The 71,351-nt window shown below is 40.2% G+C and overlaps 3 protein-coding genes and 2 non-coding genes across 12 annotated transcripts; 3 read left to right on the top strand and 2 right to left on the bottom strand.

The window, feature by feature from the left end:
* Positions 1-12,811: 12,811 nt before the first annotated feature.
* Positions 12,812-12,884, bottom strand: TRNAC-GCA (transfer RNA cysteine (anticodon GCA)). The gene has a single exon. It is a non-coding gene; the product is annotated as a tRNA-Cys (tRNA).
* An 8,853-nt stretch (positions 12,885-21,737) lies between these two features.
* On the bottom strand, positions 21,738-29,277 carry PTTG1 (PTTG1 regulator of sister chromatid separation, securin). 6 transcript variants are annotated; one of them, XM_061151877.1, is made up of 6 exons: positions 29,179-29,277; positions 28,635-28,735; positions 27,507-27,691; positions 25,919-26,012; positions 22,615-22,773; positions 21,738-21,889 (listed from the first exon to the last, which is right to left on the bottom strand). In XM_061151877.1, the coding sequence occupies exons 2-6, from the start codon at positions 28,723-28,725 to the stop codon at positions 21,810-21,812; spliced, it is 609 nt and encodes a 202-aa protein (XP_061007860.1). In that variant the 5' UTR covers positions 28,726-28,735; positions 29,179-29,277; the 3' UTR covers positions 21,738-21,809. The 6 variants fall into 6 exon arrangements, with proteins under 6 accessions (XP_061007860.1, XP_061007866.1, XP_061007862.1 ...); XM_061151883.1 differs by having other exon boundaries at positions 27,507-27,688; positions 29,195-29,252; XM_061151879.1 differs by having other exon boundaries at positions 29,195-29,249.
* Positions 29,278-33,555: 4,278 nt separating this feature from the next.
* SLU7 (SLU7 homolog, splicing factor) lies at positions 33,556-48,849 on the top strand. 2 transcript variants are annotated; one of them, XM_061151875.1, is made up of 16 exons: positions 33,556-33,675; positions 35,369-35,552; positions 36,386-36,539; positions 36,865-36,945; positions 37,243-37,407; positions 39,205-39,273; positions 42,488-42,535; positions 42,725-42,856; positions 43,119-43,216; positions 43,377-43,444; positions 43,580-43,719; positions 44,461-44,622; positions 45,981-46,085; positions 46,222-46,293; positions 46,402-46,518; positions 47,227-48,849. In XM_061151875.1, the coding sequence occupies exons 2-16, from the start codon at positions 35,383-35,385 to the stop codon at positions 47,404-47,406; spliced, it is 1,761 nt and encodes a 586-aa protein (XP_061007858.1). In that variant the 5' UTR covers positions 33,556-33,675; positions 35,369-35,382; the 3' UTR covers positions 47,407-48,849. The 2 variants fall into 2 exon arrangements, with proteins under 2 accessions (XP_061007858.1, XP_061007859.1); XM_061151876.1 differs by lacking the exons at positions 45,981-46,085; positions 46,222-46,293; positions 46,402-46,518; positions 47,227-48,849 and adding an exon at positions 44,986-45,864.
* A 1,365-nt stretch (positions 48,850-50,214) lies between these two features.
* Positions 50,215-56,041, top strand: FAM200C (family with sequence similarity 200 member C). Of its 2 annotated transcripts, XM_061151870.1 has the most exons (3): positions 50,215-50,632; positions 51,471-51,548; positions 53,610-56,041. In XM_061151870.1, exon 3 carries the CDS (start codon positions 53,658-53,660, stop codon positions 55,440-55,442), a length of 1,785 nt encoding a protein of 594 aa, XP_061007853.1. In that variant the 5' UTR covers positions 50,215-50,632; positions 51,471-51,548; positions 53,610-53,657; the 3' UTR covers positions 55,443-56,041. The 2 variants fall into 2 exon arrangements, with proteins under 2 accessions (XP_061007853.1, XP_061007854.1); XM_061151871.1 differs by lacking the exons at positions 50,215-50,632; positions 51,471-51,548 and adding an exon at positions 51,564-52,362.
* Positions 56,042-56,123: 82 nt separating this feature from the next.
* On the top strand, positions 56,124-56,195 carry TRNAC-GCA (transfer RNA cysteine (anticodon GCA)). Its single transcript has one exon. It is a non-coding gene; the product is annotated as a tRNA-Cys (tRNA).
* The last annotated feature ends 15,156 nt before the right edge of the window (positions 56,196-71,351 follow it).

Genomic DNA, 71,351 nt, shown 5'->3' with positions numbered 1-71,351 from the left:
CTCGTGCCTGTTCTGTAGCTTTCCTGACATTTCTGTGAACCACCTGACATGCTTTCAATACATCCCCTTCCTGCTTAAGTCAGCTGAATTGGTTTCTGTTGTCTGCAAACTAAGAACTCCAACATATGCAGTCACTTTCCACAAGAATCCTAACTCATTCAAGGATCTCAGTCTTGCCCAAGTCTTAAGTGCATATTTCTGGTCTCTCGATGACCCCTCTTCTCCAGCCACTAATTAATACTGTCTACTGAGCCCAAATAGGGAGAGTCAGCCTCAGGTCAAGTCTGTGGGCAGAGAATTTCCTGCTGGACCTTATATTTTGGTATCCAAGTATATGTTGCAAGGGCTACACTTGGCCTAGGTCCCACTTTTGTGTGAACAGGAAAAGGTGTGGCCATCAACTGGGATGCCTTGTGCGGGGAAAAACCTGCACAGCCACACGCAAAGGCCCTGGTAGCTCAGCTCCTTCATGCCCCTGCTGGGCTGAGGCTCACTTTGCTGGACTGTGAGCGAGAGTATGCTAAACACACATTTGTAAATGGACAGGTTCTTCATGTGCTTTAGGTTCAGCAGGAAAGCCAACTTGGAAGGCACGGGCTTCATGGAAGCTTGCAAGCTAAATAAAGCATAGAATCAGTGGTTTGCCACCTGGACTCCACAGAAGGATTTCCAGGGGTGTCTTGAAACAGCCTCAAATTTTATACAAAATTAGTGGGGACCTATGTTCTTCTGGGCTTCCCCAGTAGCTCAGATGGTAAAGCGTCTGCCTGCAATGCAGGAGACCTGGGTTCGATCCCTGGATTGGGAAGATCCCCTGGAGAAGGAAATGGCAACCCACTCCAGTACTCTTGCCTGGAAAATCCCATGGATGGAGGAGACTGGTAGGCTTCAGTCCATGGGGTTGCAAAGAGTCGGACACGACTGAGCGACTTCACTTTCTTTTCTTTGTTTTTCTGGAGACAGAGTCTCTATAACTCTCATCAGTTTGTCAAAGGGCTCTGGACATCTACCCCACACATACACAAATAAGTTGTAACTTAAAAACCACTGGTATGATCTAACCTTTATTTTACAAATAAGGAAAGGAAGAAACAGACGTGTTCAGAAAGGTCAGAGAGCTCATTAGTCGTCAGGACAGAATGAAAATCCAGGTCCACAGCTCTAATAACAGAACTTCCTATGCTTCAGGGGGTTATCACATGATCATCCAAAAAAAATGTCATCAGAAGAATTCTACCTGGTCAGGAATGTCCCAGCAGTGGCAGCAAGATCTCAAAGACAGGTGTGCCCAGGACAAGTGATCCTGCTCTTTCAAATGTCAGGCTCTGCTGCCCCAGCCACCTTGCCCAGCCCCACAAGGGCGAGAACAGGCCTGCCGTGGTGACGGAGCAGGTCAGGGGCCTTCAAGGGGAACTCTGATCTTCTGCTATTCCCCACCTCACCGCGCCACACTCTCCTCGGTCCCACACGCACACATGCAGACACCTGCACCAAGGGGCCAGGCAGAGATGCAGGAAACCTGTGGGCTGGAAAGCCACAAGCTGCTCAGCTAAAGCTTTTGTTTAAAAAAAAATATTTTTTTCAAAAGTCCTAAAACCCACACAAATACACTTGGCCTTCATATTAGAACCAAGGCTATGTGTAAGTTAGACAGCCTTGTACATTCACATTCACCTTTCTCAGACTAGGCTTCCCCTTATTGGTAAACATTCATTTCATCAGTTTTAAGACACTGGGGACAGGGCCACCAAACAGTTTCCCCCAGTGGCTTACTTCCAAGTTTCACTTTAAATAAATAAATCTTAGGAATTACCATAATAAATAGGAATCACTGCTGAGAGATGGACCAGGCACTGGAGTAAGCACCTAACATTATAATTTAATCTTCACAATGTGGATAAATACTATCACTGTCCCTACTGTATAATTAGAGAAACGGGGGCTGAAGAGGGTGACTTGCTCAAAGTTACAAACATGCCCGAAGAACAGCAAGGACAATACTTACAGGGAGCACAGCCAGGATTTAAATCCAGGTATCTTGGACTCCAGGTTCTAAACACTCAGCTGTTCTGCTATGTTAGGTTAAACTACCCCAAGGTAGAGACAGTGCTGGTCAGAATTTCTGGGAATCCGTGGTTTTCAACAACCCCCTTCAAAGGTTCTAAGCACAAAATAAAAGGATACCCACCTTAAGTCCTAGATCTCCTTCGGATGAGAATCAGGGCTTCAGAGTCTTCGACTATTAGACCCAGAAGAACTTTAGAGAGCATCTCTTCTAAGCTCGTTTTACAGGTTAGGCCCGAGAGGCCCAGAGAGGGCAAGTGACAAGTTCAGGACACACAGCTAGTAAGTGGTCCCTTGACTCCAAGTTCAGGAAGCCATCTGCTATACCTGTCTCCAGAACGGGAAACTTTTTATCCACTGTTGTATGGTAGATGATTTTCAGGGCACACAGATAAAAGTTTAAATAATGTGGATTCTCTTACATAGTGAGAAAAATATTCCCTTTCACTTCTCTTTTAGCTCTCTGATTACTTTAAGGATAGTTTTGGTTTGGTATGGCAATGTCTTTAACACTTCTTAAGCTCCTTTTTTATAGAGACAATGAACCTTTGGTGGGAAACCAATATATAAATAACCAAGATATAAATAAGAATGTAGTAATTTGGCTTTATTTTGGGGGCGGGGGGTTTAAGCCAAACCCCACTTATCACTAGTTAAGCCAAGTGATATAAGCTTTACATGTATACATTTATTTAAGGTTTCTATTTAAATATATGTATTTAGGTTAAAGAAAAATCCACTAGAGAAAAATATTAAATGAATAGTTGAAAAGTGAAAGTGGCTCAGTCGTGTCCGGCTCTTTGCGACCCCACGGACTAGTCCGTGGAATTCCCCACACCAGAATACTGGAGTGCGTAGCCTTTCCCTTCTCCAGGGGATCTTCCCAACCCAGGGATCTAACCCAGGTCTCCCGCATTGCAGGTGGATTCTTTCCTAGCTGAGCCACCAGGGAAGCCCCAGGTCTCTACAGCTTGCCATAATACAAAGTAACCTAAAAAATAATTTCAATGAAAATAAAATAAACATGTAGCTTCATGATCACTTTTTAAGCAAAAGATTCAACAACAAAAGTAAAACATGACTCTAATCCTGGCAAGTTCATGTGACTAGAAATCCAGCACACCAACTTGGTGAGGTCAGCTCCGTGCTCCGCGACTTCCTCTCTTCACTCCCCACCCGGCCCGGACCGCTGAGGAGCCATCAGGGAGACAATCACGCCACCTCAGGAGGAGTGTGACGTGAGGCCCCTGCGACGGGAGAGGGGAGCGGCCCGAAGGTGCCGCGCGTGGACTGGGGAGCGGTTCGCAGCCGAGGAAGGGATACACCGCCCCCTGGTGGACAGTTTGGGGATTTCGCCCGGCACCTTCCGTTCTCTGGTCTGTGTCACCAGCAAGCCTTCTACTCGACTGATAGGAAGTAATACTTTGCTTTTGTATTAAGTGTAAACATATATGTAAACACAGATATGTGCTACTTTAGAATTTCACTTCAGGATAGTAAAATGGGTGCTACAGAATACTTTCTAAAGAAAGGGGCGTTTTGTGCCTGACAAGATTGAGAACCACCGTCTTGGAGCAGTGAGACCTGCTCCCTGCTTTCAGGGCTCCACTGGAGACCACTGCCCCTGCCTGACAAGACTCTCTCCGGTCTCCTTCTGTCCAGGTCTTGCCTCCCCTTCCAGCTCACAGCCACCTCACCCTCCTCTGCTATCAGCACACTTCCTCTGGATTTGAATCGCTCCACCACAGTGGACTTCACACACGTTACCTAACCAATCAGAGCCCAGGCTTACAGCTGTTAAGAATGAGTGCCCATACCTACCCCCGTGGCGGTGTTCTGAGAGTTCAGGAAGCGTTGCACGTGAAGCCCTTAACAGGGCCCGGAATAGAGTCCATGATCCGCAGTGTCAGGTGATGGTGGCGACACCCACAATCTCCTTTCCACCAACACCTTCCCTTCAGTTTTATTTAAAGGGAGTGAAAAGTGAAGGTTGCTCAGTCGTGTCCGACTCTTTGCGACCCCATGGTCTATAGAGTCCATGGAATCCTCCAGGCCAGAATACTGGAGTGGGTAGCCTTTCCCTTACTCCAGGGGATCTTCCCAAACCAGGAATCGAACACACGTCTCCTGCATTGCAGGCGGATTCTTTATCAGCTGAGCTACAAGGGAAGCCCAAGAATACTGGAGTGGGTAGCCTATCCCTTCTCCAGGGGATCTTCCCAACCCAGGAATCAAACCAGGGTATCCTGCATTGCAGGCGGATTCTTTACCAACTGAGCTATGAGGGAAGCCCCTTTATTTTAAGAGGTTTCAGTAAATCTGTATTGACTGATTAAAAAAAAAGAGTCGGGATTTTCAGACAAATTTTAGCACACTCACAAAGCTGTGAGTGTCCCGAAGACAAAAACTGGCAATTGCCAGCCATCTCAGCTAGAACATTTCCCAATTAGAGAAAGGAGCCAATGGATGAATAAGAAGGCAGAAGTTGCCCTCTACTGGCATAGTTACTTATCTCGGAAAGAAAGGCAGGTTCTGGAAATGGAAAGCAGAGAAGTGTAGCATAATTTTCAAGAAGGACAAATCCAAGTGTTAAATTAAGTTCTGGGGACAGCAATGCCTAGAAGATACAGCAGTAATTTATTGTCTCCTCAGTGGACTGTCCCAATGCCTTTATTATCTGACTTTATCCACAGGAAGTAGCTCGCTCAAGGTGATGTCACTAGTAAAGGGTAGAGCTGGAAATTGAACTCGCAGATGCCAACTACAAATCCAGAAATCTCTACCCTGCTGGGCAGCAAACCTCTAAAAGAGTAGGAGCTGTGACTTATGCCATTTTACATCCTGCCAGCACTTAGCAAAGAGTTAGGCACTCAGTCAGTTGTTACATGAAGCAATAATCAACATTTGTGAAATGATCACTCTGTACCCAAATGATCACTGTGCAAAGTGACTTTAATACATTATTTCACTTGCTCACAACACTTGCCTGAGGTGGCCTAGTTCATAGACATAGACTCTCTAAAGTCTCAGAGAGGTTGAGAAACCTGCCTAAGATCACAAAGCCTGGATTCCCACCTAAGCATACTAACTCCAGAGCCTGGCCTCTTATCTATTAGTTCTCAAACCGTTGGATCCCAAAATTCCTTTACAATCTTAAAAATTATTAAGGACCATAAAGAGCTTTTGTTTTGCTTATAAGGATTATATCTATCAGTATATACAGCATTACAACTCAAAATGGGAATTTGAAATATATACTAGTTTATTTAAATATTGTAATAACCCTTTTAATGTTAAAATATTTTTATGAAAAATATGTTCTCAACTGAAAAAATATTTAGTGAGACTGACACTGTTACACATTTTTGCAGATTTCTTTAATATCTGGTTTACAAGAAAACAGCTGGGTTTTCATATCTGCCACTGCAGTCAATCAGTTATGATGTCATACTTCTATAAAACTTCACTATATGCTTATGAAAAGGGCAAATAACATCTTAGTGTGATTACTGAAATGGTCTTAACCTCACACATCCCTAATACAGACCCAGACACCCTTGGAGAACCACTGCTTTGTGACCACCCATCTATAGGGTGAATGAGTCCCTTCTCCCAGAAATTCATTCCACCTGAAACATTCCTACTGACTTTTCAAACACCTTTTCTTTCTCTTTTTCCCTCCATTCTTGCTCTTCTGGCAACTGCATGTCTTCCACTAAGTCAGCGTTTTCTCCCACTGTGCTCTGGATGTAGCCTGTCAAGGCAATGATGAGCCTCAAGATGGAACCCTACAAGCAGTAAAGAGAGGCTCTGCCTTAATCCTAGATGCCTCTATCTGAAGACCAAGGAGCATCAATGATTAATTCCTGCTATTCCATTTTTAAGGAAAAGAACTTCTCAAAAACCCTCACTCAGTTTCATCTAGACTAAGAAGCCTAATATTAAGAAGTTATAATCATTTAGGTTTTATTAAATAGTCATCAACAGCAATATCCTAAAAGTCAGTCGCCTTTCACAGCTAGAGGGAATCATGGCCCCCTGCTTCCATCTCTCCCGAGCTTGCCCATGATCATCAGTTAAGAGGGGCCCTCTGTTCCACTGCTGCTTCCAGACCACACACCCTCCCTCTGCCCTGAAACCCCAGCTCACAATCTCTCATCATCAGAATATACCATCCATTGCTTGTTTTGTTGCAAATGCCTGGGTCAGTCCATTCCCTGCTTGAAGAATTTAACTACTAGCTCACTGCCATTCTCTCTAAAACCACTCCTTCATTCTGTTTATTCCTTCTAAGATCCTGCTCTCAAAATTCCCATAGTTCTCTTCCAATGAGCTTGGCTTCCACTACCTGACTACTGTGGTCATCTCCTGGATGATATCACTACCAACAACTTCCAACTGTCTATAATCTGATCCTCAGGCACCCCACTCTCCATCTTCCTGGCTCAGTGATACCCTGACCCCAACAATCCTTTAGTCCCCCAGGGACCAACATTTCAGATCCAAACTCATTTCCTCAAACTCACAGCTCTCAAGATTCTACATGATTTAGTCCCTGCCTACCTCTCTGGCACTGTCTCCCAGTCCTCTCCCTGTTATTCACAACCCACCAGCCCTTCTGACCTCTCTGCATTTTCTCAAACAAGTACATTCCCACCTCAGGGCCTTTGCATTTGCTCTCTCCTCTGCCTAGACAGTCCTACTAAAGGCAGATGTCCTCAGGACTCCTTCCTCACCTCTTTCAAATTTTTATTCATAAGTACCTTCTCAATGTGATCATCTATAATCTATTTAAAATTTCAACCCACCAACCCAAAGGACATACACTCTCTTCCCTACTTTACTTTTTCCATGCCACTTATCACTATAGCATATGGTATAACTTACTATTATTTTGCAGATAGTCTGTTTCCTCCAACTAGGATGAAGGTAGAGATTTGTATCCATTTTATTCAACTATATTCCTAGTACCTAGAATGGTGTCTGGCACCTAGCAAGCACTCAATAGATATTTTCTACATGAAAAAGGAAATTGGATTATGCAGATTTCAAACAATTTTTTAAAAAGTTATTAAGTCATTTTCTACATAAAATTTTAAACTGCAAAGCATCTACCAATTTTTCAAAATTTGTCAAGAATCTTTATTTGAAGTTTTAACAGGTTTAAAAGTGAAGTCTATCCATGGCTGATTCATATCAATGTATGACAAAACCCACTGAAATGTTGTGAAGTGATTGGCCTCCAACTAATAAAAAAAAAAAAAAAGATTAAAAAAAATAATAATAAAAAAAATTTAAAAAATAAATAAATAAAAACAAGCAAGTAAACAAAAAAAAAAAAAAGTGAAGTCTAAGTCATGTTTATGCCATTACCACTTAGCCTTGCCTCTTTAACAGAAACACACATCTGTTATGGGCTGAATTGGGCCTCTCCTCACCACACCCGAAATTCATATAGTGGATTCTTAACCCCAGTAGTTCAGAATGTGACTACATTTGGAGATGGGGCTTTTAAAGAGCTAATTAAATCAAAATGAGGTCCTTAGGGTAGACCCTAATCCAACATGACTGGTGTTTTTTAGGACACAGACAACACACAGCAGCCACTTGTCAGACTTCCTGCTGTAACTCAATCCCACAAACTGATTGTCTACCCCCAAAAGGGCTGTGGACTTGGAGACTGCAAAGATAAACCACGCCTCTGCAAGAAATCACTTGAGCTAGGGAGGAAGGGAAGATCTGCCATTTCCTTGTTCCCACTGCTTGAGCACATGGGGCTTAGGTCCCCAAAAGCCACTAAGCGCGGCATGTTCTAAAGTTTGTTCTGAGATTGCTGAGAGATGTCAGAACCAACCATCAACCACCAGGGAAGGAAAGCCTGGTAAAGTTAGCTTTTGGGTGCCTGCAGGGAAAACCCACGGCTTCCTTGGTGGCTCAGTGGTAAAGAATCCACCTGCCAATGTCGGAGACCTGGGTTTGATCCCTGGGCCAACAAGATTCCCTGGAGAATGAAATGGCAACTCACTCCAGTATTCTTACCTGGGAAATTCCATGGACAGAGGATCCTGGTGGGCTACAGTCCATTGGGTCGCAAGAGTTGGACACGACTGAGCAACAAGGGAAAACCCATGTCCATGGCGGGAGAGCATGGTTCCTCCCCTCCTGTAGCCAAGAGTAGCTCTAAACAAATCTCATATGAAGACTGGGGGACCTGCAAGAAGGAGAAAGAAGGACACCTGCAAGAAGGTGTCCCCCAGATGCACACCTGCTGAGCTGCAGAAATTATAGGCCCTCCTGGTGCCACCAATAGAGCTGAGCATGGTGAGGAGCATCCTGAGTGTCTGAGAACGTGGTGGGTGTCCTTTGTACTCTTCTCACTGCATCATGGGGACGGAGAGGGGATCGTTGGCCTGTGGGGACATGAACTCAAACAATGGTGCTGCTCCTGGCCCAGAGATGGCTCTCCTGCCAGAGTAGCCCAGGACTACAGAGTCTAAAGAGCCTCTGATGTGATGTGCCTGAAAGACCTTCACCCCATCCAAATCTCTGTGGCCCTCGAAGGCCCCCATGGTTATTATTGTGGACCCTGGTGGTTATTAATGGAAGAGCAGAGGCCATGGATGGCCCTGGGACCAAGCAAGATGAGTCCCATAAGGGAGAAGTGTGGGAAGAGGCATGGCTGCCATTCTCAGGCGTGCAGGGGTCCACAGCCATGGAGAAGCATGTGATCACACACACATACCCACACAGTGGTGGCCACCAGCACTGCACAGAATCAACAACCAGAGCAAAGCCAGGACACTCCCCAAAACCAACATGCAGTTGGTCACACAGGAGATTCTCTCTTCTTCCAGCTGCCCACCTCCCCCGCCCCCTAGCACAGGGCTGCAGAAGACCCATGTGGGGCTTGGCAGCTTCAGGGCAGGGGAGGAGGGTCAAGAGAAGAATGTGCAGTGTTGGTTCAGTCCCAGCTCTAGCTTGTGCTGGGCCACAGGGAGAAGGCTTGCGATGAGTTTGAGACTGGAGTTTTTAGACAAATAGGATTGAGCCTTCTATTCCAAGCTCCAAATTCATTTTAACCAAAAGTAACCAGAGAGCTATGGAATCTCTTGAAATTTTGTTAAGCATCACCTACCACCCACCCTAAAGGAAATCAACCCTGAATATTCACTGGAACAGTTGATGCTGAAGCTTCTACTTTAGCCACCAGATGTGAAGAGACGACTCATTGGAAGAGACCCTGATGCTGGGAAAGACTGCCAGCAGGAGGAGAAGGGGGTGACAGAGGATGAGATCTTTCAATGCCATCATCGACTCAATAGACATAAGCTTGAGCAAACTCCAGGAAATAGTGAAGGGCAGGGAAGCCTGGCACACTGTAGTCCATGGGGTCATAAAGAATCAAACACAACTGAGTGACTGAACAACATAAAGGCAAAGTCAACAAAACACCACTGGTAGTAATTACTGAAGAGGGAAAACTGGTTCACATTTCTACCCCGATGGCTGGGAACTTCTCAGAACACAAACAATCATCTACCAGGGCAGGGGGAGGAGAGGATGGAATGGGAGGTCAGCCCCCATATTTGTGCTCTGCCTACACCTCTCTGTGGAAGCCTTTGATGAGGGACGGCTCCTCAGCCCTGACTCTGCATGTTGTTAACATTGGACACAGTGCAGTCACCAGATCTCCCTGGACAGAGTCCCTCATTTCAGCAAATACTGGAACACCTACCACATTCCAGGCAAGACAGAAGACAGACCTCAGCCAGCTGCCGGGGTCACAGAAGAGACAGCCAGATACACCTTAGTCTGATAAGCACTAGAAGTTTAAGGGTCTGGGGCTAATTGAGCAAAATGAAAGGAACCTAACTCAATATTAGGGTATTAGAAAAAGCTTCTGGTAAGAGAAGTGTCTCTTTGGAGAGCTAAAGGATGGATGGGTGTGAGTTGAGTCAGTAGGAAGAGATTTCCAGGTGATTCATCACATCATCATGTCCCTGGGAGCCACCACATAACCTTGGGAGCCATGTAGAATTTATCCCAAGGGCAAATAGGCTTTATTAAAAAGTAAATGAAATGAGGACTGACTGCTTAATGGGCATGGGTTTCTTTTTTGGGGTGATGAAATTTTCTGAAATTAGGTAGTGGTCGTGGCTGCCTAGCAATGCAAATGTACTAAAAGTCACTGAATTGTACACATTAAATGGTTAAAATTTTTAAATGGTGAATTTGATGTATGTAATTTTACCTGGAAAAAAAAAGAAAAGATGATACCTGGAGGGAACTTTTGATTTCAACCAAGTAAGATGGAATGGAATAAGGACCAATTTACCCTCCTGCCGAAAACAACTAAAACCAAGACAAATCTAAGAAACATGGTTTACAGGAGAATAGACACTGGGCAAGAAAAGACAGCAATCCCTGAGGAACGGGAAACAAATAAAGTGAATTCTAGAACTGCCCCAGCATATTGCTTTGAGGGCTTCAAGGCCACAAAGTGGGGAAGAAAGAAGAGCTAAGCCAGCCCCCAGAGTTGAAGAAACAGAGCAGAAATTCAGGGAAGACCATGGCAGCCAGCGCACCAGAGAGGAAGAGAGAACCCTGAAAATCTGCAGGGGGTCTCCCTCCAGAGTTCACCACATGCATGCAAGAAACAGGATTAGAGGGAAGAATGCCAGAGCTCAGACAGAGCTGGGAATAGCATCTGTTCCCAACATCCAGGCTGTAAAACCTCATAATTTATGGAACAGTGAATAGACTACTAAGAGTCTTAACCACATTCCTCAAAAAATTAAAAATAGAACCACCATATGATTCAGCACTCCTAGTACACATCCAGAGAATATGAAAACAGGATTTTGAAGAGATGTCTGCTGCATGTTCATTGCAGTATCATTCACAGATACAAAAACAACCTAAGTGTCCATCAACAGATGAATGGATTAAAAAGGTGTTATATACATATATACAGACACAATGGAATATTATTCAGTGGTGAGAAAGAAGGATATCCTGTCATTTGCAACAACATGAATACACCTTGAGGACATTATGGTAAGTGAAATAAGCCAGAGAAAGACTAATACTATATGTATGGTGTCACTTATATGTGGATTTTAAAAAAGTCAAATTTATAGAAACAAGTAGAGTGAGATGTTGGTCAAAGGGTACAAACTTTGTTATAAGACAAATAAGTTCCTAGGATCTTATGTACAGCATGGTGTTATGGCTAAGAATAGTGTATTATATAACTGAAAGTTGCTAACAGATCTTTTTTTTTTTTTTCCCATTTTTATTAGTTGGAGGCTAATTACTTTATAATATTGTAGTTGTTTTTGCCATACATTGACATGAATCAGCCATGGATTTACATGTGTTCCTCATCTTGAACCCCCCTCCCACCTTCCTCCCCATCCCATCCCTCTGGGTCATCCCAGTGCACCAGCCCCGAGCACTTGTCTCATGCATCCAACCTGGACTGGCGATCTGTTTCACACTTGATAATATACATGTTTTGATGCTGTTCCCTCAGATCATCCCATCCTCGCCTTCTCCCATAGAGTCCAAAAGTCTGTTCTATACACCTGTGTCTCTTTTTCTGTCTTGCACATAGGGTTATCGTTACCATCTTTCTAAATTCCATATATATGCATTAGTATCCTGTATTGGTGTTTATCTTTCTGGCTTACTTCACTCTGTATAAGGGGCTCCAGTTTCATCCATCTCATTAGGACTGGTTCAAATGAATTCTTTTTAATGGCTGAGTAATATTCCATGGTGTATATGTACCACAGCTTCCTTATCCATTCATCTGCTGATGGGCATCTAGGTTGCTTCCATGTCCTGGCTATTATAAACAGTGCTGTGATGAACATTGGGGTGCATGTGTCTCTTTCAGATCTGGTTTCCTCAGTGTGTATGCCCAGGAGTGGGATTGCTGGGTCATATGGCAGTTCTATTTCCAGTTTTTTAAGGAATCTCCACACTGTTCTCCATAGTGGCTGTACTAGTTTGCATTCCCACCAACAGTGTAAGAGGGTTCCCTTTTCCCCACACCCTCTCCAGCATTTATTGCTTGTAGACTTTTGTATAGCAGCCACCCTGACTGGGGTGTAATGGTACCTCACTGAGGTTTTGATCTGCATTTCTCTGATAATGAGTGATATTGAGCATCATTTCATGTGTTTGTTAGCCACCTGTGTGTCTTCTTTGGAGAAATGTCTGGCTAACAGATCTTAAAATGTTCTCACCACAAAAAAGATAAACATGTGATGTGATGGAGGTATTAGCTAACACTACAGTGGTAATCATTTTGTAATATATGTATCTCAAATCAACACATTGTACACCTTACACAGTGCTTTATGTCAGTTATGTTTCAATAAAGCTGAAGGAAAAAACAGACTGGGGCCAGACAGATATGAGTGTGACTCTAGGCTCCAACAACCCATCACCTGTTTCACAAACTTTAGAAGCTTCATTTCCTCATTTGTAATACAAAGATTCATTTTATAGAGATACATGGGAAAACCATAAGATACATGGGAAAACCATAGTAAGAAAGTTGTACGTCAGTACTAAGGGGAAATTAACCCTAGTCCTGTCTGAGTGATTGAGTGAGTGAAGTAGCTCAGTCGTGTCCGACTCTGCAACCCCGTGGACTGTAGCCTACCAGGCTCCTCCATCCATGGGATTCTCCAGGCAAGAATACTGGAGTGGGTTGCCATTTCCTTCTCCAGGGGATCTTCCTGACCCAGGAATCGAACCCGGGTCTCCTGCATTGCAGGCAGACACTTTAACCGCTGAGCCACCAGGGAAGAACAGAGTCCTGTCTAAAACACCTTAAAAGCAAAATTCAAATGAATCAAACTGTTTCCAAGTATTAATAACTTATTTATATCCTAGAACAAAGTTTAAGAATGTTTCTAGAAATGTAAAAGTACTCCGTTAAAAAAGTAAAAGTCACATCTGATACCTAATTAAAAATTGTCAAAGCAGTAGGAAAACATGAACTGTAAAGAGGGGAAAAAACAAGCAAAAAAATCAATTGCAATCAACCCAGAGTTGACATAGATGTCAGAATGAGCAGACAAGAACATTAAAACAGAAATTATAACTGCATTCTGTATTTTTAAAACATTGATTAGAGACACAGAAGATATTTTAAAAAAAAAAAAACTAATCAAATCTCTAGAGGTGAAAACTACAGTGTCTGAAGTTAAATGATACCATAACATTTGCTGAGTGGAAAAACTTGTTCTGGGTGCCACCTGGAGAATGGTTTTAGGGAAAATAATATTAAAGTAGGAATAAGAAGCTGTTAGAACATCCCAGGTGAGAAAAGATGGTGGTCTGAATAGGAATGACAAGCACTGGAAGAAGCAGGCCTTTGTGAAACATTGAACAGAAGGAATTGGCAGGATGAGGTAGAGTGCACAGGTGTGTGAGGTAAGGAAGCTGAAGGTGACTATGTGAAATATAAGATGACGGGAAGTGAGCAGCTTCTCCACTTGAGGTGAGGTCAGGGAGCATCAGCTGTGCCTTACATGGAATCAGCAATGAGTAACGGAAATGCAATTCAAGAGGTATGAAAGTCACTCAGTTGTGTCTGACTGTTTGCAACGCCATGGACTATACAGTCCATGGAATTCTCCAGGCCAGGATACTGGAGTGGGTAGCCTTTCCCTTCTCCAGGGGATCTTCCCGACCCAGGGATCAAACCCAGGTTTCCTGCATTGCAGGCAGATTCTTTACCAGCTGAGCCACAGGGGAAGCCCTGAGGAGGTGTGCCTGCACACTTCAGTCGTGTCTGACTCCATGTGACACTGTGGACTTCAGTCTGCCAGGCTCCTCTGTCCATGGGATTCTCCAGGCAAGAATACTGGAGTTGGGTTGCCGTGCCCTCCGACAGAGGACCTTCCCAACCCAGGGATTGAACCGGCATCTCTTATGTCTCCTGCATTGGTAGGTGGGTTCTTTACCACGAGTGCCACCTGCGAAGCCCAACTCAGGAGGTATCTGCCACGAAACCAGGTGATGCCTCCTGCAGGGGCCACACCAGGAGCAGGAACGGTGAGCTCAAAAGCTGAAAGATAGGTACAGCTGGCTTCATGGGAGAGGGAGGACAGAAAAGGGGGACACTGGAAGGCCAGGTAGGGCCCAGATCAGGCAGAGCTTACAGGGCCAGGGAGACAAATTCAGATGTTACCTGAAGTAGGATGGGAATCTACTTAGATTACAATCTAAGCAGTGGACTGACAATTAGATTGGCCTTTTCAACTGTCACTCTGGTCGATGGTTTGAATGGACTGGAAGGGGCATGAGCAGAAGCAGAATGACCAGTTTGAGGACTTTGATCATCATGAGAGATAACAGCTTGCATTGGAAGGGTGGGAAAGAAGCGAGTAAACTAAAACTAGAAATGTATACTAGAAGCAGAACCATCATGTTTGGTTTGAGGTGAGTAAATGCCATTTATGGAAATAGAGAAGGCTAGCAAAGGGCAGATTTGGGAGAGGAGAACCCAGAGTTCTAATTTATATATATTAGATGAGATCTCAGGTAAGCAACTATAGACAGGGGTCTCAGAGTTCAGGGGAAAGAAGTAGGCTAGAGACACAAACACAGCACAGAGGTGGGATTCCAAACCGCAGCAGTAAATAAGATCACAAGGAGAAGGTTTGTAGAGTGAGAAAAGAGGCCAACACTGAGCCCTTACAATGTGACATTTAAGAAAGATATGGAGAAAAGGAAGGATTTTTTTAAAGGTGCAGTTGAGACTAAAGAATTTGCAAGAATTAAATAAATAAAACAAAATGCAGAGGAAGATGATAACTGAAGAGGGGAGGTGACCCAGAGCACATGTGGAGACACTGGCCTATGACAGCAGGAAGGACACCTCTTTGGCAAGATTCAGGTAGCTTATAGAATAAATGACTGTTGATGGGAGACTTCCTCTGCTGCAGGGAGGTACACTACCTGAGAGGCAGGGGTGCTGGGGAGAAAGGTAAAAGTTTAGAGAGTAGAGAAGGTATGAATAATCCACAGGACCTATATAGTACAGGGAACTCTATTCAATACACTGTAATAACCTGTATGGGAAAAGAATAGATAGATGTATAAATAAATCACTTTACTATATACCTGAAACTAACACAATATTGTAAACCAACTATACTCCAATATAAAATAAAAAATTTTTAAATAAAATTTTTTGCCACTTTAAAAAAAAAGAGAGGAGGTATGAAAACAGTTGACTCAAAGTAGGAGGATAAATATGAGTGTAAAACTTGTCAGGCCATGTTGCATGGTGTCAGCTCCCAAAGTTAGTTGATCCTGAATCCTTAGGGATGCTAACTGGCTACAGAAGATGATTTTCTCCAGGAATGCTCCTCAGTTTTCAAAGATACTAACATACCACAGTACTGCATCCAATCCCTAGCCTCTTTTGAGGTTGTCCCAGAATCAGCTGCCCAATCTCCAACTTAAGCCACAAACTGGGTGTTCAGACATCCTATAACCTTTGGAGCAGGTCAAGGCAAGGTTAAAACCTGACACTCCCAACTCCACGATGAGCTCAGTGGGTAATCAACAATAGGAAGGTAATCTCTCAAACCTCCAGGCCCTCACGGTTCCAGAAGGAAGGGCATTTTCTTTCTTTCAATGGTATAATTCTATTAATATACAAATTTTCATAAATTTAAGACTATACTAATCTCCCAAATGTGCACACACACACACACACACACACAGATAAGATAATCCTGGTAAGACATGAACACATAGCTTTACAGATATTTTCATACTTGCTCTGGAAGTAGGGAGAGCAATTTGGACTCTCTTGCAGATCATGATGATGATGAAGAAACAATCCTGAGGAGATGACAGTGGAAACAAGACTAAGGATTCAGGAGGAATCAAGGAGTTGGAACTGGAAGGATGACAAATGGTAGGAAGAAAGCACAAGAAAGAGTCAAAAATATAGAAGGAAACCCCTCATACAAGAGTCCTCAGGTGTTTTTACAAGGATGTTTGCTGTTGCATAGTTTATAATTAGAAAATATGATACAGTTATACAATGGAAAATATGTTCATTAAAAAGGATAAAGTAGATCTACATATGTAGACATGGAAAGACATACAATGTTCTTGGATTGGAAGAATCATTATTGTCAAAATGACAACAGTACTCAAGGCAATCTATGGATTCAATATAATCCCTATCAAATTACTATTGATGGTGTTTTTCACAAAACTAGAACAAAAAATCTTAGAATTTTTATGAAGACACAAAAGACTCTTAATAGCCAAGGAAACTTTTAGAAAGGAAAACAGAACTGGAAGAATCAGGCTCCCTGACTTCAGACTATACTACAAACAACAGTCATCAAAACAGTATGGTATCGGCACAAAAACAGCTATAGATCAGTGGAACAGGATAGAAAACCCAGAAATAAACCCACGCTCCTATGGTCACCTAGTCTATGACAAAGGAGGCAAGAGTATACAATGGAAAACAATCCTGGGAAAATTGGAAAACTACAAGTAGAAAAATGAAATTAAAATAGCCTTTAATACCATACACAATTACTCAAAATGGATTAAAGACCTAAATGTAAGACCAGATACTATAAAACTTTTAGAAAAAAAATATGCAGAATACTCCCTGACATAAATCACAGCAATATCTTTTTTGATCCATCTATTAGAGTAATGGAAATAAAAACAAAAATAAACAAATAGGATGTAATTAAGCTCAAAAGCTTTTGCAGAGCAAAGCAAACCATAAACAAAAAAAACCACCTACAGGATGGCAGAAAATACTTGCCAAAAAATGGACAAAGGATTAATCTCCAAAATTTACTAACAGCTCATGCAGCTCAACATAAAAAAAAAAAAATCCAATCAAAAACTGGGCAGAAGACCTAGATCTCAAAAAAAAAAAATACAAATGGACAAGAAGCACATGAAAAGATGCTCAACATCACTAATTATTAGAGAAATGCAAATCAAAACTACCATACCTCACCTCATGGTCAGTAAGGTCATGATCAAAAAGTCTACAAATAACAAATGCTGAAAAGCGTGTGGAGAAAAAGGAACCCTCCAACACCGTTAGTAGGAAAATAAATTGGTACAGCTACTATAGAGAACAGAACTAAAAATAGAGGTATCATATGACCCATCAATCCCATCTCTGGGCATATATCCAGAGGAAAAGCATGGTTCAGAAGGATTCATGCACCCCAATATTCACTGCAGCACTGTTTACAATAGGCAAGACACAGAAGCAACCTAAATGTCCCATCAACAAATGAATTGATAAAGAAGATGTGATACATACACACAATGGAATATTACTCAGCCATTAAAAAGAATGAAATAATGCCATTTGCAGTAGCAAGAATGGACTTAGAGATTATCATACTCAGTGAAGTATGTCAGAAAAAGAGAAATATCATATGATTTTACTTATACATGGAATCTAAAATATATATATATATATATATATATATGTATATATATATACACAAATAAACTTATTTATAAAACAGAAAGACTCACAGTCTTAGAGAACTTATGGTTACCAGAGGGGAAGGTGCAGAGAAGGAATAGATTGGGAGTTTAGGACATGTATACACTGATACATTTAAAACAGATAACAAGGACTTACTGTATAGTACAGGGAACTCTGCTCAATACTCTGTAATAACCTAAATGGGAAAAGAATTTGGAAAAGAATACATATATATGCACAACTGAATCACTTTGCTGTATACCTGAAACTAACAACATTGTTAATCATCTGTACACCAATATAAAATAAAAATGTTTTTAAATGTATAGTGCACCTTCGAAATAGTATACATGGTTTCTATGACAGCAAAAAAACTTTTAAGAACTCAAGATGGTATATACAAAAGAGCATTTCTCATTATGGGATCCCTGGAACACTGCAGAACTATTTCTACATTTCAAAGGGAAAACATTAGTGAAATTTATATTTGCAGATGTAAGAAAAAATTAAATGCATCAATAGTTCAGAAGGATGATACTCAAAGTGTATATTGATACAGAGGCAGCACAACTAACCACCCCATATATGCTCTTTTCAGTAAGTGGATTTTGCTACATATCTTGTCAAAATTTCAAATTTTCCTGTAATGATATTTTTTGGTTTTATATACAGTTGAGGTATATATATACAGTTTAAGATATATGTATATTCATTGCTGAAAATAGTTTGCCACGATTTTGCAGAAAAATACTATTAAATAAGTGATAAATGAAAAACAAAAGACAATCTTTCCATGGCACCCAACACCCCCATGCCAAACTCAAAACCCCTTGCACAGTTCAAATAGCCACATGGTCCCTGCTTCACTCTCCTTTGTTTGCAACCACACTGCTGCTCAAACCTAAAGCCGGAAAAAAACAAAGGCAATTTTCATTCAGCAAGCTGTGTTCACTTGCTTCCTGCCATTTGCAAAAGCTATTCCCTCTGCTCAGAACTCTCTTCCATTAAGCCTCCATCCACATGTACTTCCCCAGGAAGCCTTCCCTTGACTGGGCTGGGGAGTGTTCCCCAAGTCCTGGTCCTCCCCACCCCAGTGCATCTTCCTGTATCACAATGGCATTTGATACCTCTCTCCCCAAGGATGCCAGGCATCTGAGTGCAGGGGCAACATTGGTATTTAACCACGGCAGGCTTAGTTCCCAGCACATTGAGACTAAAGTGATAAATGATCAGATTACTGGAAAGAACAAAGTCAAATTAGGATTTCTATCATAGTACTAACCCTTTTGGGACTTGGTATAGGGACTAACCTTCCTATACAGGTTAGATCAGAATTAGTCTAATAGAGAATACTAATAATATATTTTTTAAAAATTCTAATTGCGTTCCTGTTGAAGGTTAATTGGAATTTGAAACCTGAAAAAATGCCAATGCAAAAATAAGTTAGGTGTGAACAAACCTTACATAAGTAAGATCATGCTTAAATGCAGTGTAGGGGAATGGTATGATTGAAAGAAATAAACTTTAATTCTACATTTAGGACAGATCATATTTCCAAACAAGCCTTCTCATAAGCTTTCTCTTAATGAAGCCAAACAATGTAAACTGCTACAAACAGCAATAATATCCACAAAGAGAGAATTATCTACGTTAAAGAAGCATCTGTTTAAAATTCTTAAAAGTCAACAAACATTAAGCACTTTGAGTTCTGATAAACAGTGAAGAGAAGATCATTTGTGCTCAGGTCTGACCAAGGACCTGGTAAAGAATTGACCAGTCACCTTGCTCCCAGATCTTTGTTTCCTCCACCACAACAAACCACTTTCCAAAGTTTCTAAATGTACTATAGGGTATGAAAGCCACTCAGATTAGGGTTAGCTTTTCAAACTGGCCTGATTATACCTAAGGATGTGAGGTCTAATCCTCTTAAAGTCAAGTGTCAAGTTGTCTTATTCTCTTTCAAAAATCTTTCTACTGATTTCAGAAATCCAGACTGATTCAGTAATGTTTAAAGGGTCAAAGTTTTGAAGTTAGGACCAGTGACTGTGTTTGTTCCTGTCATTTCATGCCTAGTATCTTGTAGATTCCTCTAATAATAATGGGAAAGGGTTCACATTCTAACTTGACTATAGATGCTACAGACATTTCAGGAGAAAGATTTCCTGTATAGGTTAGTATTAAGCAAGGATCAAATTCAATTGACTGCCTGGCTAGGCAAGTTAAGCGAGTTAAATAGGCTGGGTCACAGAAGAGACAGAATAAGAGGAATACTTCAATTCTCCCTTCAAGCCATCTCACATAGGGTCTAGAGGACAGAAAACCCACACTCCACCTAAAAGGCAGCCAGCACTCACTCTATCACCACTCGACCAAGTGCTGGAAACAAGGGCCTACTATTTAACAGGTCTGCCTTTCAAAGAGAATCTCTAAATCCAAATATATGTCCAAACTAATTTAAAATAGTGGCAACAATTTTCTAAAATCATCATCAGCCCTCTCTGCCCAATAAGAAAAAAAATCCAGAGGCAACCATTAGCACTGATATTTTGATTCCGGTATCAGTTACAGAATCAAAATACCAGTTCTATCATTTTCCAGCACTTCATACCTTCAGTACATGAAGCTTCTAAACTTCAATGTCCTCATCTGAAAAACAGGATCATGAACGTGAAACATAATGCTTATTAAAGACTTAAAAACAATTCCCAACACAGAGTTATCAACTAAATAGAGTTTCCTGTAGGTAAAGAGTGGATCTCACTACAAGTAAATTATCTGCTGTGGTCTTCAAAGAACCCAATTGAAGAGCTCAAGAAGGCAGAATTCTCAGGAGATTTAGAGCCTTTCAAATTTTGATCACTGAATACAGGGTATTGAAGTCATTAGAAACTAGATAGAAACAGCAATAAAGAATTCCTAGCAATAGACACTTAATGAGCTGGAAGTGGCTCTTCTAATTAAGAGGTCTAATAACTGTCACCAGTTAATGGCCACAAAAACGGAGTAAAGTATACATGGAGAGGTATATGTTTCAGGAAAAACAGTGGCAGCTTTTAAAGCAAGCTGTTAAATCAGAGGGTTTTAGGGTAAGTTTTTCAACTTAGACAAACTTCTCATCACATTATAGACTCTCATCTGTTAAACAGGTCTACTAGTTTTCACAGTTTTTATTACCAAAATACAAGTTGGTGTGCCCTACACCCAGGGGGGCCAAACAATACCAAAACGCTGGAGTATGGTACAGAGAAAGGTTCACTGAGGGCCACGCAAGGAGGTGGTTGGCTCATGCCTCAAAACCCCCAAACTCCCCAAAAGCCTGCAGCAAAGCCCTTTTCTAGGAAAGCTGAGGAAGGAGAATGGTTAATTGTTGTGAACTTCTTGTGTCAGATCCTTTGTTCTTGAAGTCAGGTCATGGTCAGGTAAATGTTACATTAAACAAAAGTTATTTCCTGTTCTGACAAGAAAGGACCAGGTCCCAAGTACAACTTTCACCCTCCGAGGTCTGGGTTCTGGCTGAGAGGAGGCAGAACTTAGTTTGTGGCTCCCTCAGGGCCAGGTCCCAAGACCCTGGTCATCTCTGAGGGAGCCAGGCACCCAGGACCCAGCTGGCCCTCACTCTCCTCAGGCCGCCCATATGGCAGGGATAGGTCCCGAAAATTGTGACCCAGACTGACGGCCGCTGCCATTCGGTCACAGAGACAGGGATAGGGGAGAGGTTCATCGCCTCCTCAAGGTCTGGGCCGGGCCAGTGGCCAGCCTTGGTGAGGGCTCTGGAGCCCTGCAGGACACAGACAACTCCTAGCCGGTTCCCTGGGCCCCTCAGCTCACTCACTGGGCTGAGGGCGGGTGAGCTGGAGGCCCCCAGAGAAAAGGCCAGGATCTTTCTCTTACCTCACTCTCCACCTGACAACCACCACTTCTGCCACTAACGGTCACTCACTGACAGCTGGTCGCTTGGGGGAAGGGCCCACCACAGCACATACCAATGGCTGAGCAGGACCACTAATAAGTCTCATGGTCACCACTGCCTGGACAGGGTGCAAAGTTATGGCAGCAGGCACCAACAGCAACAGCGGGCTAAGGGCCGTGCAGCCTGTAGCCTGCTACATTTTAAGCAAATTCTAAACAATACCAACCACAATATTAGGAAGAGTCTGTTAAACAAAGAATTGCTTTATTAATACAAACTATTAATACATACCCAAACTATAAAGTGTTAAGAAATTTAAATATCTAAGTCACAGCAAACAGGTGGCAATTCAACATCCAGAGTGGACAGAATGCTTGAGGGAGACTGCAACAGATCTAGAAAACAGGAATTTCTTATTCAGTATCTGCAAATCCACATGTCCATCAACACACACATTAGTTTCACTTTAATCATGAACTCGAACTCTTATTTTTCCCTTTGTCTCATGAATTACCCCTGCCCCACCTACATACATATACATACACTTTCTCACTTATTTCTTGGAATGTGGCTATGGTCCCAGAATTAACCTTCATTATGAAATAAATCATAGAAGTACCCCAAATTCTATCATTCTTAGAGACCCAAGTAACTGCCAACAATTATCACTAGTGTAATCTGGCAAATAATGTAAGTTATTCCATCAGATATAATAGAAAACATGCTGATAATGGCTTTTGACCACCAGTCTGAACCAAGACCTAAAACCTCCTGCTATTGTGTGGGTCTTATCCTACATGAGCTTTGGATTAACTTGGAACTCTCATTTCAAGCAAGTTTATTTTACATCAACTTTTAATATAAAAAGTTATACACTAAATTTCACCTTGTTTTGCTTGTATGTAAGACTGTCAAGATTCCAGAATGACTTAATTTTACTGGGCATTTGCAACTAAAAAACAGTACCAGTTGAAAATAGTTTTCACTATCCTGAAACCTTATCCCTTCAGTCTGAAGTATAGAAATTACTAGCCTTCTGCACAACCCTATCCTTACAGTAATGGAAGTGTTATGACACAGATTGTTTACAGCCCTTCTAGAAGGGCACTTGTTCACTTACTAGACTCCCACAGCGGAGGAGGCATCTTCAGAGGCGAAGGGGGGCCCACATGTAACAGCTGCTCAAGCTCCCTCTCCTCATCAAGGATCATGAGAGGCACTCCATTCAAGGGGAGGTGTGCGATCTGGTGCTCCTCAGGCAGGTCAAAACTCTCAAAATCTGCCACAGAAAGCACTTTGTCAGGGCAGCAGTTCTCAGGGTGGTGAGTGGCACCCTGCCAGTCTAAGACCCTTTCATGGGGCCCAGGAGCTCAAACTATTTTCATAATAATACTAATACCTTTTCCCACTGTGCTGACATCTGCAATGGTGGTCCAAAAGCAACAGAGGATAAAACTTCTGTGCCTTAGCACAAATCAAGGCAGTGGCAATAAATTATATTTAGTATATTTCTCACTACCCTTCACTGGTATTAAAAAAAATGCCTGTTTCACATATCACTTTACCATATGCAATAAAAAAGTATTAATTTTATGAGCTCTCAACCCTTGAAAACATGTCTTTTTAGCATTCTGTATAAGTTGTGAAGTATGACATTAAACAGTTCTATCATATACTGAAGTACCGTGGTGTTTTCCAACAAAAACGATATGTGCAATTGTTTGATTTGCAAGCTAAACCAGAGGTGTTACTTCTGGACACTATTTACTTTAAAGAACTAAAAGACAAACTTTGGTAACTTGGACTTGGATATGTGTTGCACATTTTCTCCAAGCAATGAAAGTCTACCAGTTCAAGAGAAGCAGTATTTGTTGCCAATGATAAAATCCACAGTTTCAAGGGGAAAAAAACCCTAAAATTTCAGAAAACCTATTTGCAATCATTAGCTTGACAGTTTCCTAGTACTGAAGACTTTTCTGATGAGGTCAGTGGTAAGCATTAATGAGTGTGCTCTTGACATGCATAAAGAAACATTTCAACTTGTGGATGACCTACATTTCCCAGCAAACCAGTATTTCTAAATGATCAATGGTGATAAATGCAGGATAAAAAGATACATTCAAAGTGCAAAACAGACCAATGGATTTAAGTGTCAGAATAATACAATGCTTACTGAAATGGTTTCAGATTCTACATTTCAACTATGCATACAGAAGCAGCCACAAGTTGAATGTTAGTGTAATAGCAAAGAAAACTATCTATACTTATCTGAAAAGACTTAAAATGTTTCTCTTTTCCTAACCATGGCTGCAAAAGGCCAGATTTTCTTCATATATGTCAACCGAAAACAGATTCAACAGACGGAATGCACAATCCCATGTGAATCTAGCTATTTTATGTTAAGCGAGATTAAGCAAATTTTCAAAAACATAAACCCATGCCACTCTTCTCACTAAATTTTGTTTTAAGTTATGTAATGTACATTAATGTAATGGGTTTATTGTATTTTAACAAATTAACACTTTTTAACTTCTCAATTTTAATTTAAAATATAGGATATATAAACAACACACAAAAGTTCTTTGGGGTCTTAACTACTTTAAGAGTGTAAAAGTCCTAAAACAAATTTAAGAAACAATATATGTGACTACTTAATTTAAACCACTGAATTGTAAAAAAAAAAAAAAAAAAAAAAAAACAGACAGACAAAAGACCCCAGAGGAAATAAGTCTGCAACACACAGGGCTAATTACCTTTATCCAGAGAGTTCTTTACACACACAGACACAGAGTGTAAGAAAGTCACAAAAATCAAGAGAAAACAAAGATACAAACAGAAAATTTAAAACTATAAATGACCAATAGTCAAATATGCTCAGGCACACTCACATATCACAATTTTAAACAAAAAAATACCAATTATCTTTCTGATAATTTTAAAATATTTGCAGTTAGAGAACAAAGGGAAAGCGGCCATCCTCATCCACTGAAGGGGGTTTCAATAACTTATGCTATTTTGGAAGGCAGTTTAGCAATATCTCTTTCCCCCCAACACAGCTATTGTACATAGTCCTCTTTCCTGGCCAATAAAGTGTGAAAGTGTTAGTCGCTCAGTCTTGTCCAACTCTTTGTAACCTCATGGACTGTGGCCTACCAGGTTCCTCCGTTCATGCGGGAATTCTTCAGGCAAGAATATTGGAGTGGGTTTCCATGCCTTTCTCCAGGGAATCTTCCTAACCCAGGGATTGAACCCAGGTTGCCCGCATTGCAGGCAGATTCTTTACCATTTGAGTTACCTGGGAAGCCCTCAATATGCATAAATCTACCTCATTTTCCTGAATGGTAATGATGAGATGCACCACATTTTATCAAAACTTAATCACACAGCTTTGAGACCCAATAATTCTTCTTGGCATTTACTCTCTAGGTATACTCACAAACTCTCAACAATAATTGCAGAATTGTTTTGTAATATATATAAAAGCCAGAAACAGCCCAGATGTATACTAGTGGAATAATTAAATGCTCTTTGGATCAAAAGGCAAAAAACCCAGCTCAGAAATCTCAAAGACCCCGTGTGATTTGACCAACCCCCTCACCAGTGTCCTCCCTCACCTGCTTTTCAGTTTTCCAGAACCTCTCCAGTCCTCTCCAGTTTCTGCCTCAACATCTTTTGTCTGTTACAGTGGGGGTGCCCAGCCCTACCCCTTCTCCACCCAACTATCTCCTTACATCCTTCAAGCCTCCACTGGATGTCACTTTCTGAGAAATACTTCCTGCTCCTCCAGGCTAGGTTTAGTTCCCACTAACAAGCCCTGTTTTTCTCCTTGGCTCACACTCAAAGTGAAAGGATTTGTTCAGTGTCTGACTTTCCCTCCAAATCTTGGGCTTCCTCAGGGTGAGGCCTGCCTTGTTAATCACTACATCCTAAGCCAATAGCGCCTGGCATACAGTCTACTCTCCTTAATGTGAGTACATTAAAGCTTGAAAAAAGCCGATTCTATAATAGAAAATATTTCAGATACATGTAGGAGGTTGAAGACATCAAAAAGCACATGTTCTCACTGGCTATGTGGATTTTTCAGGCTTGTTTTTTATTGTTCAACTTGACATCAAGTTCACTTTCTAAAAGTGGGCTTGCTTGGAAGGCTGTCTGCTAACACTGAACAAGTAATCCCCCCCAGGTGGTTTTAGCTTTTGAGGACAAGAATTATGTTCTCCCATCTTTGCTCTGATTCCTCTTCTGACTTAAGATGATGCCTTAAAAATAAATCCACAAGTTATTTGCCCAAAGCACCCCAGATTCAGACAGCCTTGTTATAGTTTTAGATCACATGTCATATTCAGAGCCATAACAAGTTACAGTTGAATTGGATACTAAGAAAAACTGAAAGCTAGAGCATTTGGACAATACCAAAAGATTACCTAATGGATCGAAGGGAAAGAATTTTTCAATTTCTGGATAGGTGTCATCTGAGGCAGGAACCGAACTTTTTGCCTTAACAGTCTTCTCAGTAATCTAAAAGAAACCCAAGAAAACATCCATTAGTAAGAGTGGAAGCCTTGTCAACTGATTAGTACAAAAGATTGGAGAGATTCTTCAAGACATGGGATTACTTCACATTTTAAATTTGTCTTCAATTTCTAAGAAACCATAATCCCTCATTCTCAAAATCACACAAAAATACAATTCAGCAATCAATTCTAGTATCATGGCTCAAAAGTTAAGGCTGAAATACAAGTATTATCACCTGTTAGCATAAATTATCAAAATGCAGAGCAGAGTCTGTTTTTAGTCGCTAAGTCATGTTCAACTCTTTTGCAATCCCATGGACTATGTAGCCCACTAAGTTTCTTTGTCCATTAAGATTTCCCATGCAAAAATACTGGAATGGGTTGCCATTTCCTTGTCCAAGGGATCTTCTCCACCCAGAGATGGAACCTGAGTCTCCTGCATTGCAGGCGGATTCTTTACTACTGAGTCACCAGGGAAGCCCCAGAGTAGAGTTAATTCAGAGCTAATTGACTCAATCGCCCAAACTAACCTAATAGAAAAGAAAAAGGGCATAAATCACCCAGAATAGATGCTACTCCTAGAAGCCATTTTCAGCTTTTGGAAATGTGATTTTCCATCTGTGTTACCTAAAGTATTGGGTTAATATTAAAAACCAATTTGTGTTCCTCAAATAAACACACTGAGTAAGAGACAGTCAAAGACAGTCAAGGACTTTAGAGGCCCACCGTGGATAATTCTCTAGTCTGGAACTGGTAGGCAGTCCGTGATGGTGGTGGGCCAAGATGGAAGCTTGTAGAGTCTTGATTTATTCTTACATAACATGTGCATGCCTAGAGGAAATTACTAGGACAAGGCTTCCCACATTTCAGTTGTCACGTTCTCATCATTTTTGCTATATCCTTGCAATACCTACACTTAGCATTTCTCTTACTCAACACAGTTTTTTTTTTAAAAAAGACACCTTTATCCTAAAACCACACGTAACAGTTTGACATCAAGTATACTAGTTTTTTTCCTAATACACACTCAAACAATTACTGAAATGCAGTGCTAATTCACATGCTAAAGTTATCTTTCACAGCCAAGTCCTCTCAGTCTGGGATGCACTGACCTACAGTTTGTAAACACATGTACAAAGGTCAACATGCTACCAAGTTATAACCTACAAAGCTAGTGCTTGCTCTGAAAGGAGGGAAAGAGGATGGCAGGACCTGAGCTGTTATATTAGCATCATGACCTCTTGCAAAGTACCCTCCCTCACACTACTCAGTAGTCTAAGACACTTGTTAAAGACAGGTGAGGCAAAAATGTTAACAGCTGCTCCTGTGATCTCAAGGTACAGAGGAAGTCCATAAAGACTATATGATGATTCTCTTCTGTTAATCTACTTTGCTAGTCTCTATTTCCTTCCATTCACAGAGGAGAAGGTCAGGTAAGATGCTAGTAATCATTTTAAGAGTCAAAGTGCTGAAGTCTTTAATTATAGCCAACACTTACCTTTTTGGTCGAGAAAGTTGTCTGTTTCTGTTTGAGCGGTCCATTCGTCTTAACTGATTTTTCTGTAGCTCTGTTGACAGTTCCCAAAGCCTTTCTGGCAGTTTTTGGTAAAGCTGGTGGAGCATCAAACATTTTGCCAACACGTGGTGTTGAAACCTGAGATCTCCCATCTAAAGCTTTGACTGCTAAAGAAAAAGTCATACTGTAAGATCATTCCAGCAGTAAACACCTGTGCAACTTGAAAGCTGACTGTGCCTATAAACTTGGCCTAATTCTCACAGCCAAACTTAACCCCCTTTTTTGACAGTGGCATGGTCCTATGCCTAACAGCATTTCAGTTCACTACCCTCTTAAATAATCTCTTTAAGATACTGAACATGAAGGCTTCTCTGGTTTCTCAGTAGTAAAGAATCTGCCTGCCAACGCAGGAAACAGGGGTTTGATCCCTGACCCAGAAACCCCGACATGCCACAAAGCAACTAAGTCCATTTGCCACAAATATTGAGCCTGTGCTCTGGAGCCACAACTATTGAGCCCATGTGTCTCAGCTGCTGAAGTCAGCATCCCCTAGAACCCATGCTCTGCAACAATGCAAGCTACTGCAATGTGAAGCCTGGGCATCACAAATAGAAAGTATCCCCCCACTCATCGCACCTAGAGAAAAGGCCAGGCAACAACAAAGACCCAGCACATCCAAAAATAAATAAATAATTAAAAAAAAAAAAAAAAAAAAAGATACTGAACATGAAGAGACCCATAAGTACTTGGCAGTAAGAGTATTGGGTAAACTCGACTCCAACTGGGCTTCCCAGGTGGCGCTGCTGGTAAAGAACCCGCCTGGTAATACAGGAGATTTAAGAGACTCCGGTTCAATCCCTGGGTCATAAAGATCCCCTGGAGAAGGGCATGGCGACCCACGCCAGTGTTCTTGCCTGGAGAATCCCATGGACAGAAGAGCCTGGCCGGCTACACAGTCCACAGGACCGCAAAAAGTCGGAGACGACAGAAGCGACTTAGCACGCACGACTCCAACTGCCCACAAAGTATATTTGGGCCTCCCCCAGCTCCAAGCCACACCCACCACTGATTCACAATACCTGTGTACCTGATAGCCGCCTGTATACTTACAAGGTACAGACCCCAGCTTCAGCCCTTCCTTAGGAGCCACATGGATGCCTGGTTCTCCATTTTCCTTATCAACATAGATCAGAGTAGCCATTCTGGATCAACTAGAGGTGTGAAACACTCATTAAACCTTGGGAGTTAGGAAGATGAAAGAAGCTAAAGTGTAGCACTGACCCAACTTTCTACCCTGGGGACGTCTACGCAAAAACAGGAGCTAAGCAAGGGTAGAAGCCGGATCTTGAGGCAACAAGCATTTAATCCAGTTCTTAAATCTTGACGCCTGGGTCAGGGGCCCTAAGTTCCTGAAAAGCTGGCGGTCTGGGACTGGCACAGGCCCTGGTACTCATTGGAACCAAACTGCCGTGGGTCGCGCACGTAGCTCAAGACCGTGGCTCCAGCCGGGTGAGAGCGCAAGTCCCAGCCCCCAAACCCCAGGCCCCGGCTCCGAGACACCCGGACCACGGTTCCCAGGCCCCAGAGCCCCCACACATAAAGCCTACTCCCGCTTCCTACGCCGCTGGACCGTGCCGGACCAACCACTCGGTACCTCTCGGTTCACCCACATTCGGAGTAACAGCCAAACTCTCGCAAGACACGGCTCCAGCGGTCGCGCCAGACTCCGCGTTTAAACCACAACTTACGTCCCTATTGGTTCATCCATCCAGGAGGCGGGACAGGGGCGGGGCGGAGGCTCCGGAAGAACCAATGGGAGGAACCTACGCTCCCTGGGCTCCGCCCTGAAAGCTTTTCCCAGCAAGTTCGTCGTTTGTTCCCCGGGAGGAAAAAAACTCAAACCCGCTCACAACTTGGTCGTGGATGTCTTTTAATGGTTGCTTTTTAATCTCCCCCCCCCCCACCCCCCAGCGAGATAGAGGAGAGTAAATACGGTCTTTAATTCCAAGAAAGTTATTATTAATGTTATAACAAGATACAGAGTTGGCTTTTGCAATTTTCTATTTTTTTTCCTGAGACACTTTGGTGTGTCCAAAGTCAAAGTGAAAGTCGTTCAGTCCTGTCCGACTCTTTGCGACCCCATGGACAATACAGTCCATGGAATTCTCCAGGCCAGGATAGCCTGTCCCTTCTCCAGGAGATATTCCCAAACCAGGGATCGAAACCAAGGTCTCCCTCAGTTTGAATTGATTCCTTTATCTTGTTTAATATATTTCCATTTACCATAGAAGGGCTTCCCTTGTGGCTCAGCTGGTAAAGAATCCGCCTGCAATGCAAGAGACCTGGGTTCGGTCTTCCCAGGGGGGTTGGGAAGATCCCCTGGAGGACGGAAAGGCTACCCACTCCAGTATCCTGGCCTGGAGAACCGGTATTAGATCTAGAGAATATTAGAAGAGCAAAATTGAAAATTACGAAGAAATGAAAGTACAGATAGATAAAATGGCAAGTTTGTGTCATTCTGTTGTGCTTGTAATTAAGAATGGAGTGATTCTGAAACTAATACAATATTTTAAGTCAATTAGACTTCAATTTTTTTTTAAGTGTACTGATTTTTTCATAATTGCAAGACTATCATCAGTATTTCAGGTTAGGATGCTGTCTCCATTATACAGATTCTGTTGTTCAGTTGCTCAGTCGTGTCTGACTCTGCAACCCTAGGAACAAAACAATATAATGAGTACACAATTCTGAACTTAAAATTCTATCAATTAATAAGGACTTTGTTTTTGGCTGCACTGCGCAGCATGCAGTATCTTAGTTCCCCAACCAGGGATGGAACCTGTGCCCTTTGCAGTGTAAGAGCAGAGTCTTATCCACTGGACTGCAAGACAAGTACCAATATACTTACTTTAAACCGTTAACATCTCAACAATATATTCATCAAAGCTGGTGGGAAAGGACAGAAAGGTAAACAAGAGGAAAAGAACAGAGGAATTATAAAGACATACAAAATGAATTCCGATTTCCAAGACATGTGGAGAAATTTTGCTTTAAAAAGTTGGTGAACTTTTCCTTTCTATGGTGAAGTGAAGTGAAAGTCTTTCAGTCCTGTCTGACTCTTTGCAACTCCATGAATAGTCCATGAAATTCTCCAGGCCAGAATACTGGAGTGGGTAGCCTTTCCCTTCTCCAGGGGATCTTCCCAACCCAGGGATTGAACCCAGGTGTCCCGCATTGCAGGTGGGCTCTTTACCAGCTGAGCCACAAGGGAAGCCCTTCTATGGTAAATGGAAATATATTAAACAAGATAAAGAAATCAATTCAAAAGACCAAGGATGATCTGTGCCATCCAAACTCTACTTCCAACAGGTCACCAGATACTTTTTAACTTAGCAGGTAAGTTGGGAGGGAGGAGTTAAGCCTACATTACTCTTTCACAGAAGCCTTAGCACTACCTGGCATAGATATGGTTCGAAATATATACCAGTTCATTGTCCCTTCTTCCCTGGCATCTCAGGGCCAAAACATTGAATGACTCATTCATTCAATAAATATTTATTAAATGTTAGTCACTGTGCTAGACATCAAGAAGAAAAGAGGGGAAGAAAGTGCATATGTTTTTTACTCTTTCCATATCCTCTGTCTTTTATCCCTAGTTTATTAGTTCAGTTCAGTCACTCAGTCGTGTCCGACCCTCTGCAACCCCATGGACTGCCAGGTTTCCCTGTCTATCTCCAACGCCCAGAGCTTGCTCAAACTCATGTCCATTGAGTCAGTGATGCCATCCAACCATCTCTGTCAAACACTTCTCCTGCCTTCAACCTTTCCCAGCATCAGGATCTTTTCCAGTGAGTCAGTTCTTTGAATCAGGTGGCCAAATACTGGAGCATCAGCTTCAGCATCAGTCTTTCCAATGAATCTTCAGGACTGATTTCCTTTAGGATGGACTGGTTTGATCTCCTTGCTGTCCAAGGGACTCTCAAGAGTCTTCTCCAACACCACCATTCAAAAGCATCAGTTCTTCAGCACTCAGCTTTGTTTATGGTCCAACTCTCACATCCATACATGACTACTGGAAAAACCATAGCTTTGACTAGACAGACATTTGTAACCCTCCCATTATTTCCTCCCTATATCTCCTTCTAAGTACCTCAGCTCTGAATTACATCATTAGCACACAGAAATATTCATATTGAAACCAAGTCTGCACAACACTGTCAAAAAAATTCAGTCAAGTAAATTTGAAGATCTAATTGGTTTTATTAAATGACTCAAGAATCAGACAGCCTCCCACCTAGCAATCAGAAGGGTGCCCCAAGGGGTTGTACAAACAGAAGTTTTTAGAAGAAAAAGGGTTGGGCATGGGAGCTATTAGTAAAATAAAAGAAAGGATTATTTATAGGCCAGAACCTCCTTGGAGGGGAGAAAAGAAGGAACAGGGAGGTTTTCACAGCTAATTGCCTCTTCTTCCACTGAGAGGCAGGGTGGGGGTGAGGAGATAATGGAAAGGGGCCATGTGCCAGATTACTTCTTCAGTACTGACCAGGAAATTCCCAACTGGTTGATTGGATTACATTTCTGGTGATTGTATTTTGAAGTTGTGATTAGGTTAGTTATTAAATATAAATTTTGTATCAAGGGCTTTAGCACAAGTGAAGCCATTTTGGGCCTGTGGCTTTTCTCTTTAACAGCACCTACAGCTTCCAAGTGAGAATTTTTTATCTCCTGAGGTTTTTGGATGCAAAGTTTCTATCTCCCTAGGTTAAGTCTCCCCTCCTACAACAGGAAGCACTGTTTCCCAAGGTAACTGTAAAATGCCACAACCAATTCTTCTGTTTTCTTACTAATGATGCCCCAAACTCACTTTGCTATGCCCTGGACTGTTACTGGAGATATCCAGTTGCTAAACCACTCTCACCTCACAACCGCACCAAGATCCTAATTGATCCCAGTTTATCAAACAGCCTGATCCCTGCTTCCTCAGACCCTCCTCAGAATACTCCAAGGGGGAATCTGAACCTTACAAAAAGTTCTTCCCTCTTGTCCAGCACATTCCATAATTCCACTGGGAGATGTGTTCCCTGACTTGTGCCTGGTAGTTTTAACTAAACGGACATTAACACTTTCAAACAAATTTCAGGAATTGTATTAAAGAGATAAAAATTAAGTGTGAGTGATTGATAGACTACTCACTTTCAGACTATTATCTGACAACTTCCATTCCTTCAACTTTTGCCCTGTAAAATCAAAATGAATATTTACATTCCTATGCTCTATGCACTAAAATTTCTTAATAAGAGTATGATGAGATTCTTTTAGAGGCAAGGATGTCATTTTGACATCTGAAAGGAGCTCATATTGTTTTGAAAAATAAAACGTTACCAGAACAGATAGGATTTAAAGGGGGGAGGGAGGAAACTGTACTCCAAAATTATTATTTTCCAGTATTTTATTTTATTTCCAGTATATTATTCTTCTTTAAAGGAAGGTTGAGCTATCTATGACATTGTTTTTCACAATGGAAATCGTTTTACAGTATTTTTTTCCTAATGGTAAAATACAGTCTCAACATCAGGGGTGAGGTGTCACAATGCTGAATTGCCCTATGTCTTCAAAGCACCTAGTACACCCTTCATAGCGGCTTTCCAGAACTGTAAATTACTTAAATAATTCAGTCTTTCTCACTCTATATGATGTAAATTCGAGGAGAGGAAGACAATTTTGTGCTTACCTTGTCCCTAGCGTGTTACACTACCTGGCTACTAATTAATACTGATTTTAACTGTTTTAACTTCACGCACCTCGTAGCGCTCTAGCGATGCTTACGCTATTGTCTGTTCTCCGTATGAAATTTGTTTTGTTTTATTTTACGTCGTAATACTCGTCGAGTCTAAGAGTTGAAAACTACGGAGCAGAAAAGCACCTCCTCATACCTAATCCATTCTACTGACCTACTGTAGAGCTAAAGGAACAGCTCGAGATCTCGCGAGACCAGTTTCGCTTGGGCCCCCCTGAGGCCCAAGTGCGCATGTGTGGGTCGCCCGGAAAGTGCTGCAGTGGCTGCCGGGAGAGGGAGGAAGTCAGGAAGTAAACATTGGCGATCGTCTTCATTCTTGTCGAACTGTACTAGGGTCAGCAGCGTTGGGACCGGGTAAGGAAATCTTGTGAGAACTTGGAACGAGGAGGAGAGTGAAGGTGGAGAACTCGGGGAAGAGGGCCAGAGGCTCCTAATTCTTAGGAATATCCTCACGGGATTGATGAACGCCAGGTTGAGAAGGGAACGGGGACCGAGAACCAAGGAAGCAGCTGTCCTAGGCCTCAGTAGTGGTATTTGTGCCCAGTCAGACCAGGACTGTGTCTTTAGTGGTTTTTAAAGTAAGAATTATAAGGTGCTATTGGAGCTGAACTGTGCTTGTAGTTCTTAAGCGCTTGAAATGTTGGCCAATCTGAATACATGTAAAATCCGTATCAGATTTTAAAGAATTGATTTATTTTTTCCTGTGTTGAAATGAAAATGTGTTGGTAATTAGGCAAAATATTGCAAAAAAAACTTAATTTTATCTGTTTCTTTTTGCTTTTTTAATATATTTGTGGAATATTTAAAATGACATATAGGGCTGGTGGTATATTTCTCTTGGACAGCGTTTCATTTGAGGGTTTTCAGCTTGGGTAGTGGGACATGATATGACCAAATCTGTGTTTGAAAAAAATAACACTACAGTGTGGAGAACTGATTGGCAGGAATCAGAAGAGACTAGTAGGGAAAAGTAATACACTCAGGTTATTGATAGAAGTAGATGAATTCGAGTGATATTCAGAAAGTGAAAATAACAGTACTTCGTGAGGAAATAGGTATGGGAATTAGCTGGAACACTTCTGAAAAGGAATGGATAGTGGTATCTTTCATCAAGAGAGGGAACAGTGGAAGAAGATTAGATTTCATAGAGAAGATTATGAATTTGAATTAAGACTACTTGAGTTCAGATTTCTTTGAGACATCTAAGTGGAGGTACTTTGAAGTTAGCAATTGGACTGTGTTTATCTGAAGCTCAGAAAAAAGATCTGAAGTAGAGAAATAAATTGGAGAGCCAGCAGTTGTATATCGTGGCTATTGAAACCTTGGAAATAGATGAACTTGTCTTCTGGTGGAGTTTAGAGTGATGAAGGAAGCCTAGAATTGAGCCTTGAGGAATCCAAAATTAAGTAACTGGGCAGAAGTGGAAGAACTTATGAAGGATACAGGAGGAGCAGTGATGGGGTACAAAAAAACCCAGGGGAATATGGTGTCATATCAGCCAAAGGATAAGAATATATCAAAAGAAAAGGGGGAGGAACAGAACTGAAAAATGTCCAGAGGACTTAGCACATTGCTAACTTAGAGGTATCTTTGGAGCGGGGAGGGGAATGATTGAGAAGGGCAGCAGATAATGTGGAAATAGAGATAATGAATATAGGTGATCTTAAAGCATCCGGTTTTTAAGAGGAACAGAGATAGGACCCTGTGTACTCATTAAGGATTAATGTGGTAGAAAAGTTTGAGACACATATGTAGAGAGGAAATCAGGAATATATACATGAAAGAATGAGTCTCATGAAATTTTAAATGTATGTGCATGTCTCTCCACTTAACCAATAGAGTTGAAAGCACAACTGCAACAGTATGTAAAGACTTTAGTGGAGTAGAAAGAGACCTTTCCCTTACAGATGCTATGAAAGAAAAAGAACATATTATACATTCTATATAACCCACAGTATGTGTTATTAGGGTGTACTTTTGATAGTTTCTCTGGTGAATTCAGGAAGGCCTAGTTTATTCTAATAGATATTTCTTCCTTTTCATGCAGGAGGCCAGATAACCATGTCAGCTGCAGCTGTGGATGCAGCTAATGCAGCCCCCTTATCGGGGTCCAAAGAAATGAGTTTGGAGGAACCAAAGAAGATGACTAGAGAGGACTGGAGAAAGAAGAAGGAGCTTGAAGAACAGCGAAAATTGGGTAATGCCCCTGCAGAAGTTGATGAAGAAGGAAAGTAAGTACTTAAATTTTTTTGCAAGATCTGTTCATTCAGAATTCAAATTCATGTCTACTTAGTTTACCTATTTCTCATCCTTTGCTTTGACCGGAAACCATCCTTACCATTTCCATCATTTATGTTTTCATTTATTGTATCAAACTCATATGTATAAAGTTTAATAAATAATAACAAAGGACTTGTAATGATAACTATAGTCCTTTTTAGTTCTTCCCACTCCCTGTCCTACTGTACACAAGTGACTACATCTGACGTTGAACAACACAGATTTGAACTCTGTTGGTCCACTTATACTCTTTTTTTTCTCAGTAAGTACATGCAGTGCCACACGATCTGCCACTGGTTGGATCTTCGGATTCCAAACCACAGATACAGAGGCCCAACTGTGCAACTTGAGCCTCCACAGGTTTTGGTATCTGAGACAGGTTCTGGAACCAGTCCCTCTCAGATACCAATCGAGGACTGAATTTGTCAATCTGTTTTGAGTTTTTCTGGTTGATACCTCCACATTTCTAAATAACATACCTATACTACTATTATTATAATCAACTCGATGTTATTAATTAATTTCTTGTTCTGATAAAAGATTAATCTCACTAACATATATCCCTATCTTCCTTCATCTCTCCTACATCTTTAGTTACATGACTATTTTTAGTTTCTCTGTTCGAAATTTTTTCACTCTAATATACTTTATTTTTAATTCTTTTTATTATAGTGATAACAAGTATATTTTGTCTCCCCCTCGCACTGCAATATCTCTGTCCTTACATTCTGTAAAGATACCCTTACAGTCTACAACTTTGTTTAAAAAATTTTTTTTATTACAGAGACATCAATCCTCATATTCCTCAGTATATTTCTTCAGTGCCGTGGTATATTGATCCATCAAAAAGGCCTACTTTAAAGCACCAGAGACCACAGCCAGAGAAACAAAAGCAGTACAGCTCATCAGGAGAATGGTACAAGAGGGGTGTAAAAGAGGTAGGTATGCAACCTGTATATATGTGTGTAGAAATGAAGATTTTTAAGAACTTAATATAAGAACCTCTAATGTAATACTATATAAAGTATAAACAGATTACATGACCTTTTATCTGGTATTAGAATTCACAATACCTACTACTTTAGTTTCTATATTTTATAAATTTGATATTGCTAAAGTCTTTAAGCTTTCTCATTTATAACTGGTTTTCCTCTTAACAAATAAGTCATTTCATTAGACAGTACAGTAATGAGAGCCAAAGTTATTCTTAACTTATTTAGATAAATAAAAATTTTCTTTGGTTTTCTTTATATCCGATTATAGAATTCCATAACTACTAAATACCGAAAAGGAGCGTGTGAAAACTGTGGAGCCATGACACACAAAAAGAAAGACTGTTTTGAGGTAAGCTCACCTTTGAGAATTTTGGAAACTGCTGTCAGAGAGTCTCTTTCTTTATTTGTGTCAGAGAACTTAATTCTGTTTTCTAAATTACCTATATTTAGGTACAAGTTAAATGAAAACATTAACTTGAATGAAATTAGTTCAGCACCGTCAAAATTTTTTGCAGGAGGACTAACTGATAATTGAATAAACCATAAAGTCCCATGGTATGTTCACACTGCTCTGTAAAGATTATATGAAATTTCCTCATGGCTTCAAATACTTAGGGGAAAAATTTAATCTTACTCTGTTTTCCAGAGACCTAGGCGAGTTGGAGCAAAATTTACCGGGACTAACATAGCTCCAGATGAACATGTCCAGCCTCAGCTGATGTTTGACTACGATGGGAAGAGGGATCGGTGGAATGGCTACAATCCAGAAGAACACATGAAAATTGTAGAAGAGTATGCCAAAGTTGACCTGGTGAGCACAGTTCACTGCTTCCCTGCTGTCCTTAAAGAATGTATATTTTGGTATATCTCTAACTTCGCAACTCTTTTTTGTCTTTATGCAGTATAAAAATGATCACATTTTTATGGTAGTAGTAGTAAGCCTAATTGAATAGTGAAATAAACAGTATACTAACCCTGTTTGGCAGCAGTTTCTTTTTACTTTATTTTCATATTGTCCGTTACTCCCTGATTTAGTTTGCAGGATATACTGGAAGCATGAGAATAGATTAGTGTTCAAAACTTTTGGCTTCCTGAGGTTATAAACTCTTGGCTCCCAGACGGTATCTTGCCTATGGACCTGTTTTATAGTTGTCTTACATACCATTTGAGGGTGGGGAAAGAAGAATAGGATAACTCCTTTCAGGAAACTGAATTTTATTTTAATTTAACCTCAGTTTTTTCTGTTATGATTTCACCTACTCACTCCCATTTTTTAAAAAACATAGTCACTGCTGTTTTTTGGTTTTATGTTCCTTTTTTTTTTTAAGTAGAGTTAACATTTAAGACCATGGAATTTCACAGTTTAATAAAATCTGAATTTTATCTTTTCTCAAACAATGAAATATGTGGTAAGAGTAATCCTGGGCCAGCCGAGAAGAGTCAGTCATCTAGAGTTAAGTGGCGCCTTGTCAGCAAGGCTTGCTGTCTGCAGTTTATCCCTGGTTCTATCTAGCTTAGTTTCTATTAATGCCTGACTCAAACAGGAGTTTGTAACTTCTGCTTAAATATGGCCAATTGGATCTGACTTATTTCCATTTGGGGGTTTTTTTATTTATTTATTTTTTATTAAATGAAAGATTCTTTAAATTCTACAGTGCTTTACAATTTTCAAAAGTTTCACACACACGATTTCATATAATCCCATAATAACCCCCCTTTTATTAATCTCCTACCTGCCTATTGCCCCTCCCCTTTTCTACCAATTGGTAGCCACTAGTTTGTTCTCTGTTATCTATGAATCTGTTTCTTTCTTGTTTTATTCAATAGTTTGTTGTATTTTTTAGATTCCACACAGTACTTTCTTTCTCTGACCAACTTCACTTAGTATAATGCCCTCCAAATCTATCCATGTTGCTGCAAATGACAAAATTTCATTCTTTTTTATAGCTAAGTAGTATTCCATTGTATACCACATCTTCTTTATTCATTCATCTGTTTTTTTAAGTTAATTTTTATTATAATATTGTTGCTTTACAATGTTGTATTAGTTTCTGCTATACAACAAAGTGAATCAGTTGCATATATATGTACATACATCCTTTTTTAGGCCACTACAGTGTTTAGTAGTTTGGGGCACTTTTTGTTTGTTTTTTGGCTGCCCTATGTAGCTTGTGGAATCTTAGTTCCCCAACCAGGGATCAAACCTGGGCCCTTGGCAGTGAAAGCACAGAGTCCTAACCATTTGACTGCAAGGAAATTCCCTATAACTTGTGTTCTTCAGGAGCCAGAGGTCTAGAGCTACAAGACAACCTTGTCCAGTGACCTTTTCTGAAAACAGTAAACTTATGCATTTAACTCATATAAAAATTAAATCTTCGTTTGATGGGACTTCCTGGTGGTCCATTGGCCAGAACTCCATACTCCCAGTGCCGGGGGCTGGGGTTCACTACCTGATAAGGGAACTAGATCCCACATGCTACAATTAAGGGTCTGCATGCCACAACTAAGACCCAATACAGCCAAATAAATAAATGAAAATAAATATATAAAAAAACTAAATGCTCATTTGAATATTGAAAGTAAATTTCAAATGTTTCTTTTTCCTTAGGCAAAACGAACGCTGAAAGCCCAAAAACTCCAAGAAGAATTAGCCTCAGGAAAATTAGTGGAACAGGCTGTAAGTAATAAAATGATCGTTAAAAAATTTCAAATTCTTAGTAAACAAAAAATAAAGATTGACACAAAAATTCATTTTATATCTCTCCAGTTAGAAGAAATTTGAGAGAGAAGAGAAGTGCTATCAAGGGGAAAGAGTAAAACTGACACATTAAAGGTTCAAGGGACTATAAATTGATGCAGTCATTTTGGAGAGAATATTGCCATAAAACATTTATATACCTTTTCTGGAATTAAATGAGTAGATCCATCCATCCTAAAAATGTTCTAGTATTCAGAAAAATCATTCTGCACAAAAATGTTCACTTCAACACTTTTTACAACAGTAAGAAATTGAAAATAGTTTAATAAGGAATTAGTGAAGTGAGCTATCCTTCCCCTGCATGAGAGAATGTTGCATAGCTCTTAAAATGGCTTTCATCAAAGCTTAGTAACAACACCGGATAACACATATTTTAATGACACATGTAAAATATCATATTACCTCACAGGGAACACTAGCTCTCATTTAATATAGAAATTAAAACACTAATTCTCATTTAGTATAGAATTAGTGAATCTTTCTTTTTATTTATTTTAGCATTTCCTACACTTTGAACATGTAAGGCAAAAAGAATTTTCAAACTAAAAAAAAAAAGGATGTATTGCTAACAGGGTTTTTCCTATTTTTTTTCCCCAGTCAGTCAATTTAATAGTTAAGTTATGCTTATTAGAGTTGTGAAAGTTTCTTTTTAACAAATTTATGGTGTAAGTAAAAAACATTTTCGAGTTATCAAGTTTAAATTTCTAAAAGGGACCCTTAATAAGTGAAGTCTCTCAGTTGTGTCCGACTCTTTGCAACCCCATGGACTGTAGTCTACGAGGCTCTTCCGTCCATGGCATTTTCCAGGCAAGAGTACTGGAGTGGGTTGCCATTTCTTTCTCCAGAAAGGGACCCTTAGCAAGTATAATTACAAAGCAAACAGAACTAGGTAAGTTAATTACCAAGTGAGCAGTTACAGAGGCAGGTTCAAAGCACAAGTTAACAGATTATGTTAAAATCCAGCTGTGCCCCTAGCTAGCAAGATGGTCCTGGAAAAATTAATTTGCTTCTCTGAGCCTCAGTTCATCATCTCTAAAGCAGAGATAACGACACCTACCCACCCCCTACCCCAACACACACACACACACACACACACACACATATACACACAGGAGGCTTAGCATACATATCACACAGTAAACACTTGGTAATTGGTAGCTAGTGTTGTGATTATTCATCATTACCAACTCTGGAAGAAAGAAGAAAAAGAAAATTTATTTTCCTAGTAAGCATACTTAAATGTTTGTAAGGGACTGTGAGTTTTGCCCATTTGGATGTGAAGATTAACTGCATACAGTAGGACTGTGTCTATTATAAAGATTTAGCAATATAAATATCCTTTGTTGAACTAGCAACTTGCAAGAACTCAAAAAAATTCTTAAAAAAAATTTCCAATTTTGAAAGTAACATACTCAGAAAAAACATATAGAAAATTATAAAGAAGAAAAATATTCCTTATGTTAACCATTTACATTTTAAAGTAGGCCTTTTAGTGTCCCAGTTCACTCCCTCACATATATCCATGTATGTGTATGATTATAAAACAACATGTTTTTTAAATGGATTCATCTTTACATTCTCGTTTATCATCTACTTTTTCAATTAAATAATATACAGTGCAATGAGGACTTGTTTTCTGTATCATTAAATGTAGACCTATAACATTTATTTTTATATAAATTCACATGGTTCAATAATCAAAATTAATTTAAGACAGATGTGCATTGAAAAGTCTCCCACTCCTGCCTCAGTCCATCCTATCTCTAAACCTCACCCCCCATAATCTTTTTTCTTTTTCTTACAGATCCTTTCAGAGTTTCTTGTGTAAATACAAACAAATACAATATATAATCTTATTCCAATCTTTCTCTTTTTTTTCCCCAAACAAAAAAGGTAGCAAAGTATGAAAAGTAAAAAGAAAAGTGAAAATGTTAGTCACTCAGTTGTGGCTGACTCTTTGTGACCCACTGGACTGAAACCCACCAGGCTCCTCTGTCCATGGAATTCTCCAAACAAGAATACTGGAGTGGGTAGCCATTCCCTTCTCCAGGAGATCTTCCTAACCCAGTTATGGAACCTGGGTCTCCTGCATTACAGGCAGATTCTTTACCATCTCACCTACTAGGGAACACAAAGTATACATATTTATTTTTCTGCACCTTGGACAAATCACTTTAATGGTTGTTCAGTTTATTGAGTGCAGTAATTTATATAACCATTCATCTCTTGTTGATTTATTTTTTTCCCAGTTATCTGTACAGTAGTACACAACATTAGCATCTTACATAACATATACATCTTTATATAATAGGCATACTAATTTCCTTACAATAAATTCCTAAAAGTGCAATTGTTGATGCACTGAATATGTATATATAAAATCTGATGACTTATCACTTAGCAAGCATTTTAAAAGGCTATACTAAAATTTTTGCTTCCACCAATATACTCTCTCTCTCTCTATATATATATATATATATATATTTTTATACATACATATTTCCACATCCCCCTACTGAGCTATAAGATACTCTTTTTAATTTGTGAAGCCTTTTAAAGGGACATAATGAAATACTGAGCACTTTGTTCCAGGCATTTTGTGGAGTTAGAGAATATCCTGACCAACTGCTAATTAAGAAAGGGTATCTTTGAGGCATGGAGTTCACACCCTCCTTAAATCACAGTATGTTGTCACCTGAGTAGATTTCTTCATTGCTGAAATTTTACAAAGGCTGTTTTGGCTCTAGAGATACTTATTACATGATCCTGGTAACTTTTCTTTTTGGCCTTAATAGAAAAACAGTGAAATTTAATGAAAATGTTATGTCTGAAGATAAACATGTATGAAATGAATATTTATTAGGTATATTGATCAACTTAGTCTTTCTATTACATTTTTGTGATTATAATCATCAAGATTATATCATCAGTGAAAATTTTGGATTTGTAGACAGTGATAAAATTATTCACAATGACATGCTTGTGTTTAAAACTTATGTGCTCACTGCAGGTGAGAAATATGAGAATTTGTTCAGTTAAATTTATTATTTTAACTATGTTTTTAAAAGTGTTAAATAATCATTTGATTCAGTATAATAAAATCACAAATTCATTTTCTTCTTTTGTGGCATAGAATTCTCCGAAACATCAGTGGGGAGAAGAGGAACCGAATTCTCAGACGGTAATACATACAGATCCTATCAGGGTATACATTAAGGTTTAAATTTCTGATGGCTAATGTTAGTAATAACTCATGATAATAATAGGCTCAAAGAACACAAGGAATAAGGGTTGGGTTAAAGGGAATATAAGAACTAGATACTGCTCTTTTTCTCTTAAAACATTTTCCCCTTCTCTCTTCCTCTTTCAGGAAAAAGATCATAACAGTGAAGATGAGGATGAAGATAAATATGCAGATGATATTGACATGCCTGGACAGAATTTTGACTCTAAGAGACGAATTACTGTCCGGAATCTCAGGATTCGAGAAGATATTGCAAAAGTAAGCCTTGCCAACTTAACATACATATTCAGAAAACATTTGTCTTCCCAACCTAAATTTTGTCTACTCACATGGTATCTGGATAATATATGGGTAATATACTCAGTCATTCCAAAGTATATCATTCTGGATTTCTTTCTCTTCAACTGTATCCCCAGACAAGCACACACATACACACACTTAATTGTCTCCTCCTACTAGTCTGCTAAAATCTTTGATGAAAGTAAACATTAACAGATCTTAAAACATTTTTTCTTTCTAGTATTTGCGGAATTTAGATCCAAATTCTGCTTACTATGATCCCAAAACTAGAGCGATGAGAGAGAATCCCTATGCGAATGCTGGAAAGAATCCAGATGAGTAAGTAACAAGTTGACTGTAAAGATTTCAGAGTAGGGAAGGAAGTTTTTATTAATAAAATTCAATCTGAATTAAAATGAGTATCATCTATGGTTGGGTCAGAAAAAAATTTCCTTTAATTAATCTCTGAAACAGTTTTTGTTTTGTTTTTTTTAAACAGAGTCAGCTACGCGGGGGATAACTTCGTTAGATACACAGGTGATACCATATCAATGGCCCAGACACAATGTAAGTGTTTCCTCTATGTCAAGGTATTTTATGTCGGCTCATAAGAAATTTGGGGGCATTTTTTTAAAGCTTGTTTTCAAGAAGCCTGAAAACAATGTAGCTGACAACTCATTACGATGGTTTTAATTACCCTAGTGTTTGCTTGGGAAGCCTATGACAAAGGGTCTGAAGTGCATCTACAAGCAGATCCTACAAAACTAGAGTTATTGTATAAGTCCTTCAAAGTCAAGAAAGAAGACTTCAAAGAACAGCAGAAAGAAAGCATCCTGGAAAAGGTAATTGTGACCAAACGATACACAGTCCATTTTAATCCATCGGGATGAGGTGCAGTTGGTATACAGTATCAGTATAACCGTATCAGTGAGCTTTTATAGCAAAACAAGCCACCTCAAAACCTAATAGTTTGAACAGATATTTCTCACCATTTTGTACTTCAGCTGGGTCTCCTGTTCTGAGCCTGCCTATCTGAAACCAGATGATCTAGAATGGCCTCCCTTTGGTTTCTAGCAGGTAGCAGGCCTCCTCTGTCCCATGGAAGCCTCACCTCTACCCCACGTGGGTTCTCGTCCTCTGATAGGCTAGCACAGCTTCTTTACATGACATTCTCAGGATACCAGAGATTAGCAACAAAGTGTGCCCTGGTGCCCAAGTGTTTTTCAGGTCTTTGCTTACATCATATTTGCCAATATTCCAGGGGCCAGAACAAACAGCATGGCCAGGCCCAGATCCAAGGGATAAAGAAGCAAAATCATGTGGCAAATGGGCATGCACACAGGATAAGGGGAATTTTATATGAGCATTTTGTAATTCACCACACTCAACAGATGAATAGCAATTGAGACATCTTTTATTTGCCTATGAAAGTTTGGTGGCTTTTTTTTTTTTCACTGTGTTTTATGTAACAAAGCCCGTGAAGATTAGTCCCCTAATCTTTGTGATTGGAAATAAACCCCTCAGTAAAGATTTGAATGCAAATCTTTGTAAAATATATTTAATAATGTTCAATGTTCTTTTAGTATGGTGGTCAAGAACACTTGGATGCTCCTCCAGCTGAATTGCTTTTAGCTCAGACTGAAGACTATGTGGAGTACTCAAGACATGGGACAGTCATCAAAGGACAGGAGCGGGCTGTCGCCTGCTCCAAGTATGAGGAAGATGTGAAGATCAACAATCATACAGTATGTGTTGAACTAGAATTATATTGTGTCCTTGTTAGCATTTTGCTCTGCATTATATTTTTCATTAGTAAATCATTGTTGTATTTTGGTTTTTTGTATTTTAACTTTGTTATTTTTAACAATTTTTAAAGGTTATATTCCATTTACAGTTTTTACAAGATATTGGCTCTGTTCCCTGCATTGTACAACGCATCCTTTAGCCTGTCTTACACCCAGTAGTTTGTACCTTACACTCTCCAATCCCTGTATCTCCTCTCCGCTCCTCCCCATTGTTAATCACTAGTTTGATCTGTGAGTCTGCTTCTTTTTTATTGTATCCACTAGTTTTATTTTTGTATTCACTAATTTGTTGTATTTGTTTAGATTCCACATGTAAGTGATATCATACAGTATTTGTCTTTGACTTACTTCGCTAAGCACAATGCCCTTTCAGTTCCATCCATGTTGCTACAAATGGTAAAATTTTATTCTTTTTTATGGCTGAGTAGTATTCCATTGTATACCACATCTTCTTTATCATTCATCTGTGTTTTAATTGATTTTTATTGTAATATTATTGCTTTATTCCATATATTTCCTATAAACAGGAATTCAGATACAAAGGCTTGATATAAGTTAAATATTTTGACAGAGACACTTCATAGATGACAAAGTATATGTCATATTGCATATTGTATCACATGATAAAGCTTATTTAATTTGCTGTACTTTAATAGTCCCCAGACTACACTTGTCTTTCTAAGTAAGAGTCAAAAACCTAGTTACCAAATAGGAACCAGGCCAGTAATCATGTATGAGTGAAATGAGCCAGGCAGATTTTACAAACTAGAGAACACGAGCCCTGTCTAAAAGGAGCATCCACTGGTCAGCAACAGGCAGTTACTGACAAGTGTGAATGTGCCTAGAATTTCCCAGTCCTTCTGAATTTTTCAAGAGAAGTCAAGTAGCCTAATTTTTTTAATTTTCAGGGGGAGAGTGAGAATAGAATCTAAGATTATTGTAACCACACACTCTCCCTGTTAGCTAACCCTGGAGTCCCCGTAATTTTCACTTTTTATCACCAGCATGTGAGACTAACCCAACAAGGACCTACTGTATAGCACAGGGGACTATACTCAATATTTTTTAATAATCTATGAGAGAAAAGAATCTGAAAGAGGAAAAATAAAATATATATATATATATGTTTATATTCTGTGCTCTACACCTGAAATTAACATGACATGGTAAATCACCTCTACTTCAGGTTTTTAAAATAATACGATTAATTAAAGATAGGATGTTTTTTACAAAGAAAAACAGTATATGAGAAACCTGTTTCAGGCTCCTTTTAAAATAAACTCTCTCTCTCTCTGCAGCATATCTGGGGATCTTACTGGAAAGAAGGCCGATGGGGATACAAATGCTGTCACTCTTTTTTCAAATATTCCTATTGTACTGGAGAAGCTGGGAAGGAGATTGCTGTACGTCATTGTCCTCTAGTTCGTAAAAAATAGCCAAAGCTCTTAGATCAAAAATCTGTATGAAACATATATTTTTATGTTTCAAATTTAACTTTTTCTTAGACACTCAAGTTAGATTACATATATTTTTCCACAGAATTCAGAGGAATGTATTATAAATGATGCAACTGGAGAAGAATCTGTGAAAAAACCTCAAACCCTCATGGAGGTATGTCCATGATCAGTTGTCCTGAGTTTTTAAGTCTTAAAGGGAAGACTTTAAAACTTGCACTAGAACTTTGATTTTGCACTAATAACACTATGTGTAAATCCTCAGATGCATCAGGAGAAACTAAAAGAGGAGAAAAAGAAGAAGAAGAAGAAGAAGAGGAAGCATCGAAAGAGCAGTTCAGAGAGTGATGAGGAGGAAAAGAAGCATGAGAAGTTGAAAAAGGTACTTTGTGAAGGCTAAATAAATAGTAAAAGTGACCACAGCCGTCTTTATTTGTAGGAATCTTAGAAAATTATCTTGTCTTATTCCCAAGCTCATTTTAAAAATGAGCAAACAAACCCCAAGACTGGGTGATTTGCTTGGGTCACATATCAGGTCTAGAATACAAATGGAGATTTGGTATGTCTCCTTATTGCCTGCCTTTTGAACTTTTGTTGAATATCACTAATGCACAGAAGAAAAATGGTTGGTATAGCTGTTATTTTAGAGTTATTGACATGTTCCCCAGAGAGAATTGCCTATTGACATGTTCCCCAGAGAGAATTGCCTATTGACATGTTCCCCAGAGAGAATTGCCATCTAGCTCTATAATTTTTAAGTTTCAGCAAGTTTTGGGAAAAGTCAGAATTGTATTCCCACCAAAAGCGTCAGTTGCTGGCTCTGTCAGTAAAATGAATCTCATTCAGTTTTTGTTGTTAAATAAAATTTCTTTAACATTGAAAATGTCATAGAATGTTTTGTGCTCTGTGAAAATTTTTGAGCCAAATAATGATTAGTTGTAGCTTGACAGCGATAGAGCTGACTCCCAAGCTGAGGCAATCTAGGTTTTTGATCTAACAGTTCATAGTCAGTGGGGTCTTTTGGTACTCTGCCACTTCTGAAGGGATCTGACTCAGAGCCATGGTACTCATATATTTCTTCTCACTATAGGCACTGAATGCCGAGGAGGCCCGTCTTCTTCACGTCAAAGAGATCATGCAGATCGATGAGAGGAAGCGACCTTACAACAGCATATATGAAACTCGGGAACCCACTGAAGAGGAAATGGAGGCCTACAGAATGAAACGTCAGAGGCCAGATGACCCCATGGCCTCCTTCCTCGGACAGTAGTAACTCGTCACTGACAGTGACCCAAGATAGACTCTGCTGATGCATTCTTTTAGATTCTTGCTGTTGATTATCAATGGAAAAACCCATATCTATTCTCGTTAAAGTCAGGAAGCAAGGAGACTGCCTAATAAAACATCCAGAAGTCTCATAGTAAATTTATTCCATTACACAGTGAAGAACAAAGAAGAAGAAATAAAGTGGTACATTAAGTGCAGATTAAGATTTTATTTCAGATTTTATATTAGTGATGTGGGAAAAGATCTTAGTTCTCCACCTATCATGAATATCTTCTCAACATTTATTTATTAAGTTTCAAACTTTATTTCCTCAATTTTTATGGCCCTTTATCTAGTGTTAGGACTCATTGTGAAGGCCAATTAGTTACTCTTTCTTGAAACAAGGGCTTCATTTTTTTTTTAATTAATAGTAACTATAACTGTAGTTATTTAATAATCATTTCTTTTTGCCTTCTCATATTTTTCTGATCTGAAACTGATAACCTATCTTGAGATTTGGATTAATGGAAGGAAATCTGTAGAATGTGTGAATAACTTTATCCCTGATGTCAAGTCTGTGCAGTAAAAATTCTGTTTCCCACTTGGTTATAAAATTTTGATTTTCAAAACATTTCCTTGTATCTTATACTCAGAACTAAATGTGTTAACCTTTGAATGGGGGAAAAAAGTTTTTCACCCTGAGTCAGTGTTGACTGATCAGTCCTAGGTCTTTTACCATTCTGGACAGGAGTATTCAGACACAGAAATCCTCTCCTTTGTCACAGAGGACATGGTTTGTGATACTAATTGCTATTTTAATTGTGATTGCCTTTATATAACAGTCATGAATATTAGATTTTTAAAAGATTGTAGAGTATCTCTTGTACTTAATCTTTATAGCCAGCAGGTGTCTCTTTTGTAAAATTTGCAAAAAGTGAAACCTGAAGTTGAAGGTTTCTTCAGAATATTACAAGCAGAGCCTGTAGGGCTATTAGTATCTGAAAATGACATGATTTTTAAGCTTCTTCTAATAACATTGGGAAGGTAACACTGACAAGAGTGGAATCGGTGAAAACAACCTGTTTAAAACCCCTGACACAAGTACATTGACTTTTAACAGTTCACTGGCTTTTCTGAATTACCAAATCCCACTTGAATATTGCATTAAGTTAACATCTCAGAAATACTGCTGATGGGAAAGTAACTGAATCAAACTGTCTAGTACTGTGGATATACATTGTATCTAAGTTCAGACCAGTATGAAATTAAAACAGTGATGCAAACAAATCTAATTCTTACCTACTTTAAGAATGTCAAAAATTTATGTTTTCATATTCCTACCTTAACATAGGCTGGTTCAATGTAAAATCTGATATTAGTGTCTCTACTTTGTATTTTATTTATCTTTTGTTGATAAAGACATATAATTAAAAATATTTAACTGTGAGTGGTTTGCAGCATTATTTCAAATATTTGGCAGAAAAGTAGTTTATAGGACTGGCAGGAAGACTGAGTTAGCTTCTGCACATTTGAGTTAGAAAATTTCAGGACACTTTAACTCAAAAAAATGTATCACCTAACATTTCTGGGCTTCTGTTTTCTCTTGTGAAACCTAATTTATGCTGATTTCAGGGAGAATTCTATAATATCTGAAATCATGTCTTATTTCTGTTTCATTTTGGATAAATGGTAACATCTAGAATATTACTCAAGATATGAGCTTTGATTTTATTATCTCAGTTATAGATGACTTGAGTGCTGGAACTATGTGCTATAGTTTGCACATGTTATCCCTCAGAAGACTTTCATGGGGTGAGTAATAGGATGATATCCGTATTTCACAATAAGCATAAGGACTCAATGAGTCCAGGTAGCTTGCTCAGGTCCTAACAGTAAAAGCTTGGGGTCAGGACGTAAACCAAAGTCTTTGACTCTAAAGCCTATTCCTTTCTCTAACATTTAAGGCCCAGATTTTGGACCAGGAATGCTGGTCTTTTGCAGTTTCTCATTGACAGAAACCGTAAGCAGGTTCTTGGTGTTTTTATCAGGTTCACCCTCAATACCTGAAAATGAGGTATCCGTCCCACATTTTTTGACACTTCTCCCTCCCCTAGGCTTGTGGGATGCTTCTCACAAGACTGACTACCAAAATGAATAAAATGTGATTTCATTAAAAACCCCTAAAATAGGAAAAAGGACTGTATTTAGGTTTGTTTCATTCAACATTTTCTAGTTTCTAGAGTTTTTCTCTAAAATCTGATATAGGTTTATTTCTCTAAACGTCTTGTTTAAAAGAATCTTAAAAGTCATTTCTCTAGGATGGATGATGAATCTTAGCAAATTCACCCACACGCTCTAATTAATGGGGAGATGGGGGCAAACAGCATGGGCAAGAGGACACAAGCCCATCCTCTCCCGTTTTTTCTTGACAGAATTTACAGCTTGTCTCATTTGCCTGGATGTTTAATTTGGAAGTAAAATGAACTTCCTTCTCTTCCTCATTGATTCCACAAGGAAAATGGTTAATTATTGGAGCTTCATAATCGCCAAGATCAAAGGCTGACAATATAAAATTTTATTTCTAGTGCTCTGAATGTTAAAAAGCAGAACTATGTGGGTTTACAGTGCCTTTCGTCCCTGAGACTCTACGATGCATCTTCTCTGCAGACACAACATGCAGAAAATTCCCAGCTCCACGTACACAACCTGAAAAGAGAACCAGCGCGCGTGCTCCTTCCTGGAGGCGGTGGGGGGCCCTAGCCGTTTGCCAGTGCGCCTGCGTGCGGGGATTCGCCTCGCCCTGTCTGCGGGCGGGAAGGCTCCAGGAGAACCCGGATGGAGCCCGGCGCGGCGGGAGCAGTGGACGCTGCGGGCGCAGCTATCACACCGCGCCCCGCAGGGTCCTGCCCCCGGGTCGCACCCGAGGAGCCGCCGCCTAGACTAGTTCCAGCGCCCGGAGGCTGAGCACCAGCCTGATCCAAGAGGGAAGTGGAACCCGAAACGGGCGCCTAAAAGAAGCCCGAGCATCCCTTGGGCCTGCGCCTGTGTCTCGGAGCCGTCGGCTGGAGACCGAGCAGTCTTCTTCCCGCGCCACCGGCGTCCTTAGCTCGCCCGCCCGGGCAGCCTCTTAAATGCTCTGTCCTTTATAATACACCAACAAGCCTTGCCAGTTACGAGCCCATGTCGTTTACATGCACGCTCATAATTAAACCTCCCAACCACCCTATAAGGTAGGTACTATTGTCATCCCCAGTTGAGGGATTGAAGCTTGGACAGGTCCCAGCCTCTAAGTGACAAAGCCAACATCCCAGGCGTTTGCCTCTGGAGCATTTGCTCGGCTATTGCTTTCCCATATCTTCTCTCCTGGCTTTTGCTTTTAATAACGTAAATATAGTGAATTTTCAACCCTCTGCCTCCCTGGATACCTGCACCTACCATGGACTGGCATAGGCAGAGGCCAGGTAGAAGTTTGATTGTGTTTGGTTTGGTATTTAAGGTTTACTGCTGCACTTTGATGTTGTCACTGCTGAAATAGATGTTTTAGCTTTCCCTGGGTGTTTCTGTTATATGAATGTTTACTTGTAACGGACTGATTTTTCTCTCAATTGTGATTCTGTTTCATATTTACCCTTCATAAACTTGCAAAACATTTTACTCTGTTGTATCTGTTCTTTCATTCTGCATCTTCAGATGGCTTTCAAAATTTCTCAAAAAAAATCTTTCTGAAAACTAATTATGTCTATCTTAGTAAGTAAGCCTTTTTGTTTATTTTACTGTTTATTATGGGAAATTTCCAGCATACATAGAGTGAGTACGGTGTAATGATGTGTGCCCATCACCCAGCCAACTCAAGACCAGTCCTATTCTATTTCTACCCCCATTGTGTGTGCGTGTGCTGAAGTACTGTATTTCAGAGAGCCCAGACATCATTCCACCAGTAAATAATTAAGTCTGTGTTTCAAATAATGAAGACTTTTAAAAAACACAACCATACCATTATCACACTGTTTCAGTTAATAATAATTCCTTAATAAGTTGATGCTTTTTTTTAATGTTTACATATTTTAGGGTATTGTGATTGCTAAATACCACAAAGGAACAAGTGAGAATTGTGAGATTCTATAACACAAGAAAGCCTCTTGGGCGGTAAGTTCATCTTTGAGGATCTTAAAACTTCTTGCTACCTATTCTCCCTTTTTGAGGGGGAGGGAGAAGAATTTTTCTAAAAATTCTCTTGTTCCAAACAGGTAAATCTTCAATCAAAATATATGTGAGTAGCATAGAATGGATAGGAATGTACTCTTAACTCATCCTATACTTTCTAGTTGGAAGTCATTAGAAGTAAACCTGAAGTAAAGAAAATCATTTGAAGTAAAGCTTTCTCCTTCGCTTTCTCTGTACCCCCAAAATATACATAACAGTATACAGAAAGATAAGCATTTTTCTATGTTCATCTCATAATGCTTTTATCAGCTAGGAGAGGTTCTAAACAGTCTGCCCATGGTCTCCTCACTTGACAAAGCTTAAGATCAACTCTAAATTGTCTTTACCGACTGGCAGACATCTTTGAATTTTCAACTGGTCGATAGCAACCATATGGCAAATCAACTTACTAGTTACATAGAAGTATGTTTTACAACTAGTTATTCTTGGCAGAGCCTCTAGCAAGCTAGGGCTTTAAGTAAATATTCTGGGCTTGCTTACTGTGATTTTTTTATGGCTAAAGTGGGTATTTGGATTTCAGTGTACCCCTGTTATATTATTTCAGCCACATTCTGTGGCACAGAACTTTGGGGATCATTTATATGGGAGATAGAATTGTTTTCTAAGGTATATTTGAGCCTACATGTGGATTATACCATTACTCATTGCTCAGGAGGGAGAAAGAGAAAAAAAAAAAAAGTATCTTTCTTTTTAGGTCCCTCAGCTTTCATAGGAAGTTGTCATCAACTCAGAAAAGGTAAATGGGTGTTAAAGCATTTAGTGTTTACTTAGCAACCTAGAATATCTATAAGGCTAGGAATTGGCCTGGGGATGTGTTCATTCCTCTAAATCTGTCTGTGTACTTGGATATGTATCAGAATCACCTGGACAACTTTATTTTAGATTCTTTTGTCCTACTTCTGGAGAATGATGATGTAGTAGTTCTGAGGTGGTGCAGGGACATGTTTTCTTTCAGAAGTGCTCCAAGTGATTGTGATAGGCAATCTCATTAAGAGATTCCTGTTCTGGGTACTATTCAGAAAAATTATCTAAAACACTTTATTTAGAGTGCATACTTGGGGCCCCTACTCCAGAGCTAGGGAATCAGAATATCTGAGTGTAGGGTCCGAGAATATGTATTTTAGAAAGAGACTTAGATGATTCCTCCATTTATTTACTAAACTAGAGAATGCCTGCCTTCCACATCCTTTCCTACTATAATTAAGGCTTTTCTTCTACATTTGATCTTAGCCAAAAGGCCGAGAAGCAATTAAGGCTTTTCTTCTATGAGAGAACTTTTTCTGAAATTTCAGTAACAAGAATAGTTGTGTTTCTCCTGAGCTTCTTGTTTTACTTTTTTTAATATGACAGTGTGAATCATGGACTGATGGTGCGTATCCTGCTTCTGTGTCAAAGGTGGCTTAGTCAGACCTGTTTGAAATTCTCTGCTTAGGTTGGAGTCAAATCCACTCAAGGATCAAAGAGTTTTATAGACTATATGATTTAAATCCTTATATATTAGAAAGAACTAGCCACCATGTCAAAATCTGCCCTTCTTAGAGTATTTAGTGAAGACTTCATTCTCCATTCACTAGTTCATAACTGGGGGGTGTGCATGCATCTCTGGCATAGGATGGAAGGAAGGGATGGCAGTGAGATGCCTTTTCTGGGGATACAAAATGTACCAGATTTGTTTGGAATATACATCACTGAAAACGAAGTAAGCCATAACTGCAGCTCACCAATAGAGAACTTACAGGGTATTCACAATTTGCATAAGCCCTAATCTCTCATATGTAACTTGCTGGCAAGGTGTTTGTTCCAGGGCTTTAGCTGTGAGTTTGCTCAATTTAAGTTGTCATATTGTCATGGCTTACTTTGAACTGACATGTTGCAGGACATTTCTTGACATGTACACAGATAACAGGATGGCATGAGAAGTGGCTTTGTTTTAATTCAGTTAGCCACTGGTTTTTAATGTCTGGGTTATATTTTACTTCCAAGCAAAAATCTTCAACATCTGTGGATACTACGTGAGAAGTTTGGGGTGCCATGTCGAAGAAACGCAAGTGGGACGATGACTATGTTCGTTACTGGTTCACCTGTATGACAGAGATTGATGGAACTCAGCGCCCACAGTGTGTGTTGTGTAACTCGGTGTTTTCAAATGCTGACCTCCGGCCATCAAAACTGTCTGACCATTTTAACAGGCAGCATGGTGGTATAGGTGGGCATGATCTCAATAGCCTGAAACACGTGCCAGCACCAGCTGATCAGAGTGAAACCCTGAAAACATTTGGGGTTGCATCTCAGGAAGATGCCTTACTACAGGCATCATATCAGTTTGCATATTTATGTGCCAAGGAGAAGAATCCTCATACAATAGCTGAAAAATTAGTGAAACCTTGTGCACTGGAAATAGCACAAATAGTTTTGGGACCAGATGCACAAAAGAAGCTTCAGCAGGTACCCTTATCAGATGATGCAATCCATTCTAGAATTGATGAAATGAGCCAGGATATCTTACAGCAAGTTCTAGAAGATATCAAAGCCAGTCCTCTTAAAGTGGGTATTCAGCTTGCAGAGACAACAGACATGGATGACTGCAGTCAGCTGATGGCATTTGTACGGTACATAAGAGAGAGAGAGATTGTAGAAGAATTCCTGTTCTGTGAACCACTGCAGTTAACAATGAAGGGAAAAGATGTGTTTAACCTGTTCAGAGACTTCTTTTTGAAACATAAGATAGCACTCGATGTATGCGGCTCTGTTTGTACTGACGGTGCCTCTTCTATGCTAGGAGAAAATTCAGAGTTTGTTTGCTGTGTGAAAAAAGAGGTACCTCATATCGTGATCACACATTGTTTGTTGAACCCTCATACACTTGTCACAAAGACATTGCCTACAAAACTGAGGGATGCTCTTTTTACTGTGGTGAGGGTAATAAATTTTATCAAAGGGCGAGCGCCAAATCATAGCCTGTTTCAGGCTTTTTTTGAAGAAATTGGAATAGAGTATAGTGTTCTCCTTTTCCATACTGAAATGAGGTGGCTTTCCCGAGGCCAAATACTTACTCATATTTTTGAAATGCATGAAGAAATAAATCAGTTTCTTCACCACCAAAGCAGCAATTTAGTTGATGGCTTTGAAAACAAAGAGTTTAAAGTTCACCTCGCATACCTTGCAGATTTATTCAAACACCTAAATGAACTTAGTGCATCTATGCAAAGGACTGGAATGAACACAGTATCAGCTAGAGAGAAGTTGTCTGCCTTTGTTAGGAAGTTTCCATTTTGGCTAAAGCGGATTGAGAAAAGAAATTTTACCAACTTTCCTTTTCTTGAAGAAATTGTTGTTTCCGATAATGAAGCTTTATGCATCGCAGCTGAAATAACACTGCACCTGCAACAGCTGAGCAGCTTCTTCCATGGCTATTTCTCTGTTGGAGATCTTGATGAGGCAAGTAAATGGATACTGGATCCATTTCTTTTTAACCTGGACTTTGTCGATGATGGTTATGTAGTGAAAAATGATCTTGCTGAATTACGAGCTAGTGGCCAAATCCTAATGGAATTTGAGACAATGAAGCTTGAGGATTTCTGGTGTGCTCAATTCACAGTGTTTCCCAGCCTGGCAAAGACAGCGCTAGAAATCCTTATACCATTTGCAACTACATACCTTTGTGAGTTGGCATTTTCATCACTTTTGCATTTTAAAACAAAGCCCAGAAGCTGCTTGAATATGAGTGATGATATCCGTGTGGCTATTTCCAAAAAAGTTCCTCGTTTCTCAGATATCATTGAACAAAAACTACAGCTGCAGCAGAAGTCACTGTAAAATGACAAACTTTTTGTGTATAATTTTTAGCATATTCTTAAGTCCATTGTAAAATTAAGCTATAATTCTCTTTCTTTTATATTTATGATATACCAAATCCTATGTTTTAAAAGTTTAGCATTTTTAACTTTTGATTTTCATGTGAGATGTGAAAATATGTTTTGAGAATAAGAGCACAAGCAGCAGAAAAGATTAAGTGCTATTAATACATAGGATTCTTCTAGGTATCTGTTTAGCCTTTTGATGTGATACATATAAAAAAGACACCCAAGCACTGGAATATCCAAGCTACCTGGTATAATAGGCTATGAATAGAGCCAAGAGAAAAAGAGAAGACGTCCCAGAACATACCATCTCACATTAAAAGTCACAGTCAAAGGATGAAAGGACATACTGAGTCCTCCCATGTCCTTGAGGGTTGTTTTAGGGAGGTAATGTTATCAGAAGAGGATTATGAAATATAATAGTGAAAGAAAGGATGATCCTAGTTAATATAAGATTTATTTTTAAATGTATTATTTGGAGTTAGTCTCAATGTCCATTCCTCTAGTTCTATGCTTTAAATTCCATGACACTAATAAACATCCTGATACTTGATAGTCACTCCTTGTCTTCTTTTAAGTTACATCTAGACTCCAAGTCATCAGCGCAGCTAAGGAGGAGATCCTAGAGCTCTGTTCTTCCCTGGTGGCTCAGTGGTTAAAGCGTCTGCCTGCAATGCGGGAGACCCAGGTTCGATCCCTGGGTCGGGAAGATCCCCTGGAGATCTTGGCTAACCCACTCCAGTATTCTTGCCTGGAGAATCCCATGGAGGGAGGAGCCTGGTAGGCTACAGTTCACGGGGTCACAAAGAGTCAGACACGACTGAGCTACTTCACTCACTCAGAGCTCTGTTCAAGAGATTCTAATTTAACTGGCCTGGGCCAAGGAGCTTCATTCTCAACCAGCTTTCCAGATGGTTCCAGTGGATTCTTTTCCCTCTCACCTCATCTTATTTTTCCTACACTTGGTTTTCCTTTGCCCCAGTTTCTTCACTTATTTTATACCTTATGCTGTGTGTATTTTTCTAAGATCAAAACTTTTGAATGGATCAAAATATAAATAATAGAGAAATTACCATGAAGTCACTGTAGTAATTCAGGGCCACCGAAAAAAAGGTCATGGGCCTCTAGGTTAATATACTTTTCCTGGATGATAATTTGGCTAGATTTATTTGTAAATGTGAAGAAACTAGGATTTTTATTTCAAAAATAAAAATCATAGAGTTTTATCCAAGTACTGTATGCTCAAGGCTGGAGAAGAATTGAGTCATATAATGAAAAGCCACAGTCCCCTTCCTACCCAGTTACCTTAACAATTGCTGTTTTAACAATTTATGGTCCCCCCAAAATATCTAAGTAATATGTTACACCAAATATACATATGCCAGTTTTGACTTATAAGAGTCAGAAGTTATATATTGACTCCTCTAGATAATATGTGAGGACTGAATTTATAAAGCATCCATCTCCTACTACTTCCAGTTTTTTGTCATGGCAGTATTAATTTTATTTCCTCTGTTGATTCTTCATAGCCATTTGATTGAGGATATTTTCCCTCTTGGAATTTCTCACATGTAAAGAATCAGGGGTGTCCACAAAGTTTTTAAGGTGGGTAATCATAGCATTTTTGAAAAAAAAATTTTTAATTTGAAGGGGAATGAAGTCTATCAAACTTAGATGGCACTTGAGTATGCAAATTGAAATTTATATTTCCTACACAAAACTAAACTTTATCACTATCCGCCAAAATGCTTTATCAATGAATATAAATACACCCCTTCTTGTCTATAAAAGTTTTAATTAGAAACTATAAGTCCTAATTTTTTCTAGTATAATCTAACATCAAGAGCAGTGGGAGAAATTTCCAAAGCTAATACAGGAAAAACTCTGGAAGAGTATATATGAAGTTTAATATGTATATATATCTAAAGATAGGAAGGAAGTAGGGATGGGAACAAAGGGATGAATGAAGCCTGGGACCTAACAATACAATAGCAAAATTAGGATGAAATGCCAAAAGCAAATGAGTTGTGATAGCCAGCCGTTAGTCCACTAAAATTTTTTCTTATACTAAATTCATTAATTTCTGCTCTGTAACAAAAATCCAAAGGACATTTTAAAGGCAATGGCTAACCAAGTTCTTCATTCTTTTTTAAATTCTAGAACAGTTCATTTTCCTCTGATCAAATGAAAGAGACTGCAGTGTCTGCTAAAATGAAAACTTGAATTTTTTTTTTAATTAAAAAAATCTACAGTGGTATATATATTGGCAGATTTAAGTCCTATATGTTGTTTCTTTTTCTTCCAAGGAAGAAATAATTTCTTTTCTTATATTTTCACAGTATGAAGTCATTGATAACTGCAAAAAGTCAAGACGTATAAAGTATAAAGACATAATTTTATGACCAGCAGATGTCACTCTTAGTGCATGATTGGTTAAAAGCAAACTCACTCTTATTACAATTTCCCCAAATATCTGATTTTCAACATCTTTAGAAAAGGGGTATGAGTCTGGAACTTCAGTTGTCAACTTCCCTGCCAGAGGGTGAAGCCAGCAGAGACAAAGCCAAGAAAAGGAGAGATTCCTTACGACATTGCTTCCACACCTAAATGCATTATACTTTTTTAACTTTTTAGTTCTATAAACGAATTCCCTTTTCTGCAGTTTCCTGTCACATGCAACCGAGAGACTTACTTCATATACTTGGTTTCCAGTCTTTTATGAATGGCTAACAGGAAAGTTTTGACTTCATTAATTTTACCATGAATTTTGGACAACTCTTACTTGTCCCCTATAAGATGAAACAATTGGACAAGTTTTCCCTAGGGAACCTTTTCATTTTTTTCTACAGAGGTCATATTTCATCTGCTTAAGTTTTGAATTTTGATGGTATGACATAGTAGACCCTTTCCTAGATATAAACAGAAAAATAGACTTTTTGTTGTTTTTTTTCTTTTTGGTAATGGCATCAGCTTGGTTTCTGGAGCAATCACAGTTCCTGTGTATCATTTCCTTCTACTAACAGAAGACGTAACCTAGAATTTTGGACACTTTCACCCTTTATCAGATTTACTTTTTTATTCTGATACTGATATTTATCCAAATACTCAAGAGACCTTTATCTCTAATGCTATATTATGAAAGGTCTCAAACATACCAAAAAGTTGGATGAGTAATACAGTGGGCACCCATATGGTTATTTTCTAGATTCAAAAACTTAACATTTTGCTATAGTTATCTGTTTATATAAATGTATAGGTGTCCCTGTATCCAACAGGGTCCAGTAAGAACAGAAACTGTACCAATTTTTAAATAATAAGTATCTACAATGAATAATCACTGACCTGCTACTAGAGAACCGGAAAGGCAACAGGGGATACTGAAGTGTCACAGAGATAATAAATGCACGAAACAGCTAGCATCAATAGGGCTAGATAAAAGGCTGACATTATTAACACAAGCTTGAATGAGGGGTCCCTTGGAAATGAGACTCGGGTGTCTGAGGAAGAGGCCCTGACTGGTATTAATGTCTTAGGAGCTCAAAAGTCTTGGGAATGGGTGCCAGCCTGCTGGTGCTGCTGTCTCTAAGCATGTATGATGAGGCTGGCTCCAGAAAACACTGAAAACCTAAACCAGCTGCTGCTTCTAAAGTAACTCTCACTGTCAGGGTGAAGAATCACTGCACAGATGATATTGTCAGCAGTAGGAAGCAAAAGAGGAAGGAGCAAATCCCTGGTCCTTCCTCTAGATTTCCACCATGTCTCTTGTTTACCCCTTATTTACAGGGCCTAACAGAAAGCTGGGTGATAAAGAAGTGTACTTTGTGAGGTCCCAGCCCCAGCATGACAAAGCAAATGACAGGAAGTAGAGAGGGTGGGTTTGAAGCCGAAAGACAATAGCTTAGTAACCAGCACAGCCCATCTTTTTGGCTGTTCATCCTTCTATCCATAATTGAATCTCTATACAAATAAACATAGCTTTGTGGCTCTTTTAATATGTAACTGTCCTCTGTACAAATAAAGATGCTTACCTTCTCCCCAGAATGAGGAAACAGAAGTCTTAACTCCTCACATTTAGTAACAGTGCCATTTATTCTGTTGCCTAAAAACTAGCCCCAACAACCAACTTTTTTGTGTGGGCTTGAGTGGGCATAAAAGAAGTCTCCAGGTATAAATCTTCTATCTCACTGTTATAATAAACACTAAAATAAATTGGGACAAACCACCCTAAAACTCTTCAGATACATGGTTACAAAACAACACCATCCATCAGGATGTGCCAAGCCTTGAAGAGACCAATTTCAGGCCCACTGGCATTAACCCTCACAGCACAAGCCAAATATGGTCAGTAGCAGTCTCAACGCCCAATTCAGTAGAAAGACTGTTAGGTCCCTTGATGAAAGCATTCCCCCCTTGGGAACCAAGACTTCCAAAATAGAGCCACAGTCGCAGTGATGGGAAGCAAAGATTCTGTGAATTATTAGGTGCCCACCCCGATTCCCAAACTAATGTATTGCGGCTTGGAGGATTAAAAAAAGTATATTCATTGGTGACCAATACAAAGCATAATTGCATCCTATAAGAACTTTAGTTTTTAGATTACTTTTTCCCAATTGCAAGTAACTGAGTATTAAGTAGGTCATTCTGTCATTTTAACAGACTAGGTGCTTCAGAGTGATCAAGTACATGATAAGACCAATAAATTCCATAGGTTGTCAATATGTTGCCACACTCTATCATGAATGTGTGTGTCCACTTCCAAATTCATATGGTGGAGTCATAACCCCAATGCATAATATTTGAAGATGTGGCCTTTGGGAGTTAAATTAGGTTTAGATGAAGTCATGAGGGTGGAAGCCTGGCCCAATGGGATTAATGCCTTTATGAAAGTCTCGCCCTGTATCTCTGGTGCACAAAGAAATCATGTGAGCACACGGAAAGGTGGCAGCCTCCTGCAAGCCAAGAAAGGAGGTCAGAATGAAACCTGTCTTGCCACACCTTGATCTCGGATTTGTCGGCCTCCATAACTGAGGAGTCTCTGTTGGTTAAGCCAGTCAGTCTATGGCATTTTCTTCTGGCAGCCCAAGCAGACTAACAGACCCTCCTTTGCTGCTGCTTGACAAGGTACAGTGTGGTGCAGGATACAAGGACACAATAAGGCTGGCAGAGGCACTGAAGACAAAGCCACATCCAGGTGGTGTGTCTATTTTCCAGTGAGACTAAGCAGCTGCCTCTTCCATGATAGAAGGGATCTAATGTAATAAATCTACCACCAGGTGCCCATGTCTGGGGCTAAGTATTGGTCTCTGCCGTTGGCAGCTCAGGCTCTCAGTGGGACAGCATTGGTGGAGGGAGGTGCATGTTGTTGAGCAGCCATTCTTGCTAATGTGGCCACTGCTGTATGTGGGCCCACAGGGCAATCATTAGGATGACCGGAGAAAGGCTGACTCATCACTGCAAAGTATATCATCTTGTCCTCTTGATTACTGAGAGCTTCCTCTTCATTAATGTAGGTTCACCAAGGCCAATAGGAAGTCCTCAAGCCAAAGGCAGATGTCACAGGAATAGGCCTGCCATAGATGAAAGTGAAAGAGGAGAGTGAAAAAGCTGGCTTAAAACTTGCCATTCAGAAAACTAAGATCATGGCATCTGGTCCCATCACTTCATAGCAAATAGATAGGGAAACAATGGAAACAGAGACTATTTTGGGGGGCTCCCAAATCACTGCACATGGTGACTGCAGCCATGAAATTAAAAGATACTTGCTCCTTGGAAGAAAAGCTATGACCAAACTAGATAGCATATTAAAAAGCAGAGACAAAAAAAAAAAAAAAGCAGAGACATTACCAACAAAGGTCCATCTAGTCAAAGCTATGGTTTTTTCAGTAGTCATGTATGGATGTGACAGTTGGACTACAAAGAAAGCTGAGCACCGAAGAATTGATGCTTTTGAACTGTGGTGTTGGAGAAGACTCTTGAGAGTCCCTTGGACTGCAAGAAGATCCAACCAGTCCATCCTAAAGGAAATCAACCCTGAATATTCATTGGAAGGACTGATGCTGAAGCTGAAACTCCAATACTTTGGCCACCTAATGTGAAGTACCGACTCACTGGAAAAGACCCTAATCCAACCTGGGCTGGCGATCTGTTTCACACTTGATAATATGCATGTTTCAATGCTATTCTCTCAGATCATCCCACCCTCGCCTTCTCCCACAGAGTCCAAAAGTCTGTTCTATACATCTGTGTCTCTTTTTCTGTCCTGCATATAGGGTTATCATTGCCAAATGAAAAAAAAAAAAAAAGACCCTAATCCTGGCAAGGATTGAAGGCGGGAGAAGAAGTGGACGACAGAGGATGAGATGGTTGGATGGCATCACTGACGTGATGGACATGAGTTTGAGTACACTCTGGGAGTTGGTGATGGACAGGGAAGCCTGGTGTGCTGCAGTCCATAGGGTCACAAAGAGCCGGACACGACTGAGCAACTGAACTGAACTGAGTATCCCTGCCTCTGTCAGTCACTGGCTGGGAACAGCTTGTGGGAAGTGTGAACCAGCCCAGGTGCGGTGGTGTGCATCAGAGGGCAGCAGCTAGGGCTTTGGTTAATCGTGTTCCCTGTAATTGTATGTCTTCAGAGTGCATTCTCATGTTTGCACAGTCCTTTGGTGAACATTCTTCCAGAGCACAATTACCTTCAACGCTGCCCACTGAGAGGTCCTTCCATATATCTCACCCCCAGACCCTCTTGTCACTTGTCTTCTTAAGTCTTTTCTTTCCAAGACCCTCACCAGCCATCATACCATGAGTGAGACTTCCCTGGTGGTCCAGTGGCTAAGACTGCACGCTTCCAATGCAGGGGTGAAAAAAAAGAAAGGAAGTGAAGTCGCTCAGTCAGGTCCAACTCTGCAATCCCATGGACTGTAGCCTGTGAGGCTCCTCTGTCCATGTGATTTTCCAGGCAAGAACACTGGAATGGGTTGCCATTTCCTTCTCCAGGGTATCTTCCTGACTCAGGGATTGAACCTAGGTCTCCCACATTGCAGACAGACTACTGTGAGCCACCAGGGAAGCCCTATGCAGGGGACCTGGGTTCAATTCCTGGTCAGGGAACTAGATTCCACATGCCAAAACTAAAGATCCTGTGTGCCACAGCTAAGACGTGGTGCAGCCAAATAAATAAATATTAAAAAAGAAAAAGAAAAGAGTAACTGACCTTGAATACTAGAGTTTAGATCCATACTTCTGGATCATGCTCAGTTTAGACAATCAAATGTACTGCTCAAAACTCTGCTCCCTGAGAAGATTCCCTTCAGTAGGATCTTTCACAGACATACCTGATTGGAATGGTAATGCTACAGAATTTTCTTCAGCAACCAGCTGATTCTAGCATATTGGGCAGAAAAAACTGTAAACCAGACCTAAATTACTTCCTCCTAGTCAGCTGGTCCTAAGGAATTCCCCATGTAGCCAGGAGTTACAGACTGAGAGGAAAGGAAGGCTTTCAGGAGGAGTAACTGTCACAGGAGCTGGGTTACCTCTTCAAGCAACTTGCTTATGCCTTCCCAACCTGCATGATCTCTAACCCTTTTCAGCTCAAGGGAGATGATTGCTGTGCCCACTGCAGTTTATGACTTGCTGGATCACACAGCACCCTATCCCATGGTCATGTGTTCACTTCTGACAGGGCCTAGTAGCAAACCAAGAGCTATTTCTCAAGAGGAGAATAGCAGTCATCAAAAGAGGGTGTGAAGAAAAGAGAAGGTGTGGACTTGCTCCAAAATCCTAAGGGTCTATGCTTCCATTCCCCTACGGGCATTTGCCAAAGAACCCACGCAGAATCCATATTTGCCACATGCACGTGTTGCTGGATCTGCTGTGTCTCAGGAGGCAGAGTAGCAAGCACTACAGCATGGGCTTGCTGCAGAACCTGTTGGCACTCTGGTCTTCACTGGCAGTGTTGCGGGTCAGAATGACACTTAAAGGTGCTGTATGGTGCCTCCAAAAACCAAAAAGGCCCATCAAACCTTGTGCCTCTGTTGTAGTGGCAGGAGAGGTACCTTGAAAGGACTGGTGCAATATAGACAGCAGCGATGTGTTACAGTCATCAGCTTGTTAAGAAACTCGATTTTAATTATTCCCATCGCCAAAAGGAAATGATAATTATGTGACAGGACAGAGGTGCTAACATCACTACAATGGCAATCATAATTTTTAAATGTATCAAATCAACATGTTGTACGCCTTAAACTTACAATTTTTTTTTTTAAGATTTTTTTAAATGTAGAACATTTTAAAAGTCTTTATTGAATTTGTTGGTATTGTTTCTGTTTTATGTTTTGGTTTTTTGGCCTCCTGGAGACACATTGGATCTTAGCTCCCCTACCAGGGATTGATTGCATTGGAAGGCAAAGTCTTAACCACTGGACTGCCAGGGGAGTCCCAATTTACAATGTTGTCAGAATATATTTCAACTAAAAAAGACAATTTTTTGCTTTTTGCTTATTTATTTATTTTATTTTTTTAAAGATAATTTTTTAAAAAAGGAATAGACTGTTGCAACATACTTCAGACCATTAGCACATTAGAAACTTCACCACAGTGTATGAGTCCCTGAATTTTTATGAGGTTTATCTCCCACTCTCTGACTCATATGCATTTTACTAAGGCATCTAAAGTAGTTTCTTCTGCATTCTTATCAGATCCTTCTGTCAGTCATCAGTGAGGGGGACAAATTTGATGATCTGTGAAATGGCAAGATCATCAAAATCTCTGCAGATTGGCTTATCGCAGTCGATGTAGCCCTAGGGCAGAACTGTGAAGGTGATCTCTTGGTTCTGCAAGGTGAAAACAACTTGCTTGTGGTATTCATTGAAATTGATTTCAGTTCAGTCACTCAGTTGTGTCCGACTCTTTGCGAGCCCATGAACTGAAGCGCTCCAGTCTTCCCTGTCCATCACCAACTCCCAGAGCTTGCTCAAACTCGTATCCATTGAGTCGGTGATGCCATCCAATCATCTCATCCTCTGTTGCCCTCTTCTGCTCCTGCCTTCAATCTTTTTCAGCATCAGGGGCTTTTCCAATGAGTCAGTTCTTTGCATTAGGTGACCAAAGTATTGGAGTTTCAGCATCAGCATCAGTCCTTCCAATGAATATTCAGGACTGATTTCCTTTAGGATGGACTGGTTGGATCTCCTTGCAGTCCGAGGGACTCTTAAGAGTCTTCTCCAACGCCACAGTTCAAAAGCATCGATTCTTCGGTGCTCAGCTTTCTTCACAGTCCAACTCTCACATCCATACATGACTATTGGAAAAACCATAGCTTTGACTAGATGGACATTTGTCGGCAAAGTAATGTCTCTGCTTTTCAATATGCTGTCTAGATTGGTCATAGCTTTTCTTCCAAGGAGCAAGTATCGTTTAATTTCGTGGCTGCAGTCACCATGTGCAGTGATTTTTGGAGCCCCCAAAAATAAAGTCTCTCACTGTTTCCATTGTTTCCCCATCTATTTGCTATAAAGTGATGGGGCCAGATGCCATGATCTTAGTTTTCTGAATGTTGAATTTAAGCCTACTTTTTCACTCTCCTCTTTCACTTTCATCAAGAGGCTCTTTAGTTCTTCTTCACTTTCTGCCATAAGGGTGGTATCATCTGCATATCTGAGGTTATTGATATTTCTCCTGGCAATCTTGATTCCAGCTTGTGCTTCATCCAGCCTGGCATTTTGCATGATGTACTCTGCATATAAGTTAAATAAGCAGGGTGACAATATACAGCCTTGACATACTCCTTTCCCAATTTGGGAGCAGTCTATTGCTCCATGTCTGGTTCTAACTGTTACTTCTTGACCTGCATACAGATTTCTCAGGAGGCAGGTAAGGTGGTCTGGTATTCCCATCTCTTTAAGAATTTTCCATAGTGTGTTGTGATCCACACAGTCAAAGGCTTTGACATAGTCAATAAAGCAGAAGTAGATGTTTTTTTTGGAACTCTCTTGCTTTTTTGATGATCCATCGGATGTTGGCAACTTCATCTCTGGTTCCTCTGCCTTTTCTAATTCCAGCTTGAACATCTGGAAGTTCACAGTTCACATACTGTTGAATCCTGGCTTGGAGAATTTTGAGTATTATTTTCCTAGTGTGTAAGATGAGTGCAATTGTGCAGTAGTTTGAGCATTCTTTGGCATTGCCTTTCTTTGGGATTGGAATGAAAACTGACCTTTTCCAGTCCTGTGGCCACTGCTGAGTTTTCCAAATTTACTGGCATATTGCGTGCAGCACTTTCACAACATTATTTTTTAGGATTTGACATAGCTCAACTGGAATTCCATCACCTCCACTAGCTTTCTTCATAGTGATGCTTCCTAAGGCCCACTTGACTTTGCATTCCAGAATGTCTGGGTCTAGGTTGGTGATCACACTATAGTGATTATATGGGTTGTGAAGATCTTTTTTGTATAGTTCTTCTATGTATTCTTGTCACCTCTTCTTAATAGCCCCTGCTTCTGTTAGGTCCATACCATTTCTGTCCTTTATTGTGCCACTCTTTGCATGAAATGTTCCCTTGGTACCTCTAATTTTCTTGAAGAGATCTCTAGTCTTTCCCATTCTATTGTTTTCCTCTATTTCTTTGCACTGATCACTGAGGAAGGCTTCCTTATCTCTCCTTGCTATTCTTTGGAACTCTGCAGTCACATGAGTATATCTGTCTTTTTCTCCTTTGCCTTTCACGTCTCTTCTTTTCTCAGCTATCTGTAAGTCCTCCTCAGACAACCATTTTGCCTTTTGCATTTCTTTTTCTTGGGGATCGTCTTGATCACTGCCTCCTGTACAATGTCACGAACCTCCATCCATATTCTTCAGGCACTCTATCAAATCTAATCCCTTGAATCTATTTGTCACTTCCACTGTATAATTGTAAGGGATTAGATTTGGGTCATACTTGAATGATCTAGTGGTTTTCCCTACTTTCTTCAGTTTAAGTCTGAATTTGGCCATAAGTAGTTCATGTTCTGAGCCACAGTCAGCTCCCAGTCTTGTTTTTGCTAACTGTATAGAGCTTCTCCATCTTTAGCTGCAAAGAATATAAGCAATCTGATTTCAGTGTTGACCATCTGGTGATGTCCATGTGTAGAGTCTTCTCTTGTGTTGTTGGAAGAGGGTGTTTGCTATGACCAGTGTGTTCTCCTGGCAAAACTCTGTTAGCCTTTGCCCTGCTTCATTTTGTACTCCACGGCCAAATTTGCCTGTTGCTCCAGGTATCTCTTGACTTCCTACTTTTGCATTCCACTCCCCTATATGAAAGGGACATCTTTTTGGGGTGTTAGTTCTAGAAGGTCCGTAGGTCTTCGTAGAACCATTCAACTTCAGCTTCTTCAGCATTGCTGGTCAGTGTATAGACTTGGATTACTGTGATATTGAATGGTTTGCCTTGGAGTGAACAGAGATCATTCTGTCGTTTTTGAGATTGCATCCAAGTACTGCATTTCAGTGGAGAAGGCAATGGCACCCCACTCTAGTACTCTTGCCTGGAAAATCCCGTGGACGGAGGAGCCTGGTAGGCTGCAGTCCATGGGGTCGCAAAGAGTCGGACACGACTGAGCGACTTCATTTTCACTTTTCACTTTCACGCATTGGAGAAGGAAATGGCAACCCACTCCAGTGTTCTCGCCTGGAGAATCCCAGGGACGGCGGAGCCTGATGGGCTGCCATCTATGGGGTCGCACAGAGTCGGACACGACTGAAGTGACTTAGCAGCAGCAACTGCATTTCGGACTCTTGTTGACTGTGAGGGCTACTCCATTTCTTCTTGCCCACAGTAGTAGATATAATGGTCATCTGAGTTAAGTTGATATAGAGGGGCAAAAGCATTTGCCAGATCACTACTGGTATATGCCAAGGGTTATGCTGATTCTCTTTGGTAGAGTTACACATCTGAAACAGTTGGTGCAATTAGAGTCATCATCTGTGCAGTTTACAGTAATCCACAGTCATTGTCCAGATCCGACAACCTTATGCACAGGAAAAGCAGCTGAATTTAAATGGGGGTGTGATACGTATTAAGCCTATGATGGTAACACTAATCCTCTGCACTTTCCTCCAGGAATGTGGTAACATTTTGGTTTACTAATCTGGTAGGAAGGGGGCTTCCCTGGTGGCTCAGATGGTAAAGAATCCACCTGCAATGCAGGAGACTCTTTTTTGATCCCTGGGTCAGGAAGATATATTGGAGAAGGGCATGGCAACCCACTCCAGTATTCTTGCCTGGAGAATCCCATGGACAGAGGAGCCTGGCAAGGCTACTGTCCATGGGGTGGCAAAGAGTAGGACACAACTGAGAGACTAAACACACACACCCTGATAGGGAAGGGACTTTCTAGGGACTTCTACTTGGCCCTTTTTACCATAATAGCCCTCACTCCATGGATCAGAGAGTGAATCTGGGGATTCTGCCAGAATTGAGTATATCTATTCCAATTACATATTCACGAACTAGAGATATAACCACTGGGTTCACAGACCTATTAGGCTCTCTGTAATTTTAGCTTGGGCCAATACTGCACTCATTCCTTGACCACCACCGGTTCTCACTGTAACTGGAGGACCATTGTAGTATTTTGGCCCCAGGAATTAGCCGTAATTCAGGGTGAGTGCCTATTATTTAATCCGTAAAAGACCTGAGGATTTCCTTTTTTCATAATCCTAAGTCACCTATTAAAGGCTACAGGTCTCTGAGGAAGTATTGAAGGAAGTCTCTAGTATATACTTGTGGCAATGTTGTGGAGTTCTTTTTTTTTTTTTTTTTTTAATTTTTTTTTGGCTGTGCTGGGTCTTCATTGCTGCATGGGTTTTTCTTTAGTTGCTGAGAGTGGGGGCTATTTTTTGCAGTGTGAGGGCTTCTTACTGAAGTGGCTTCTCATTGTGGAGCACAGGCTCTAGGGTGCACAAGGTTAAATAGCTGCAGCTTCCAGACTTAGTTGTTCTGCAGCATGGGGGAATCTTCCCAGATTACTGTTGAACCTGCATCTCCTGCATTGGCAGATTCTTTACCACTGAGCCACCAGGGAAGCCTTGTTGTGGAGTTCTTAAGGGAACTCAACATGTCCTTCAATCAAGGGGCTCTGGATCTGACAACTGACTTAGGTCTAGAAACTGGAGGAGAGATTCTGATTCTCTCTGTAGTGACTTCAATCAGATTTCTGGGCACCAGACCTCATGCTTTTCCTGTTATAAAGATCAAGCAGTACTTTAGTAGACTGTCTATCTATTCCATTCCTAGATGTGCCTTACCATTTAGCTGCTGTTTTAGTCAGGGCTCTCTAGAGAAACAGAATCAGTAGGATTGATTAATGATAGGAATTGTCTCACACAGTTATGAAGGTTGGTAAGTCCAAAGTCTACAGGGTGAGCCAGGAGACCATAGGACCAGGAGAGACAGTGCTGCAGTTCCAGTCCAAAGACAGCCATCTACAGAATGCTCTCTTGCTTGAGGGTAGTCTTTTTGTTCTATTCAGGTTTCCAGCTGGCTGGATGAGGTCCACCCACATTTTGGAGAGCAGTCTGCTTTACTGAAAGCCCACCTCATCCCAAATGTTCATCTCATCCAAAAACATCCTCACAGAAACACCCAGAATAATGTTGGACCAAATATCTGGGCACCTGCTGACCCAGCCAAGTCAACACATAAAATTAACCGCCACAGCTACTATCAACAATCCCTGTGGGTCAAAACATTCTGATTTCCATCTTGTCTCTGCTGTGCTTTAAGTGCATCCACCTTATCCCTCATGACTGAACACTGCCACGTGGCCCTCGCTACTCCAGGATCCTATCGACCCCACCAAAATCCGTGAACTCATCTCAGTGGCAGCACCTTCTACCATCCTACCAGCCCACAGAGAACAGCCACCACAGAGATTTTTGAGGATATCAGTGATCTCCTCACTAATGTATTGCTCAGTATCTCAGGGGAGGGGTGCCCTCTGGGCCCTCTTGAACCATATAGCACTGGGGGTGTTGGGTGAGGGAAGTTCAAAGGTCATACATACAAGTTTACCAACATTTCTGTCTCCCCAAGTCTCTGAATTCCTTTCTCTACTTTGTGCCAGGGAAGTTCTGGGATCTCAAACTCATTATATGTAGGTCACTGTTCAGTCCAAGTTCTCAAAGTAAGTGAATTCTTACACAAGCTCACATATTAAGTCCAGAATCCCTGATAAGTATACCCATATCAGTGCATTTGGCCTGTTATATCCTGCCTTTTTTGGTCTACTGCTCCTAGAATCCCATTCCCACATCTATTCACCAGGTTTCTGCCTATATAAATTAGAAAAATCTTGTAGTTCTTTTGGATTATACATTCTTTCCTCCAGGTTCAGACTTTGTACTTGTTGCCTTGGAATATGCTGGATCTGACCCTAGTTATGGGTCTAATGGCAGCAAAGAGCAGTAAGGTAGGTCTTGAAGAGTATAGGTATCTTCTTCAGTCACCTGTCTCAGGTGAAGGTATTACAGGGACTTCAAGCAAAGGAAGCCTAATCTCAGACACAGAAGGGGAAGGCTCAGAGTGACTTAGGGGTTAAAATTCTCAGTTTCATCTGAGTCCACCTGGACGTCCTCATTCCAAATCCTGAGGACACTTCCTCAATCCTCATCCTTTCACTGAGGGACATCAGCTGTGAACTCAATCTACATTAAATTCTGCAACCTTCACAGTGAAATCCTGTGTCTGAGTTAGTAACTCTGATGGATCTGAAATACCTTTAGGGGCTGTCATAGACTCTCTCTAGTTCTCTGACTGGGACTTGAGCTGAGATGTTAAAGGGCTGAGTGTGTTTTCTTTCTGTAAACACTCCAAAGCACTCAGAAGGAGGCATCTCACCCCACAGTCCTTGTAGTCATCGTTATTCCCAGCAGCCACTTGGGTCCCCCCCAAGGTACCCGTCGAGTCTGGCTTAACAAGCCAGGGTTTCATGAAAGCACAATACGGCAAAAGAATGAAAGACAAGAGAATTGAAAGTGAGGGTCAGGGGACCAACACTGCTCCAAGGTGAAGATGCCCAAACTGATCAAGTCAGCTTTATTATATGTTTTCAGGCAGAGGAGTACATACAAGAGAGAACGTGCTCTCAGAAGCACATGGAGCCATATGGCTGTTAAAGATAGGCTAGGAATGTAACATAAAGATTAACTAAGAAAGATTTACTTTTAACTAATGATTTAGGTTGCTGTCTAAATAATAAAGCTCCAGATACAAAAACCATTTGACTCAGAGACGCCAGGTCATGGATCAGACTGATGATGGCTTCTCACCTCCAGGCACACATCCTGCTTTCAAGATGTTTTTCTGTTCCCTTTGGACTTAATTCAAGAGTCGTATGTCTTGAGGTATCTGGTCAGCAAGATTGATAATGCTTTCGCACGCCTTTCCTGGGGTCTGCTTTTTCTTCCTTGTACTTGCTTCCTACGTCTCCCCCTTTTTGTTTTTCAGCAAGCAAAGTAATTATAAGAAAGGCTAATTTTTGTTGGTGATGTTGTTGTCTTCTTGCTGTTCTTCTCCAGACTACACAGAAGCAAAAGAAAACAATTAAAATTATAGCACAGGTTAACATTCCATATCTATAGGGCTTCATTTGTTGAAGAGGATTTAGAGAGGATATACCACTAGCAATAGTAGCAAGTAAATTAGATCCAGAAATTATATCCAACTTTTTATTAAAGGTTTTTAATATATCATGTTGTAGATCTTGAATATCTAGAGAAATATTTTCTTGATTTAATAAATGTTGCTTGATTTTGTCCCAGTTAAACCTTGACTGATTGTATTTATGTGCTGTAACACAAAAAGAGGTGTAATTCCAATCACATT

This window comes from Dama dama, chromosome 9 (genome assembly GCF_033118175.1).
Source record: "Dama dama isolate Ldn47 chromosome 9, ASM3311817v1, whole genome shotgun sequence".
Lineage (NCBI taxonomy): Eukaryota > Metazoa > Chordata > Mammalia > Artiodactyla > Cervidae > Dama > Dama dama.
This window is presented reverse-complemented; position numbering and strand designations above follow the sequence as displayed.

Bases quoted from the DNA above. Each gene is read 5' to 3' on its own strand.
- PTTG1 (XM_061151877.1), bottom strand. From the start codon at position 28,725: ATGGCTACTCTGATCTATGTTGATAAGGAAAATGGAGAACCAGGCATC. The intron at 27,692-28,634 runs GTAAGTATACAG...CTTTTTCTTTAG, and splicing joins GAAGCTGGGGTCTGTACCTT to CAGTCAAAGCTTTAGATGGG. The intron at 22,774-25,918 runs GTAATCTTTTGG...TTTCTGTGGCAG, and splicing joins CTTTCCCTTCGATCCATTAG to ATTTTGAGAGTTTTGACCTG.
- SLU7 (XM_061151875.1), top strand. From the start codon at position 35,383: ATGTCAGCTGCAGCTGTGGATGCAGCTAATGCAGCCCCCTTATCGGGG. The intron at 36,946-37,242 runs GTAAGCTCACCT...TCTGTTTTCCAG, and splicing joins AAAAGAAAGACTGTTTTGAG to AGACCTAGGCGAGTTGGAGC. The intron at 43,217-43,376 runs GTAAGTAACAAG...TTTTTTAAACAG, and splicing joins GCTGGAAAGAATCCAGATGA to AGTCAGCTACGCGGGGGATA.
- FAM200C (XM_061151870.1), top strand. From the start codon at position 53,658: ATGTCGAAGAAACGCAAGTGGGACGATGACTATGTTCGTTACTGGTTC.